Below are 69,544 nucleotides of genomic sequence, written 5' to 3'. Positions count from 1 at the left end.
AGTCCTCATTTCATTCATCCCTGTATCTCCCACAGCCCCTTAAAACTGTACACCTAAAAAAACAACACTGTATACCACACGCAGGAGGCCCTCCACACATGTTTGTTGATGGGAGTGAGCGTTGGGGATTGATTTTTGTGGTTTAGTTATGGCTGTAAATGGTGTTTTATAGATTGCTTCTAAAGATGCACCCTGCTGCAATATTAGCAGAAACAAGCAGCCGTGGCTGTCAGCAGAGACTGAGGCCTTGGGGCAGATGAGGCCCCCTGGATGGAAATCCTGCCAGACCACATACCATTTCTCTGGCTTAAGAGCCTGTCATTGCCACCCCGTGCTCCTCCCTGCAACCCCATCTCTGTTAAACCTCAGATATATAGCCCTTGTCAGGGTGCATTACACAGAGGATGTGTCTCCAGCGTTCCACCACCGGCGTGGGAGCTCCTGGGGCAGAAAGGGAGCTATTCAGGTTGACAAGAGCCTGACCCACGACAGATTTGCAAAACATGCTTGTCGAATGAATAAATGAATGGATGGCGGAGCCAGCAAAGACTGTCATTCTTGTGTTAGTGCAACCACAAAATCTTTACTGAGCACTTACTATGTGCCAGGCACTGGGGATTCAGCAGCGAACAAGGCAGCTGTGGGTTGTGCCCTCCTGGAGCTCATCCTCTGGTGGGGGAAACAGACAATACACAAGAAAACACACAAATAAAATAATTAGCACACTGACTGGGGAAGGTACCAAAGAGGCTGAGCTGGAAAGTGAGGGTGGAGGTCTTCAAATAAAGAAAGTCTACACCTGTAGCCTCCTGGAATACAACCAGCTCGGGGTCATCATTTACACGTTGGCCACAATAGGCTAACCTGAGGCCTGGGTGCTGTGAGGACATTACTATATCAGATCACACCAATGATGTCATAATGGGTTCTGCAAGTTAAAGCAGAGAGGCTGAGACAGAGGGAGAGGCTGGCAAAAAAAAAAAAAGCAGTAGGTCCAGGCATTGTCCATTCAGCCTCTGAAAGAGCCAGCCCAGCTCAGGAAGAAGCAAGCAGGTGACCATCATGCTCGGCCTCTCCACCACATCTGTTCCCAGCAACTGGCTCCCAGGCTACCCTGAGGGGACCCGGCCTGTGTCTAGGTCTGTCTTCGGTGGGAATGTCCCGCCAGTGCAGAGCACCAACCTGTGAGCCATGCACTCTCTTAGGGATTGGATTGCAGGAGATAAAAGATGAATGAGACATGGTCCCTGCCCTCAAGTTACTGACAGGTTAGAGCCTGAGCAAGGGGTTTACCAGCGCAATACTCATCATCGGCTGAGGGCAGTACGCTAAGTGCCGATGGAACCACTCCAACCAGCCCTCTCTGGGTCCTGGAGCTTCTCTCCACATTGCCCTACAATGCAGCAGACCACCCCTGGCATAAGTGTTTTCAAGATAACAGATGAGCAATCTAAGGAGAGCAGAATTATTTGCAGCCTGGGTTAAAACGGCATATCCCTGGGCCTCCGCCCAAACCTTCCAAATCAGAATTTTCAAGAGTGAGGCTCACGAATCTTCATTTTAAAAATCGCTCTCGGTCATTCTTACCCCAAGCACTGCCCTAGAGTTGAAACACCTGCCACAGTACCCACATCCTATGTCTGGCTGACCAAGGTGGGTCGGTTTCTCTGTCCGGGATGGGTGTGAGCTTTTCATGTTTTTATTACTGATGATTCACAGGCTGCTGGTGGCCAGCTGACAGCTTGGGAGGAATCAGAAGCCACTGAGTACAGAAATCTTTATCTTTTCGACCCGTCTATAAAATGCTTACCTGAGCAGACACTGTTTAAAGGCCATTAAAATACCAGACACAGAATAACCTAGTCCCTGGAACTTTATAGATATATTTACTCAAACCCAAGTGCTTACAAAGAGTAAATAAAAGGGAAGCAAGATGAGCAAGCGCCCCTAGAAATAAGAAATGAAAGTAAACAGTCTGTTCACTAAAATAAACAGGACAAATCCAGCGAGGGCTAAATGACCTCTAGTCAGGCAGGCTCCAGGCTCGGAGCCAGATATGCCCCATCTTGGCTCCTTGAGGAAGGAGATGTGAGGGCCTGTCCCCAACAATAGGGGAGGCTGCAAGAGTGCCACCTAGGGAGGCCAGGGCCAGGCCTGCAAGGCATTGGGGATTACCTTGGGGGGAGTGCGAGTGCTGCCCAGACCTTCCTGGCAGCCTGACACAGGGCCTGAAAACCTCATGATGAAAGATCAAAGTGTGCCCTAAAAGGTCTCTGAGAAAATGCAAATTTCCTGGAGGTTGAGAACCTCAAGGCACTATTGTCATTTATTCATTAATTTAGAGAGCATTCGTTTAGCCCTTGCTGTTTTAGGCCCTGCGCCAGTCACTAAAGATATCAAGATGAGTAAGGCATGAACTTGGCCTCAAGTAGCTCACAGTTTAATATGAGAGATACTGATGTCAGAGATAATAATAGCTAACATTTATTGCTCACTTACTATTTGACAGACTTCATGATAGCACCCTCCAGGCATGGTCTCATTTAATCCTCAAAACATTATGAGGTGCCCTGGCTGGTTTGGCTCAGTGGATAGAGCGTCAGCCTGAGGACTGAAGGGTCTTGGGTTTGATTCCACTCAAGGGCACCTGCCTGGGTTGCAGGCCCAATCCCCAGTTGGAGTGATTCTCTCTCATCGTTGATGTTTCTCTCTCTCTCTCTCTCTCTCTCTCTCTCTCTCTCTCTCTCTCTCTCCCTTCCTCTCTGAAATCAATAAAAATGTATTTTAATTTAAAAAAAACACAAAAAAACATTATGGGTTATTACTGTTATCTTCCCCCATTTTATGGATGAAGAAACTGAAGCTCAAAGTCTGTAGTGTGGTGGTAAATGCTGAACAACTAGCTCTCTTGAATAAAATAAATAAATAAATAAATAACCCTGATTTGTCATGTTTGCCATTCTTGGTAGTATAACTTCTGCCTGATGTCACCGAGTGTGGAGTATGAGCTGACTCCAGCTCTCCCCTGCAAATATGGCCCGCAGCTAATCAATGGAGGAGTCCAGATTTGAACCCACGCTGTCTGATCCTGAGCCCACCATATAGCCACTTGGTTTTACTGTCAATAACTATACAAGATCATTGATATTCAAAAGGGATACATCTCAGACCTTTGCAAAATCCCAGTTTTACCATGCTCCATAAAACTCCCAAGGTTTAATAATCAGCACTTCCCCGTATCTCTGTTTTTATCACCAACAGGAGCAGTGGGTTTTCTTTTGAGGGTCATTTCAAAAACCTTTTTATTTTGAAAGAATTATACATTCACAGATGGTCGCAAAAATAGTACAGAGAGGTTCTGTGTACCCTTCACCCAGTTTCCCTCAAAGGTTTCATTTTACCTAACGACAGTACAATCTCACAACCAGGCAAGTGACATTGGTGTGTGTATAGGTCCATGTCATTTCTTTTTAGGATTGCCAGATTTAGCAAATAAAAATATAGGATACTGCCTGGCAGGCATAGCTCAGTGGTTGAGCATCCACATATGAACCAGGAGGTCACAATTTAATTTCCAGTCAGGGCACATATATGTCTGGGTTGTGGGCTCCATCCCCAGTGTGGGGCGTGCAGGAGGCAGCCTGATCAGTGATTTGCTCTCATTATTGATGTTTCAATATCTCTCTCCCTCTCTCTGAAATCAATAAAAATATATATATTTTTTAAATAAATAAAATTTTACTTATTTAGTCTTTTAAAGTAGGTGATATATGTATGTAGAAAAAAATTCAAAAAGTGCAAAAGGATTTATAGGAAAAAAGAAGTGTGTCTTTCACCTTAGACCCTGAGCCCTTCCATTTCTCCTTCCCAGAGCCAGTTACTATTTTCTTGTGGCATATTATAAACATTTAAGAATATATATGTGTGCCTGTGTGTTCACACACACATACCAATGGCAGCATATCATAACTGCTATTCTGCACTTGTTTTTTTCACTTAATAGTCTATCTTGGAATTTGTTCCTTATTAATATCTATAGAGGTGCTTCATTCTTTGTAGCTATATAAAGTGCTTTTTAAACCTCCCTCCTAGAACATAACTGGTTGGAAATTATAATCTTGCCTGAGCTACTCACCTCAAGGCATCCTGGGAGTTGTAGTTCTTGATCAATTTAGTCTTGCTTGGAAAACAGAACTTGAGCAGAAGATACATGTTGGAAACTAAAGTGCCCTTCCAACAACACTGTCAGAGGACAAATTGTACAGTTTATGCAAGTTCCTGTCCTTTTACCCAAAAGCAAATTATTTATTCATTAAACCACCAAGATATCTACCAGCAATGAGATACCCAGGGCTGTCTTGGCATCAGGAAATCAAGATCATCTGATTCAGCCCCACTCTGCACCCATTTTAGTAGACAGGGACAGGCAGGACACACACACACACACACACCACCCCACACCACTCTTCCTTACAGCACGGCTTTGGTCTCCTATATCCCAAATCACCCTTAATAATTATGTGACAAACTACTACTTAGAAAGTTCTCTCATAAACTGATGGGTCAGAAGAGACAGGCATATCAAATCAACTCACACTGAAGTGTGTATAACCGATTGCAATGTTAACTCATTGGTTAAACCAAAAAGATAAATAAATGGAAGATTTTTTCAAGATGCTGGAGGCAAGAATGATTCTCAGAAACTCTTTTCAGATAGCTAAGGTTCCCCCTTAGTCCTCCCACCTCATATCCAATATCATCCCCCAGTCCAGACATGACCACTCTCCCAAACCTTTTCCATGCATTTATATGTATATTTTTATAAAATCTAGAAATTAGCTCATTGTGTGAGTTTTACCTAAATGTCCTGTAGACATTATTTTGCAAATTGTTTTTTTTTCACTCAACAATATTTTTGGAGTTTTTTTCTACAATACATAAAGATTGGCCTCACATTATTTTTTACTACCACATGATATTCAAACACTGTGTCTTACACTTTAACATGCATTTGAATCCACTAGAGATCTTGTCCTGCATTTCTAAAAAGTGTCCAGGTCAAAAAAATCACACTTTGAGGATCAAAGATGTAGTAGAGTATGGGTGAAGTCGTGTGCTAGAGCCAACTTGGACCAGCTCATAGAAACTGTCAAATTTCCAGGAATTTGTGATCCCATTGTTGAAGACAGCAATCACTTAAAATTTAAATTACATAAACTTACAATTACATAGATTATATTACAAACAGAAATACTATATACTCAGAAATCATCATTTTCCTAATTACCTTACTGTAAATCTATGCTTTTGGGGTTAATGTCTATTATATCTCTATGGTAGGAGGAATCTATATAATTCTGTGCTTTTGCAAATCTCTTCCCAATTCCACTTTCAGTTCACATTGGCAACTCGGAATCACCACAGGGAGTGGTTGTAAGACAGAAATTGGGTATAAAGGCATCTATTTCCAAGCCTTCTCCAACACTTGATATTACCAATCTTCTTCATTTTTGCTAATCTGACAAATCAAAATATGTTATCTCATTTTTAACTTGCATTTCCTTAGTTACAGTGAGATTGGGTCTCTCATATGTTCATTCCTAAGAATTTAATAGTATTTTTTTGTAAATAGGATGTACTCTTTTTGTGATCAGAAGAACATTAAAGATTTTTCTTTGTCTCCTTCCCTTACACATTGTACCCGTTTCAGCTCTTTTCAACTGTCTTCGAATGTGTTCCTTCTCCAAGAATATTTTCTTCATGTCACGTCAACACTGAACCTTTATACATAATGGCATTTCCATAAATGGTTAGGGAATGCCATGAATTTAACCTGTCACCTAGTGTGTATATTCTTTAAAAAAAAAAAAAGAGGGCACTTTTATTTCACAGAAGGTAGAGGGAGAGAGATAGAAACATCAATGATGAGAAAGAGTCACTGATTGGCTGCCTCCTGTACGCCCCACACTGGAGATAGAGCCTTGAGCCCCCATCCCAAGCATGTGCTCTGACCAGGAATTGAACTGTGACCTCCTGATTTATAGGTTGTCACTCAACCACTGAGCCACACCAGCTGGGCAAGTATATTCCTGAACATTCCCCTGCAATATCTACTCCTTCGAAGTGAGGATTGCAGGACCTTTCCAATCTTGGACATTCCCACCCCAGTACATACATGAAGACTGCTCCATCCTCCAGGCAAACCTGGGATGCTAACAACACCCCTGGTAGCAGGACTGAGAGGCCTCCAAGAGTCCTGATCAGAGTCTATGGTTAGGCAGGTGAATGGTTTTATTAAATTGTTACTCACCACTCTTGACACAGGAATATTAGAAATACCTCCAAGAACATATGGGTCTAGTTTTTTTTTCTGTCTTAAGATGTGGAAAGAGTACATATATTAGAGTCAAATCCCAGATGTCTCCAACAGCTGTGTGATCTTGGGCAAGTCATTAACTTCCCTGTCCCTCAGGGGCCTCCCAAGTATAATAACACTGACCAAGAAAAAGGAAGGCCCAGAAAAGACCTGAGAGTGGGTAGTTCCAGGGCCCTGTCATTAATTAATTGAGTCCAAACTCCACCTCTGCCATTTACTACCTTGGACAGGTTACTGGTCTCTGCATGTAGGCTTGTTCATGTATAAAATGATGACAAAGTACAAAGTCGACAGGGCAGTTGTGAAGATTAAATGAGATGACACCTCAAGCTTTATCATAAAGCCAAAGCTCATGGTGAGGCTCCATGACCATTAGTCGTGTTGCTTTTACCATCGCAGGGCGCCTATGCAAGAGAGGGCACTTTGTACAGTATCTTCGGACCAGATGAGCTGGCGGGGGCGAGTTTTTCTGACTTTCTGACCTCCAGGACGGGTGGGGACGGTGTTTGGCGGCTGTCCTACCACCTCCGGTGCGGCAGAGGGCACCCGCCATCGCTGCGGAGGGCTGGGGCGGGAACGGGGCGGACGGCGAGGCCGGGTCTGGCGCGGCGGGAGAGGGGGCTGGCCCAGTGCAAGGGCCTGGCGAGTCAAGTCTAGCCCACGAGCGGGGCCAATGCGGGTAGGTGGCCACCGCCCGCCCCGCGCGAAATTCGGTCGCAGACCCGGCCCGGCCGGCTCGGGCCCCAGCTGCCCGGCACGCGGGGTTGGGGCGGCGCCCATCCCAGAGCAAAACCGAAAGCCCAGCCCCGCGTGACCTGACCGTCCGGAGGTTGTAAGAGGGTGGCCTGCGAGAGACGGGGGGCGGGGGCACCGGGTGGAGGGGAGTCGGGGTGTTCCCTGGAGAACGGGGCTTTCATTTCGGAAAGGGGTCGCGCACGTGGTGCCGGCGGGCTCGGAGTTAGGGACCCCGACCGGGATGTCTCGGCTGGGCGGGCACGTGGGGCGGGACTTAGGGGCCGGGCTCAGGCTTCGGGGCGCGGCGTCGTGGACGAGCGGGGCGGGGATCGCTGCTGGGTTGGGATACTTTGGCTCGAGCGCCGGAGCTTTCTGCAGATTGAGGTCCGGTCAGGCTGGGTCTCTCCGTGGAGCTAGGGGAGGCAGCAGCCTGAGCCTGGGAGCGGTCCCTTTCGTGGTTGGGGTGGAAGTCCCGGGAGCCTCTGAGCGCCCCCTCCCCTAGGTGGCCATGAACGGCTGGGCCAGCAAAGAGGCGGTGCAGGCTGCGGCCCGGGAACTCCTCAAGTTCGTGAACCGGAGTCCCTCTCCTTTCCACGGTCAGTGCCCAGGGCAGCGGAGGAGGAGGGAGCTGGTGTGCCCCTACCGACTTCCATCGCTGTGAGCAAGGTCTTTCCCTACAGTTGTGGCCGAGTGTCGCAGCCGTCTCCTCCAGGCTGGCTTCCATGAACTCAAGGAGACAGAGAGCTGGGACCTGAAGCCCGAGAGCAAGGTACCAGGGATGGGGTAGGGGCAACAGGCAGGTCCTTAGGCCGGGGCGCAAAGTCCTGTATGCCAGCAGGCCGGCTCATCCGATTCAGAACCTCCCCTCCCCCGCCCCCAGTACTTCCTGACCAGGAACTCCTCCACCATCATCGCCTTTGCTGTGGGAGGCCAGTATGTTCCTGGCAATGGTTTCAGCCTCATTGGTGCCCACACGGACAGCCCCTGCCTTCGGGTAAGCAACTAGGGCTGTGCTGAGCTGGGAGGGGCAGGGAACAGGGCAGAAGAGAGCCAGGAGGTACATTTCCGGGGCACTGCTCCCTGGAGCGGGGCCTCTTCCACACTTTGGGCCCTGCCCTGTCCTGAATATTCGTTCTGTGACTTAGCCTGTGAACAGTCGTTCTCATCTCCAGATCATGCCACGCAGCCTTCTCTGACTTCGCATCCCCCGTCTTCACACTCAGGTGAAGCGGCGATCTCGCCGCAGCCAGGTGGGCTTCCATCAGGTTGGCGTGGAGACCTATGGTGGTGGCATCTGGAGCACCTGGTTTGACCGTGACCTGACCTTGGCTGGACGCGTCATTGTCAAGGTAGTAACAGGGAGGGAACCTGGGAGGTTCTCACCTTCAACTGCCTGAAGATTGACTGCCACCTTCCTTCAGGGAACCTGTGGACAGCCCCCCTGGGGGAGGGGGTTGGGGTGGTCCAGGTCAGAGGACCACCTTGGTTAGTTGGTGTGAAGTAGGGGCTTTAATGGACTGTGGTTGGGAGGCAACCTGGGCTGACCAGGCCTGGTTGGCCACAGTGCCCTACCTCAGACCGGCTGGAGCAGCGGCTGGTGCATGTGGACCGGCCCATTCTTCGCATCCCACACCTGGCCATCCATCTGCAGCGAAATGTCAATGAGAACTTCGGGCCCAACACGGAGACGCACTTGTGAGACTGGGCAAGGGCTGTGGTGACTGGGAGGGATGGGGTGTGGCACCAGGTGATGGAAGGAGCCCCAGTGGGACCTGGGAGAGTACTACCTAATGGTAGCCACCCTCAGGTTCTATTCTTGGGACCCAGGGGATGTCCAAGGGCCCTCACTACTCTGCCATTGAGGAAGGGGGGGGGACTAGAAGTTGAAGGGCAAGGGCACCCCATCAGGAGATGCCTGAGCTGAGGTGTGCCCCGCCCTGCTGTGCCCTCTAGCCCTCCCCACAGCCCCTCCTCATGTGTCTCCCCACAGAGTCCCCATCCTTGCCACAGCAGTCCAGGAGGAGCTGGAGAAGGAGAATGCTGAGCCAGGGCCTTTCAATGCTGCAGTAAGACAGTCCCCTGCTCACCGGGGAGGGACCGATCCCCTGAGAATGGGAGAGGAGGGAAGAGCAGACCCTCCTAGCATCCTTCTTCGCTGCAGGATGACCGGCACCACTCGGTCCTCATGTCCCTTCTCTGTGGCCATCTGGGGCTGAGCCCTGAGGACATCTTGGAGATGGAGCTCTGCCTTGCAGACACCCAGCCTGCGGTGAGGAACGGCTGCAGATCTCATGGCGGGGGAACCTCAGGGATCCCAGCCTGTCCCAGAGTGCCCCCGAAGCACTCATCAACTCGGCCAGTCCCCCAGTTACTCTCATTTCTGATCTTCCCAGAAGACACCACCTACCTCTTTGTCAAAAAAATGGTAGTTTCCCACACTAGACCTGCCTCCAGACTTTCTGGTGTGGGGTTTGGGAATCCGTTTTTCCAAGATTCCCTAGGAGTTTCTACCACAGGTGACCCTGTCCTCTGTGACCCACACTGGCTCTGAACCTCTGAGGGCAAGAGGCCTCGATGTACCCACTCTTTTTCTGGAGTCTGCCCTCGCGTCCCTCCCAGTTGCTGACCATAGGATATTGCTAAGGCTTTGTATGTTCGATCCTCTGAAAGTGCACTAAGTTTCTGTATGTTGGCTGGTCTCTTTATTTATTTCCTTAGCTTTTCTTGTGACCATTCAGATTCTCTCTTTTCCTGTCCCATAGGAACTTGTCAGGAACTACAGGCCTGCAACCTCCCCTCCCTCTGCCCCAGCCCAGCCCCATTCTCCACTCAGCCCTGCACAGCAGTATCATAGTCCTAAGCCAGAGGTCAGGGAGAGGTTGCGCAAGGAACCAAAGAGGTAGCTCCAGCTCAGGCCCTTGAGAGCAGGGAAACGCAGGTGAGTTGGGATGAGGGTTTAAAGGTCAGGCTGACTCCTGTCTTCCTAGGTGCTGGGTGGTGCTTATGAGGAGTTCATCTTTGCCCCTCGACTGGACAATCTGCACAGCTGCTTCTGTGCCCTGCAGGTGAGCTGGGGCACCCCCAGGGGGCATACAGCCCCAGGAGAGGTGGAATAATGGGGTGGGGGGATCGTCTGAAGCCCCAAAAGTTGTGAAATAGCTGTAGCCCCCACCCCTTCCAGTGTGCTGGTGCCGGGGGGCCATGGGGAGGGGCCTAAATGCTGCAGCCTCTTGGCTCCATCCTTGCACTGATCTGGAGGCTGGGGCTGCAGTGGGGAAGGCTGAGAGGTTTGGGGCACCACGGTGTCTTATCCTAACCCTGCTTCTGCTGCCTCTTTTCTAAGTTAACTCTGCTTCCAGGGAAAGGCCTTAGCCCATCAGGCAGTGTCACCCACCTCTCCCTGCTCCTCTCCCATCCCCCTACCTCAGACTTAAGCCCACCCAGCCTTCTCTCTGTGCCTGGGGATCTCTTCCTCCTCGCCACCTTGGTATTCCCACCATTTCTCCTCTTACTCCTGCTCCTCCCTCTGCCCTTTTTACACCTCTTCTTCCCTCCCATCCTGTTCTTAGAGACAGACTTTGGGCTGTCACTGAGACCAGAGCTAGGCCTGGGGCACATACTCACTTCTGCCACCAGCCAGCCAGTCATGTCACCCTAATGGAACCACAGTCACTCCCTTGGACCTCGGTCTCTTCACTGAGGCCAATTAGTTTGCATGATCTGTGTGGTTCTTTGGACTTTATGAGATTCTCAGCCCTTCCCCTCTATCCTACACATCTGCTTGTCTTTTGCATGGGAAGGTGTGGGAGAAGAACCCCAAAGGGTGGCTTCTCCCATCCCAGGGTCCCACACCACCCTCTCCCAGGCAGTGCCCTCAGGCGGGTGGGGATAGGCACCTCCGAGGTGTTGGTGGGCCGAGTTACAGAAGCGGGAGGGGTGAGGATGATGCTGTTGATCTCCCCCCCGCCCCCCCAAAACCAGGCCTTGATCGAATCCTGTGCGGCCCCCGCCTCCCTGGCTGCTGATCCCCATGTGCGCATGATTGCCCTCTACGACAATGAAGAGGTAGGCGGAGCGCTCTGAGCGGGGGAGGGGGCCCTCTGGGGAGTCTTCCATGGCCATCCCATGCCAGGTGCCCACTGAGCCAGCAGGGGAGACGCTGCCTGTATTCCCTTAGCACTTGGTCCCCTCTGGGTCAGCCTTATCTGCCTCTAGTGTGACCACACCTCCCAGTTTCTCTGTGCCCTTTCATCCTCAAAGCCCCAGGGCAGCACATGGTGGGTCCTCATGCCTGCTGGTGCTGGGCTGCTGTCTCAGCCGCTATAACAGAACTGGAACAGCTGGGTGGTTCTCTCTCATGTAACCGCACAGGTCAGACTTAGTTCGGGACAGGTCTCTGCCATCCTGAACACAGGGCTTCCAGCTCAGGACCCAGGGTGGTTGTTCCAGCTCATGCCATCGCGTCTGTACTGAGTTAGTAGGAAGGGAGAAAAGGGCACAGGGGGAGTGCCTGCCCAGCCTTTAAAGGGCATGACCCAAAGACGGCATTTATCACTGCCTACATTCCACAGACTGAGCACGGCCATGTGTAGCTTCAGGGGAAACTAGGAATGTCACCTCACCTTGGCACATCATGTGCTTAGCGATATCCTGTTATAGGAGATGCCATGGACAGAGTCTCTGTCACATGCGTAAAAGAAGATTCATCCTTGTGGTGGGGCACCTGTGCCGAGCCCTGGTTACCAGGGTCGGGAGAAGGAAGGGGGCCGTGCAGGGAGCCCACTAGAAAGTGCTGTTTCTGCCCCAGAGATGACTGAGGATTAGTTTAGCCCACCATCAGGTTTTTGGTGGCACAGGGTTGGGGAAGTTGCTGATGACATCCCACATTCCTCACCCAGTGACTCAGTGGGGTCCTGGGCCAGTGTGGGCCTTGGGCCCCTCTCCCTGGCCTCCAGCCCAGACCCCCAGAGCCAGGTCTCTGCTGTTGGCAGGTGGGGTCTGAAAGTGCCCAAGGGGCACAGTCACTGCTGACGGAGCTGGTGCTGCGGCGGATCTCGGCCTCGCCCCAGCACCTGACGGCCTTCGAGGAAGCCATACCCAAGTCCTACATGATCAGCGCAGACATGGCCCATGCCGTGCACCCCAACTACCTGTGAGTGTGCCGTGCCGGGCATGCAGTCTTCACGCAGCGGGAGAGCCCTGGCTTCTTCCCCCTTCCCTTTACTCATTCACCTGGGAGGTTCCGTGGGAACTTCCTCTTGTCTGCTCCAAGGCTGAGCTCGGCCAAAGTCACATAATGCCTGAGCTCTGTCTGCGAACTTATCCCCATCTATCGCTGGAGGCTGCCTAGAACACTGTTTGGCATGACTCAGGTGCTGCCGGGCTGGTGGGGAAGCATGCTGTGATCCATTAGTGATGTCTGCTGTGGAAGAGGTGGGTGTGGACAGGCCCGGCTCCTGTTTGCCATCTCTTGCCCTTAAACTGTCTCTTACAGGGACAAGCATGAGGAGAACCACCGGCCCTTATTCCACAAGGTGAGGTGCCCCTGTTTCTTTCTCAGAACTTGTCAGCTTGGCTGGTTCTGGGCCTCCTGGCTGCCTCACCGTTGATTCCTGGTTTCCCTCTCCCCAGGGCCCTGTGATCAAGGTGAACAACAAGCAGCGCTATGCCTCGAATGCCGTTTCAGAGGCCCTGATCCGCAGGGTGGCCAACAATGTCGGGGTGCCCCTGCAGGTGAGAGCTGGCACTGCCTCGGAAGGGAGCAGAGGGGCACAAGCAGGTGGGCCCCCAATGAGTGGGGACCATGGTAGACAGTATTTAGTGGACAGGGTCCCAGTAGAGTGAGGAGAACAGGGGTTTTGGATATAGGCAGAGCTGGGATCCCTGCTGATTCTGCGGTGGTACTAGCCCTGTGACCTTGGACTAGTCTTCTAATTTCTTGGAGTCTCAGTTTCTACACCTGTAAAATGGGGCTGATGACGATGCCTATTCTGCTGGATTTCTCTGAGGATTAAAGGTACAGTGTGCTTATGGCACATGGTGAGTTAGTCCTGCCCTTTTCTCATCCAGCACTCCCACCTCCCCTGTGTCTCTCTTGCACACCCTGGGGGCTTCCATAAGGGAACTTCAGGGCTGAGGGGCTTGGAACTCTTAACTGTTCATTTTCACTCTTCCCTTGGCAATGGCCCATCTAGTCATAGGTATAGGTGTAGACACAGGCATACTTCGGAGATATTGTGGGTTCGGTTCTAGACTCCCACAATAAAGTGAATATCACAATAAAGCTATTCACATGAAGTTTTTGGTTTCCCAGTGCATATGAAAGTTATGTTTATACTGTATTGCAGTCCATTGAGTGTACTATAGCATTATGACTAAAAAGTAATGTATGGCCTGGCTGATGTGGCTCAGTGGTTGAGCGCCGACCTATGAAGCAGGATATTACAGGTCAGGGCACGTGCCCAGGTTCCAGGCTTGGTCCCTAGTAGAGGGCATGCAGGAGACAGCTGACCATTTATTCTCTCTCATCATTGATGTTTCTGTGTCTCTCCATTCCTCCCTGAAATCAATAAAAATATATTTAAAGTAATAATAATAATGTATACACCTTAATTTTAAATACTGGCTGATGGCGTGGTGTGTCTTTGTCTCTTTCCCTCTATACTTTATTGCTGGCCATGACTGGGTAGTTCAGTTGGTTAGAGCATTGTCCCTATACACCAAGTTTGTGGGTTTGATCTCTGGTAAGGGCACATATAAGAATCAACGAATGAATGCATAAATAAGTGGAACAACAAAGTGATGTTTCTCTCTCTCTCTCTCCTCCATTCCTCTCTCCCCTCCTCTCTCTCTAAAAAAATCAATCAATAAATTAAAAAATACTTCATTGCTAAAAAATGTTAATTATCATCTGGACCTTCACGAGTTGAAATCTTTTTTTCTGGTGGACGGTCTTACCTCCATGTTGATGACTGCTGACTAATCAGGTGGTGGTTGGTGAAGGTTGTGGTGACTGGCAATTTCTTAAAATAAAACAACAGTGAAGTTTGCTGCATCAATTGACTTATCCTTTCACAAATGATTGCTCGGTAGCATGCAATGCTGTTTGATAGCATCTTACCCACAGTATAACTTCTTTCAAAAATGTAGTCAGTCCTCTCAAACCTGCAGCTGCTTTAGCAACCAGATTTATGTTATATTCTAAATCATTTGTGGTCATTTCAACAGTCTTCACAGCATCTTCACCAGTAGTAAATTTCATCTCAAGAAACCACTTCATTTGCTCACCCTTAGAGTTGCATTAAAATCTTAGAAGATTGCAGCAATTCAGTCACATGTTCAGGCTCCACTGCCAGTTCTAGTTCTCTTGTTATTTCCACCACATCTGTAGTTACTTCCTTCACTGAAGTTGAACTCCTTAAAGTCATCCGTGAGGGTTGGAATCAACTTCTCCCAAACTGTTAATGTCGATATTATGACCATTTCCCCATGAATTGTGAATGTTCTATAATGGTGAACCCTTTCTATTAGTTTTCAATTGCTTTGCCAGATCCATGAGAGGAATCATTTTGTAAGGCAACTATAGGCTTATAAAATGCATTTCTTTAATAATACTTGAAAGTCAGAATTACTCCTCGATCCGTGGGCTCCAGAATGGATGTTGTGCTAGCAGGCGTGAAAACGTGAATCTCTTTGTATGTCCCCATTAGAGCTGTTGGGTGACCAAGTGCATTGTCAATAAGCAATAATAATTTGAAGGTTAAGGCGGGGGAACCATTGTTCACTGCCGCCACTCCAGCCTGTTCCACGGGGTCCATGTGGGCCCCACCTCGGCCATGATGATCCCCAGCTTCCAGAACAGCCACTAGGAGGATTTCTCCAGGCCCTGGAAGCTGATGGCAACCAAGGCCCACATCATGAAGTCGGTGGCCGTGGAGAAGTTAGCTGACGAATTACATATGCCATCTCTCCCCAAAATGATGTTTGGAGACAATGTTTTAAGTATCCAGCATGGCTTTAGGATTGAGTTCAGTGCCACAGATGCCTAAAGTAGCCTGTGTGGAAGAGTGGCAGGAAAGCAGGATGGAGGGTGAACACTCCACAGAGGTTATTAAACCATAGAAGTGGACCTATACAACTCGAGAGAGACACAGATTATAAGGAGCATTTCTTGGAGAGCCACTCAAGTTAAAGGTTGTGCCTACAACAGATCTTATAGATACAGAGAAATGGAAAGCCAGAACACAGATAGGTTTGAAGAAGTTCTGTTTGAGGATGAGCTTCATGATCATGGAATTTCAAGCCTAAGTATGAAAATTAGAGGAACGCCTTCCAGCTTTTTTTGCTATTGTAATTTTTCTTGATAATTGATGGAGTGCTTATCAGAATGAATGACATGAGACTACCATGAGGCTAACAAAACATGTTACAAGTACCTATGTCGCAAGAGAGCAAAATTGCTAATTTAATGCATGTTTCACCTTTCCTCTTCATGGAACATAGTGAAATGTCACAGTATTTACCGATCAGGGAGGAGTTTGTGAGAAGCTACTATTTCCAGAAAGAATTGATCATAACTCTAGACTCAAAAGAAAATGCACCTGTGGAATAGAATATGATGTACCGTATGCTCACCGTGGGACTTGATGGAGACGGGTGTTTTATTGAGAATTAATTGCCTTGTCTATGTGCCGATTTTCTGTAACCTCAAAGGGAAAAAAAAAGATAGTTGCAGGCCAGTTCCACCCAACTGCTGTTTGTACTGTCTTCGAATTCATAATCAGATTTATGGTTCCTGGAGTTACCAATGGCATATTTCACAGAATTGGAACCATGGAAGACCCTAAAGAGCCACAGCAGTCTTGAGAAAGAACAACGTTGGAGGAATCACACTACCTGATATCCTTCCACTTTTAATGCCTGTGTATTTTGACATGGCTAAAGTTTTCTTGCTTTTTGGCACTACAAGAAACTACAGGCTCATCTTGTTCATTTCTCTCCCCAGACTTGGTAGCTTTTAATAGATAATGATATCGGAGACCGTGGTCTGGCACCAGGAGTGTTCATTGTTATTGGGAGGGCATAGCTAGAAGTGTCAAAATTCATAATATATGTATTTTGAAAATCTTGAGGTAATACTGTAATTCTTAAAAAATAAGAATAGTTTTTACTTCATTTGATTTTATAATTCTGTTTTTCCCTTATACTGAAGTCTTGATATCTAACATGATTTTATTACATAGTTTTTTTTACAAGAATATAAAGAAAATAGTTTTAAAATGTCAATAGCAAAACTACGGAGTGGTTTTTCTTTGTGTGTTATATGGGGGTGAGTATGTGTTAAGCAAGAGAGTGGCATAAAGGATACTTTTTTCCTTTAATTCCCGTGCCTGCCATCTAATGTTGGTTTTGTGATTTTAGCTGGTCACATCCACTCTCCGAGGGGGTAGAAGTAAACCATCTGCCAGGTTTCTAACTCTCTATCCCTCTCCCTTCCTCTCTGTAAAAAAAGTCAATAAAATATATTTAAAAAAAAAAAAATCTCTTCACCTCTCCCCAGGATCTCATGGTCCGGAATGACTCTCCCTGTGGGACCACCATTGGACCTATCTTGGCTTCTCGGCTGGGGCTGCGTGTACTGGATTTAGGCAGCCCTCAACTGGCCATGCACTCCATCCGGGAGACAGCCTGCACCACAGGAGTGCTCCAGACCATCACCCTCTTCAAGGTGACTCCCATCTCACCCATCGCCATTGGGCTGGGCTCCTTCCCCGTCTAGTGCCTGGATTGGTTGCTGGGGCAACATCACCATCAAGTGGCTGGCCTAGGTGATGGGGCTGGTTGTCTTGGTTCTACCAAGTAGAAAAAGAAGGGTCCCTATTATTCTCAAGACTTGTGCCTTGATCAGCCCCCAGGGGATAATGAGGGGACAGAGAAGGGATCAGGGATAAGACTGCAGCACTTGTAAGTGGGTGAAACAACTATGCTTCTCTTGCTGGAGCCCAAGTTGGTGGGAGGTGAGTGGTGGGGCACCCCTATCTGGTCTCTACTGATTGCAAATTCCATGTTGCCTCCCATTTAGGGCTTTTTTGAGCTGTACCCTTCTCTGAGCCGTAACCTCTTAGTGGATTGAGGCCTCTTGGAAAGACTTCTCTTGCACTTGGAGAAGGGAAGTTCTCAGCTGAGTTGAAGCTAGAATATTAAAGTGGATTTTTCACTTAAACTCATTCTGTTGTGTTTATTTGGTGATTGGAGGGGTGGAGTTTGGCCGGGCTTAAACCTCTGGAACCAGAACGGGAGGTTGGGATGCAAGTAGAGGAGACCACAACTCCTGGGAGCTGATTTCCAATCTCTTTTCTTCCTGAAGCTCATGCCTGAAGTGTGTGAAAGGTGGGTGGGCCCACAATGGGAAGGTCATTTCTCCCATCCTCAGTCCTCCCTCAATGCTCTTCCCTACTTCCATTCCCACAGTAGTCCTGAAGACCAGCTTAGCCCTCAGGTCTCAGCATTGAGCATTAGCCAGCCCCCCACTTAAAAAGGGGGAAAACACTGAAAGCGTTCCCCCTGAGATGAGAAACGAGACAAGGCTCTCTGCTTTCACCACTTTTATTTATTTTTTTTTTAATATATTTTTTTTATTGATTTCAGAGAGGAAAGAAGAGGGAGAGAGAGAGAGAAACATCAGTGATGAGAGAAAATCATTGATCCACTGCCTCCTGCACACCCCTTATAGGGGATCAAGCCTGCAACCCAGGCATGTGCCCTGGACCGGAAATGAACCCAGGACTTTTCAGTCTGCAGGCCGACGCTCTATCTACTGAGCCAAACCAGCTAGGGCTGCTCTCACCACTTATAGTTAACATTATACTGGAGTTTCTATCCAGGGTAATTAGACAAGAAAAAGGCACTACTAACATGAGAAAATATAACAAATTACTTTTGCAAACCATGCAAAAAATATTTGATCATGTGAACACATTGCTAGGGCTTCTACCAGAGCCTTGGAAGAAGTCTGTGAAGATGAGGACCCTTGAACCTAAAGATTTGTTAGCTTCGAAGTACATCCTCCTCTGAACTGTAATGGAATGTTATTACACAATAGAAAACTATACAGCAATGAAGATGAATAGGCTATAACTACATTCAGCAATATGGGTGAATCTTTAAAATGTAATATTGAACAAAAGTCAAACACAAAATAATACACATTCTACTGAGTGAATGGAATAGTGTCTCCCAAAAATTCATGTCTACCTAGAATTTTAGAATGTCCTAATTTGGAAATAGAGTCTTTCAGACGTAATGAGTCAAGTATCTTGAGATTAAATCATGCTGGATTTAAGGTGGGCCTAAATCCAATGATTATCCTATCTAATAATAGACAAACATGGTAATTGACCGTACCTTTGCTACACCTCCCATTGGCTAATCAGTGTGATATGCAAATTAACCACCAACAAAGATAGCGGTTAATTTGTATACTTAGGTGCAATGCGGTGGAACGAAGACTGAAGGCAGCTCCGGCCGGAGCAGCGAAGGCTTGAAGGCAACTCTGGCCGGAGCGAAGGCCTGGGTCCCGGGTGCCGGAGGAAAACCAGTGCCGGCAGCCAGGGGAAGGGAAGGCCTATTGCATGAATCTTTTCGTGCAACAGGCCTCTAGTTGCCTTTATAAGAGAAAGGAAAGGGAGATTTAGAGGCACAGGGAAGAAGGCCATGTGAAGATGGAGGCAGTAATTGGAGTGATGCTGCCACAGGCCAAGGAATGCCAGGATCCCCAGGAGCTGGAAGAGGCAAAGAAGGACCCTCCAGACAACCTTTGGCAGGAGCACGGCTCTGCCAACACCTTGATTTCAGACTTCTGGCCCCCAGAACTGAGAAAATACGTTTCTGTTGTTTTAAACCAAGTTTGTGGTAGTTTGTTGTGGCGGCCCGAGGAAGCTAGCACGCTATGTAATTACATTTCTGAACACTAGTCTTTACAAATGTGTACTTATGTCGTACAACAGCAAAGAAGGACGTTATGCCCACAAAGTGAGGAGAGTGATTAACTTTGGGAGGAAGAAGAGAGAGGGCTGTGATCTGGAAGGGACGAGGGGGTGTTTGGGGTGCTGGCAGTGTTCTGTTGCCTGCAGAGTATCACATGGTTGTTCACACTAATAATCTGTTGAGCTGCACCTTTATATTTTATCCACTTGTTTATCTGCATTACTTTTCACAATCGTAAGGTAAACACTTTTTTTAAGGGAAAAAGAAAAAAGCATAAAGGCTTCCAAACACAAAAGTGAAGCATTCTAAATGGAAAGAGGAGTTTCTTCTAAAATGATTGGATTGTTAGAAGTAAAGAAATGCCCCCTTCTTGCCTAATAAACCCAGAAGCTCCCGGATTGGCCCTGGATGGAGACTAGATGAGAGTCAATTGGGCTCTCCAGGAAAATCCCCTTCCCCTGGCTCATCTCTCTCTGTTTCCCCCAGAGGGCGCTGCTCTCCACTAAACTCAGCTTCCAGGACTAGAGTAAGCCCTTTGCTTAGTGCATAGCTCAAGGAAGACTGAAATGTTCAAACAAAAATTAACCAATATTGAAGCTTTGACAAAGGAGAGCCAAATGCAACAACAACAAAAAAGCCAAATGCAGAGAGAACCATGAATCTACCCATTCTGGATTCCTCCACAGCACATAGCAGGTGACATTTCTAAGCTTGCATGTATGTGCCAACACACATTTATGCACACACACATACACATGTACATGCTCATGCACACATATTCATATATACAGGTATTCATATATACCACAAATGTATATATACACACAAACACACATATACTAGTTCACATGCACAAAAACACTACCCCACACATACACCTGCATGTACATACTGCACGTGGTACCCGTCTCCTTTCACCTGACAGGTACAAGGGATCGCTGCCTCAGAAGCCCAGCTCCCCCTGCCAAAGCCGCTTCTCCCACAGTAGGGTGCTGAGGGGGGAGGGGCTTTCTCTCTCTCTCATTTTTAAATTTTCTTCTTTATTTTTTATAATTACTGTTATCTATAATAGTTATAGAGATAATGATTTTTCCATTTACAGTGGAAAATCTTCCTTTAAAAATAATATTTCTTGAATTTAAAGAAAACATGAATCAACTTCAAAAAATAAGCCAATAATAGTACTAGTACAATGATACAAAGATAAGCCAAAAATCATATTGGTGGTTCCGAAATAACTGGTTTTGGGAAATCTGTGTTAAGCTATAATGCTTCCATTTTGTTAAATTAAATTTATTTGTGATTTTTCAATAACTGTATTGAGATATAATTGCCTTTAATGGTTTTTAGCATATTTATGGAGTTGTGCAACCATCACCACAATCGATTTTATTACATTTTATCATTATCCCAAAGAAACCCATACTCTTCAGCATCACACCCATTCCCCCTTCCCCCTTACCTCCCACAGCCCTAAGAAAATAGCAATTTACTTTCTGTCTTGTTGAATTTGCCTATCCTGGACATTTCACATTTCATATCTTTTGTGACTGGCTTCTTGCTTAGCTTAATGTTTTCAAGGTTCATCCATGTTGGAGTATGTATCAGCACTTCACTTCTTTTTATTAATGAATAGTATTCTATTGTATAGATATATCACATTCATTGATCAGTTGATGAACATTTGGTTTGTTTCTACTTTTTTGGCTGTAATGAATGATGATGCTGTAAACATTTGTATAGAAGTTTGGTGTGGACATGTTTTCATTTCTTTTGTGTGGATACCTATAATAGTTATAGAGGTAATGCTGGGTCATATGGTAACTCTATGTTTAACCTTTTTTTTTTTTTAATCCTCACCCAAGGTTATTTTTCCACTGATTTTTAGAGAGTGGAAGAGAGAAGGAAAGAAACCAATCGATTGGTTGCCTCCTGCGTGTGCTCCGACCAGGGTCCAGGCTGGGGAGGGGCCTGCAACTGAGGTATGTGCCCTTGACTGGATTCAAACCTGGAACCCTTCAGTCCACAGTCTGATGCTCTATCCACTGAGCCAAACCAGCTAGGGCTGTTTAACCTTTTGATGAACTACCAAACTGTTCTCCATAGCTGCCACCAACCGTTTATAAGGGTTCCAGTTTCTCTACATTCTCACCGGCACTTGTTACCATGCCTTTTTTATTCTAGCCATCCTAGTGGGTGAGAAGTGGTATCTCACCCTGATTTTGATTTGTTTTTCCCTGATGGCTATAGAATTTAGCATCTTTTCATGTGTTTATTGGCCACCTGAGTATCTCCTCTGGAGAAATGTCTATTCAGATCCTTTCCCTTTTAAAACTGGGTTATTTGTCTTTTTATTGGGGTTGCCACCATTTTGCACCTTTGTTAGGGTCTGCTTGTGAACTAGAGAGGGAGAAAGATTCAGGATAGGAAAAAACAAACACAAACAAACCTGGATTCTCTCCCACCCTACCCCATCTACCTGGATTGAGGAGGGTCTGTATAGTAGCAAGGTCATTTCCTGAATTGTGTAGGCTTTCAGGAAAAGAACCTGGACTCTCCAGCCCTCACTGTCTGACGCCCAGTTCCATGCTTCATCCTTCCAAGGATTCTAGAACTCCTTCCAGCTCTCCTCCCAGGAAGCAGCTAAACTTCTTCCTCAGCCCTAGCCTGTCCACCTATCTGTCCATTTAATTTTTGTAGCCATCTGAGGCTCTGCTCTCCTGTCTGTCCATAGGCTGCCTCTTTGCCAGAAGTCTCTACTCTTACCTGAAAGTCTATGCCAGGGGAGAGTGAGATCCAGAGGATGCAATTGGGGCCTTTTGAAGGCTTTTGTCAAACGTCCCTGCTAATGCCATTCTCATGCCCTTAGAGGGACAGAGCCAAGTGGGAGGGCAGCTGGTCAGACCCCTCCAAGAGGTCATCGACCCAGTCTTCCAGTCCTGGCAAGGTTGCTCCAGCAGCTTGTGCCTCAAGATCAGACCTGAATTGCTGGAGGAGAGAGGCTGGGCCTGTCAGATATAGGGGTAGAGAGGGAATCCCCACCTTGACAATAAAAACTCCTTCCCCAAACTTTTCTGCCTGAGCTTACCCACCTCTGGACCCTTACCTCCCTGGACCCTGGGCGAGACAGGGGTGGTGGCCTCCCAGTGTCACAGGGAAGCAGGGAAGCTGTTCACACTGGGTCTCTAGAGAAGCACAGTGTCTGGAAGAGACAGCATCCATCTCCTTGGGACTGGTGCTATCTGAGTGCTCCAGAGCCAGGAATAATGGGGTCCCCAGTCAGAACCCCTCCTCACCCCCACATATGCCAGACTCTGAATTGGGCAGTGGGCAACTCAGTGTATGGCAATAGAAGACATGAAAGGTGGGGTGGAGCGTGGGAGGTGGGTTCCTCAGAAAAATGTGTCTGACTCTTTCTAAAATCAGTTTCATGGTCGCAAGGTTCAGAAGTTTTGAGTTCAAATTGCTACTACTATTACTAATAGTGTCTAATGTGCGAGTAATACCTTAGTGTTTTAGCACTCTTTCCATCCTCAACCTCACTTAAGAAACAACAGCATTATTATTAAATTCCCACTGGATCACTTACTATATGCCACGCACTGTGCTAAGAAAGTTATATGCATTATCTCCTTTAATCCTCTCACCAATCCTCTGAGGTCAGTCATTTCATGGATGAGAAAACTGAAGCTTGGCAAATTTAATTACGTTTCCCAGGGTCCTAGTAAGAGCAGGGATTCACATGCTAAGGTGGGCAGAACGCAAACTTCTGTGCCCTAGCCAGTCTCTGATCCCTCCAATGACCTGTGGTCCTTGTGCACTTTGGGGAAAGCAACTTCTGGTTTTTGGGGTGGGCCAATCAGACTCTCCCAAGTGTCAACTCTCAGTCCTTTCACCCTGCAGGACTGTTCTAGAAGGATGATATCACTCAACATGTGAAGACCAGAAGACACCCAGGTTCTATACCCTAGAGACCTGCATGAGAAATGGGCAAGCAGCCTTCACCACCAAAACCACTGGGCTGAGGTGTGTGAGGCCTGTGGTCTGGAAGACAGAGCAACTGGGAAGAGCATGAATGTTAGGGGTACAGGTAGGAGCTATGGGAAGTCCAGTGAATTGAATGAAGAGAGCACCTGGAGCACCTGTCTGATTTTAGCCAGAAACAATCTCATGCTCCATGAGTGATATCTGCAAAGGAAGGGATTAGGAAGTATGTCTGCTATTTGCTGTCCCCCATCTTTGTCTTCTAGGGGCAAGCATGAAGAGAAACTTTAACTATTGTTCCCTAAGATGAGATTCTTTCAGGAATTTTAAAATCCTTTATTTGGTCTCTCTCTCTCTCTCTCTCTCTCTCTCTCTCTCTCTCTCTCCCTCTCTCTAAATATTTTTATTGATTTCAGAGAGAAAGGGAGAGGGAGAGAGAGGTAGGCCTGTTTGGGGCTATTGAGTTGTCCAGCAGGGGTCTGGTGATACCTTGGACTAAGATCCTGGCAGCATCACTGGGAAGCTCCTAGCTGGGCTCCATCCAAAGGCAGCCTGCATCTGAAAGGTGCTTTAGCCCCTCACTCCTTTCAAAGAAATTAGTCTCCACCCCTGTCACCATGGTAGCTGGGCCTCCTTAGCTTGGATTGGTTGCCGGACCACGTGTTGGTCCTGTGACTGACCTCAGGATGGGAACTGGTTGCCATGGTTCTATCAAATACGCAAATAAGGAACTGCCACTCTTCTTCAGGCTCAGGGGACCGACCAGGCCTGTCTAATGGAAAATCCCAGGAAGGAGACAGGATTAGAGGTGGGGATCAGGGAAGCGCCTACAGAAATCTACTTCAGACTTTTACAAGTTCCTGAATCACTCGTCTCAAGGCTTATTTAGATCAAGACTGCTATTGAAACTTTTTTAAAAAATTTTGTGGGGGAGGGATGGGGAAGAGAGTGGCAACCCTGCCTCAGTGCATTCATTGAAAATCCCTTGTTCCTCCCCATTTTAGGATGTCCTTGAGCTATTTCCTACTTTGACTCACAACCTTGTAGCTGATTAAGGACTTGGGGGGGGGGGGCAAATTTAATTACACTTTCCCTCATCTTCTCAAGAAGGGCAATTTCAGGCTGACCCAAATCTGGATTATTAAAGCCAATTCTCAATTAAACTTTTTCTAGACTTTTCTGGAGGCAAGATGGACAGGGTTTGGACATGACCAGAATCAGGTGAGACAGGAAGGTTGGGGTGTGGTGTTCCGAGAGCACAGCCCCTGGTTTCAGATCCCTTCCTCCCACAGATCATTTCGAAGGCAGTGAAAAGCAAGGTGAGGTTGGGACAAATAAAGGGGACCAGTATGGACTGATGAACAGGGGTAGATACAGAAGCAGAGCAACATTGAACAGAATGTTAAACTACAGTGGGAAGCCTGGGGAGGGTTGGGGGGGGGATTAAGAGACCAACTGAAGGACTTATATGCATGCATATAAGATTAACCAATGGACACAAGACACGGGGCGGGGGGAGGCGGGGGGTAGGGGTCGGGGGAATGTCAAGGGGGGGAAAAAAGGAGACATATGTAATACTATTTGTAATACTTTAAGAAATAAAAATTATTATTAAAAATAAAAAAAATAAAAATAAAAAAAAAAAAGAAAAGCAAGGTGAACTCACAGCTGGAATGACAGCCATCCCCACCCACAGCTTTCAAATGTGTCTTGGTTTTCTTCCATTTGTAGAAGGAAATCCCTCCAGCCCCCAGGTCAGGCAGACCTGGGACCTTACTCTGCTTTTTGATGGTCACTGTGTCCGCTGAGCATTAGGGTCCCCAACAGAGCAGTCATGTCAGCCCTGACCCAAGAAACCACACAAAGAATTCTGCAGCCAAAGGTTATGCACATTTAACATTTTGATGCCAGTGGTCAGTTTGCCCTTGGGAAAGGGAGACCAGCCATCGAGCCATCATTGCTCAGCTCATACAACTCCAGATATCCCAATCCAAGTTCAAAGGCCTGAGAACCAGGAACATGATGTCTGGCTCAAGCAGAGAGAGCCAATTGACCCTTCCTCCACCTTTTGGTTCTATTCAGGCCATCAGCTGGGTAGCTTATAAAGAGAAATTTATTTTTCACAATGATAGAGGCTGGGAAGCCCAAAATCGTGTGAGGTTACAGCAAAAAGGCACCTTCTATGAACCAGGAAGTAGGCCTTCACCAGACACCAGTGCCTTGATTTTGGACTTGATTATAGTTCACATTTTCCCGCTTCTTTACCAACTAATTTTTTCTTATGCACTGGATCTATTTGGTTGAGATATGGTAGCGACTTTGAATGATCTTCCTTTGAAGGGTGTTGACTTTGTTCTAACAGACAGTTCAATTTTGGGCAAAAAACTTGAAGCCTGGTTAGGACAAGAATATTTCAGTCCTGTCTTTGTCCAGGGACGTAATCCTTAGTCCTGGGACTTGGGATTTGCAGTTCACCTTGGGTGTGGTACTTGTAGGATTTCAATAAAGATCCCAAGGTGTTACCAAGTCCCTCTAATTTTACAGGCCCTGGACCCCAAACGGTCTCTCTAACACTGTGGAAGCTTCCAACATTTCTGTTCAGACATTTCACTTTTTCACTAGGTTCCTTGAAATCTCTCTGCAAATGTGTCATTGAGAAGGCAGCTAAGACTTTGAGGGAACTTTGCACATGGATTTTGGTTTCCCCTCTCTGTAGCTCACTCGTTTCCCAGATGTCTCCTTCAATTTCCAGCTGCTCTGGTGTTTTTCCAGTCTCTGCTTCCTCGGTCAGTCACGCTGCCACTCTCTGCAAGAGCCATATCTCCCCCTGTGCTGCAGGGAATGGTAGGTGAAGTGTCCTCAGGGGAAAAGCTTGTTAAATGTGGGATGCATAAAATCCTTTTTTCAAGGATTATATTTCACCTCATTTTTCTTGCTTTTGGCTGGTCTCCATGCTTCCATACAGTTATTTTTATATTTTGTCTTGTTAGTGGGAGGGTCTGACACAAGTAATTTTGTCACACCAGGCACTGGAGGTTTATCTTGTATCATTGATGTGTGTTATACATAATATTTTTAAATTATTGCATAAATAATATGAGGCTAGGAGCAAATGAGTGTGAACATTCTTTGAGAAGTATACTACTCCAGGACACAGGGACAGATGCTCTTTGGCCAGCACTGTTGGAGAATGTATTGGTAGAGGGCAAGAGTGGAACAGATCGACCTGTTAGGAAGCATTGTTTTGGTTCAGGGACATTGGGTGGATTGGATTGGGCTTTCTCAGTAGAGCTGAGCATCTCCAGCTGGCCATGCACTCTACCCAGAGGCAGCCTGAACTTCAGGGGGAATTCAGACTCTCATGCTCTCCAAGGAAACAGCTTCTGACTCCTGTCACCATGGCAACTATGCTTCATCTGTCTGGATTGGTCGCTGGGGTGACATCATCATTGCTAAGTGACTGATCCACACAGAAAAGCTGGTTGCCATGGTGCTAAAGTATGGAACCCTATTCTTCTCCAGGTCAAGGACCTTGACTGAACCTAAAGGAAAGGAGATCAGACGTGGAGCCAAGGGGAGGCCAGCTGTCAGGCAGGTGCTGAGTCACTCTGCCTCAGCACTTGCCCAAATCAGGACTGCGATTAGAGCATGTCATTTATTGGGGGAGGGGAGGTTTATGTTGTAGAGGGGGAGTCTCCAGCACAGAAGCACACAGATTACAAATCCCACGTTTCCTCCCATTTTAGAGCTGCCTTGAACTGTTTCCTTCACTGAGCAAAACCTTGAGGCATCCCCAGCCCCCAGCCCCTGCATTGCCAGTCAGAGGAGATAGTCGGACAACCTACCTCTGAATTTTTTAAGTGGTTTTTGTTGAAACTCTTTTTGTGGTCTTGTTTGGTGCCAGGGCAGGTGGGTTCCAGCCAGAACCTCTGAAGTAAACTACATAGGACCAGAACAGAGGGGACGTTGGGGTGGGATGTAGAATGGATTCTTGGTGGAGGATGGAGGCCTGGTTTCTGAACCCTTTCTCCTTCCAGACATCGTTCATAATGTGAATGTAAGGCAGAATAGGACCACAAATGAATTGCAATCTTTCCTCAACCACGCCCACCCCTCCATCCGCCACACCTTATGATAGTCATTTTTCCCCTTGGGAAAGGAACTTCCTTTGAACCCCAAGTTCAAAAGGCCTGAGGATCTGCTTGGTCTTCTGAGAGTATTACTCTCAGAATTAGGGCCCCTCCAATAAATACCAAAAAGAAGCACAGTATAAAAGCACAGTATCATTTTCATAACTATTTCCCTGGTAGTTTGACATCTTAAAGTGGAGAGAGAAGCACTCCCACCTATGCTCAACCTACCCAAAGAGCATCTGTCCCTGTGTCCTGGAGTAGTATACTTCTCAAAGAATGTTCACACTCATTTGCTCCTAGGCCTCATATTATTTATGCAATAATTTAAAAATATTATGTGTAACACACATCAATGATACAAGATAAACCTCCAGTGCCTGGTGTGACAAAATCATTTGTGTCAGACCCTCCCACTAACAAGACAAAATATAAAAATAACTGTATAGAAGCATGGAGACCAGCCAAAAGCAAGAAAAATGAGATGAAATATAATCCTTGAAAAAAGGATTTTATGCATCCCACATTTAACAAGCTTTTCCCCTGAGGACACTTCACCTACCATTCCCTGCAGCACAGGGGGAGATATGGCTCATGCAGAGAGTGGCAGTGTGACTGACCGAGGAAGCAGAGACTGGAAAAACACCAGAGCAACTGGAAATTGAAGGAGACATCTGGGAAACGAGTGAGCTACAGAGAGGGGAAACCAACATCCATGTGCAAAGTTCCCTCAAAGTCTTAGCTGCCTTCTCAATGACACATTTGCAGAGAGATTTCAAGGAACCTAGTGAAAAAGTGAAATGTCTGAACAGAAATGTTGGAAGCTTCCACAGTGTTAGAGAGACCGTTTGGGGTCCAGGGCCTATAAAATTAGAGGGACTTGGTAACACCTTGGGATCTTTATTGAAATCCTACAAGTACCACTCCCAAGGTGAACTGCAAATCCCAAGTCCCAGGACTAAGGATTACGTCCCTGGACTAAGACAGGGCTGAACTATTCTTGTCCTAACCAGGCTTCAAGTTTTTTTGCCCAAAATTGAACTGTCTGCTAGAACAAAGTCAACACTCTTCAAAGGAAGATCATTCAAAGTCGCTACCATATCTCAACCAAATAGATCCAGTGCATAAGAAAAAATTAGCTGGTAAAGAAGCAGGAAAATGTAAAATATAATCAAGAGAAAATCTTTTTTTAAAAAATATATTTTTATTGATTTCAGAGAGGAAGGGAGAGAGAGAGAGAAAAAAACATCAATGATGAGAGAGAATCATCGTTCACATGCCTCCTGCACGCCCCCTACTGGGGATCGAGCCCGCAACCCGAGCATGTGCCCTGACCAGGAATCAAACCGTGACCTCCTGGTTCATAGGTCAACGCTCAACCACTGAGTCATGCAAGCCAGGCAAGAGAGAGATACTTTAAATATAATGACAAGGATTACTTGAAAGTAAAATAATGAAAATATATGTACCATGAAAATACTAACCAACAGAAAGCTGTTGTGGCCATCTCGCTATCAGAAAAAGTAGGCTTAAGATAAGCAGTATTACTAGAGATACAGAGTGATATTTCATAATGATAAAGGATCAGTTTTTCAAGAGGGCATAACAGTCCTAATGTGGATGCATCAAATGACAGTTTCAAAAAAACAAAGCAAAACTGATTGAACCTAAAGGAAATATAGACAATTCCACAAATATATTAGGTTATAATAGATAGTTCAAGCACACAGAAATCAATACAGATATGAAAACATTGAGCATTAATCAACATGACTTACTTGATATTTATAGAACACTAAAACCAACAGTTGCAGAACAGATATTCTGACTTGAGCCTGGGCTCCAGCACCTCCTGCCTCATCTGATTTGGAGCCGGCTCAGGGGTCGTCTCCATACCCTCAGGCCCGTGTCTGTTGCCCATTTGGATGCAAGGTACCCTCCTGTTTCTGAGCGGAGCACCTGGCAGGATGTCCCCGCAGCATGTGGAGGAAAGAGCAGAGGGCTCCCATCCTAGAGGCTGCGTACAAGTTCTGGCCACCCCTTCCAGTTTGTGCCCTGAAGGGACCTCTGGTAATACAGGGACATATCCAGTTACAAATGCACAGAGGGCCCTGGAGCCTCCTGAGTTCGTGAAAATGGGGACTACACACATCAGCTGCAGAGACCGTCCTGATTCCCAATCCAGCTCTGCTCCATCCTGGCTGAGAAGCACCGAGGCCTGGTTCTTACCTGTGAAATGGGAATGATGTGCTGGGCTGGCTCCTGGTGAGCACTGGCTGGGCGGCAGGGATGACTCTCCCTTCTGCAGTAATAGGAACGGCCAGCAGAGGGAGACAGCATCTGCCACCTCCTGAGAGACCCAAAGCAGGCAGCTGGACTGGGTGGAAACCACACCTGGTTACCCTTCAGCAGGGTAGGTGGGAGGCTGAACTATGGCTTTGGGGCCAGGTGGTCACCCAGCTGCCCTGGGAGGCCTGTTCCGCCCCCCACTCTGCAGACGGGTCCCCTCTGGTAGTCACACTGCACAGGCCGAGCCCTCCAGGAGGTGGACGTCAGCAGAGGTCATGGCTTTTCCGGGGTGCAGTGTGCCCACCTGTGCCTGCACCCCTCTGTCTAAGGGGTTGAGACGGGAATTTTGGACTGGAACACGTGGTGTTCCCTGGGCAGGATGGCTTTTCCCGGGCTCTTTGTCTGTCAGAGTTGAAGAAAGAAATCACGGACTGAAATCACAGATGGAAGATGGTATAGTAAAGGTGGAAATTTATTGAAGAACAAGCACAGACTCCCACGTGGGAAAGGGGAAAGAGTCCCACCGAGTCCCTCTTCCCTGCGGTTTATAAAGGCTGCAGATCTGTGTGCCTTGATATTTCCTCTGATTGGTCACCACCCCCTTCTGATTTGGTCACTATAGCAACTTCTGAGCTCAAAGGTCGAACCTCGCGCAGGACACGTGAGCCTCTCCTCCCTCATTGTTCTCCTATTCCCTCTGGGCGTTCTTCCTCCTTCCCTTTATTCTGTAAATGTGTACCTTTTGCTACTCCCAGCTCCCTTGTCTTATGGAAATGTAACTTCTGCTCCCTTGTCTTATGGAAATGTACCCTTTTGAAACTCTGTAACCCTGTGTTTTTTCCATGGACCCCTTAATTTTTAAAATTTTCTAAACCTGCCTATTTCACCCCCCAAAATTCCTATTTTTCCCAAAAAACTCCTTTCAGGGTCAACTCACCTGCCCCTCCCAGACTGGTTTGAGGACCCTGGGGCTGCAGTCCGGACCTGGGGGACTAGCGACAGGCTGGGCTGAATGGGGACTCCAGGGGATGAGAGATGCTGCCACAGAGGTGGGGTGGCATCAGGGACTTGGACCAGGCAGCAGCGGGACAGAGCCCTGTCTCACAGAGCGAATGCAGGAAGTCAGCGGTTTGCAGACCCCAAATCAATTTCTTTTTGAGGTAAAACAAAATCTGCCAGGGGAGGCAGGCGGCGGAAGCCAGACACAGGAAAAATAATGGTACTTTGCAATCTAAGCCAGACAGCGAGGGGAGGCGGGGCGTTCTCCACACAAGGCCCTCCCCCCAATGCAGCAGGACTTTGCCAAGGTTACCCGCTGGGAGGGACCACAGGACAAAGACAGCAGCTGCCCAGAGGCACTTGTGCAATGACAGGACCCCTGTCTGCTGGGGGTGGAAGAGGAGGGGGGGGGGGGGGGTGAAGCCCATCAGAGCAAATGGCCACAGGGTGAGGGGCTGCTTACCCAGAGGTCACAGGTGAAGGAGACACAGGCTGTGGGCAGCCCAGGGTTCCATTTTTAGCTCTGACCTTTTGCTGCTGTGTGCCCTCGAGGAAGTTGCTCACCCTCTCTGTGCTGCTGTAGCCTCGCTTGTACAATGGGCCACAGCTGCTCATCACAGAAGTGTGGGGTGATTGTGTGTGTACCCCACTTGTCCTGAGGGCTTTCCGCTCCCTAATCAGCCTCACCATCCTTCCCTTCCGAGCCTTCCAGGAACTGCATAGGCTCCTCTGGACCTCTTGCATGGACTCTGGATGGGCCACTGCTCTCCTGTCTCCTTTCAATCCCAGCTGTCACAGTCCCAGCAGGAAAGAGCACGCACAAACAATTTTCTGGAAGGACTTTGGCAAAGGGACTGTTGACAGGTGTGAGAGCAGGGGCAAACAGCCAACCAGGGAGGTAGCAGCCTGGAAACAGAGACCATCCAAGGTCTCAAGGGAGCGGGGCCACGTGATCAGGCAGAAGTGCTCACGTGAACAAGGGGGCGGGTCCACGTGAACACACTTGAGAAGTCCTTCTTGAGTGAGGATGGAGGAGGGGCCATGTGAAAATGGAAGGAGTGTGGCCAGGAGCTCCCAGGAGCTGAAGAGGCAGGAAGGACCCTCCCCTGGAGCCCTTCCAGGGAGCACAGCCTCAGACACCCTGATTTCAGATTCTGGCCCCAGAATGGGGAGAGCACATGTTCCTGTTTGTTTAGGCCATCTGTAGGCACCGGAGCAGCAGCCTCAGGAAATAGACCGCTCCTTGCCCCTTTGGGGGCTTTGATCGGGTTCTGGGAACAGCTGAGCCCTGTGCCCCAGGGGAGACCCCCTAGACCTCTCACTGCAAGGGCTCACAGGGAGACTCACCCCTATGTCTGTGCCTCGGCCCTGTCTCCCACTCCCCCGGGGGCTCCTCAGCAGTGGCAGTGCAGTGGGCACACCAGGGCAGGCTGCTTGGTGGGAAGTGCAGGCTACGTGGCTCAGAAACTCCTCACCACCTTGCCGAGCCCCCAGCTGCAGGATGCTGCAGAGTACTCCCCAGCCCCGCCCTTACCTCCCAGGCCTTCCCCCTGATGACTCCAGCCTGGGTCTCTGCTTCCTGGAGCACCTGGGCTGACAGGAGCCAACAACTGGGTTGTTGTGCCCATATTCTAGATGCCAAAACTGAGGCTCAGAGACGGGGAACAGAGGTCCCTACCCCCAGGCCACCTCCCCCTCAACTCGGCCCAGCTCACAGGTGGCTCCCCCAGCTGCTGCCTGGTTGCCATGGTGTTGGAGGAGGAGGAGATTTCTGAGAAGCAATCCAAAAATACACACCAGGTGGCTCCTCCATACTCACTTCCTCTCTCCAGCTTCAAAGCCTCCTTTTGTGTAAGTAGGCGGGGCCTCTTCCTGGCCAGGCAGCCGAGAGCAAAGGAAGTCAAGGAGGCAGAGGGTCCAGGTAGTGGGTTCTGGGACCCCAACCTCACCTAGCAGATTTCCTGGGCCTGGGCGCCATCACCCTCCCACAGTTCCCAGACCACGCGGGCTGTTTCCTGACTCCCTGCCTTCGCACGTGCAGTTCCCTCCACCTCGAATGCCCTTCCTCATCCTTCAAATCCCAGCTCAGCTTTAACTCCACTGGAGAACCTTCCCTGAGTCCCTTGGGGCTCCCCCTGCATCCTGCACCCACCCCAGTCACAGCTGTTTTCTGGATGATGCTCTCACTGGGCGGTGAGGTCTTGGAGATGCTAGCTTTGCCTTTGTACCCCAGCCCCTGGCACAGACAGGTGCTCAGTAAATCCATAAGGAAGGGAATAAGGGAGGGAGGGGAGGATGGGAGCAAAGAAAAACCTCTCATAGGATTGGAGAGGATCTGGACTGTGAGCACCTGGCACAGGGCTGGGCACAGAGCAAAGCCTACTCCCTTCCTGCCACCTCCACTTGAGCCTGGGCTCCAGCACCTTCTGCCTCTTCTGATTGGAGCCGGCTCAGGGGTCTTCGCCATACCCGCAGGCCTGTGTCTGTTGCCCATTTGGATGCAAGGTAATTACACCAGGATGCAGATGTGCAGTTGACTTCATAAGGAGCTAGTGTGTTTGGGAGAAAGCCTCCAGTCTCAGAAATCCCGGACTAGGCAAACTTGCATGGGCCTGAGGGCTGACCTTGAACAGGGGTTTTCTAATGGTTTTCACACTGAATACTTTCTGCAAACAAAGCCATACCTGATGGCCATTATATAAAACAGATGGAAACTAAGCTGATTGGGGCCGAAGTGGTGTGTGTTGAAGGTGCCCACCTGGGAGACAGGACCAGAGTCCCCTTTCCCCTGTAGCTCTGGGTCCGGGGAGATGAGGGTTCGGGTTGGTCCTGGTGGTGGGATGGGGCAGCCAGGAGAGAGGGAGAGCCCTGGGAGAGTCCAGTGGCTGATATTTACTAACTGGTACAGAGGGGCTTCAATATTGTCAGAACTGCGTGTTGTTCATGCCCGTGTGGCTGGGCCAACGAACTCATCTTTCACAACAAGAGGTCAGTCTATACAAACAAAAATGAAAATATGTCCTTGGAAAAAATCATAATGACTTCAACCTTAAATGTTTTCACAGTTTCTTTTCTTTTTTTTTTTTTTTTCATCTTGAAGGGATATTTTAGGGGAAGTATCTCTTGTCTAGAGGAAGTATTTATATGAACTCAGCAATTCCATCAACTTCTCTTTCTTTTTCTCTTGTGAAAATCAAGTAAAATTAAATTTAAAATTGTATCTGAAAAAAAGAATATTCTTTTCACATGTACACGAACATTCACCAAGATAGAGTATATGCTGAGCTATGAAACAAAGTCAAGACAATTGAAGTCAAACAAAGCGTGTTCTCAGACCACATTGAAATTAAAATATAAATACCAAAAAACCTTAAAAATTCCCAGTAGTAGCATTAATTCTAAGAGATGCATATTGAATTATTTAGGAGTGAAATGCCATGATGTCTGTAAGTTACTTTTAAGTACTTTACCAAGAGAAAGAAGCAATTGTGACCAAATCTTAATAATTGTTAGTCTGAAAAAAAATAATTATTAGTCTGGGTGGTAGGTATGTGGGCATTCATTAGATTCTTCTCTTTTTTAACATTGAAATTTTTCATAATAAAAATTAAGCTTAATAAACAAAATATCGAAAGGCCAGTCTAGGGTTGAGAAAGCTCACACACGAACCTATAACCAAACAAGAGTGGAAGCGAGAGTATGGTTAGTTCGTTAGCTAGTTAGTTGTTGCAATAGCTCTATCAAAAAGAGGACAGTGATTGAACCAGGGTGGTGGAAGTGATGTGGAGAGAAGTGGATAGATGTGCAATACGCTAGTATTTTGCATTTCAAATCCATGTGTGCTGAAGATCTTTAGGAGGATGAGGGTAAAGTGAGCATCAGGGATAATAAAAATAAACTAAATACAGAGCGTCTACTGTCCAGTCCTTGTTCATATTTAATCCTCACAACAAATGTATGAGGTTAGTACAATTCACAGCCGCATCTTACATGCAATCCATTTCTTCAACTGTGGGACGGTTGTATAAGAATAGAGACGGTAGTCCGGGACCTGATTTATATTTTAAAAAAGGAGCAGGAGCCTGCGGGTGGGAACCTTAAACGGAAGGAGTTGGGTAGGCGTTCCCAGGGGCAAGGCCGGCCTGCGATTGGCCGAGCTGCCAAGAGAGGGCTGTGCAGATCAGCCACGCTGGCGGGTGGAAAGCAGCAGCCCAGCTTAGCCGCTCCGGCTGTGGTCTCCTCCTTCTCTGAGTCTTAGGTGGGGAGCGAGCGCACCGAGCCTGGGAGGATGCGGCGCCCGCTATGGCCGGGGGCCCCGGGGGCTCCGTCTGCTCCTCTGCTTCCTGCTGCTGCACAGCCGCCCAGGGGGCTGCAGAGACATTAGTGGCCACGGTCAGGAGGAAACCTGGGGAGTGCGGGCAGGGCCAGAGAGCGATCCTGAAAGAAGTGGGGCAGGGGGCCTCGAGCTTAGGACTTAGGAGGCAACGAATATGTTTAGGGACGTGAAAAGAGATAAACTGGAAATTCGTGAGGAGGGCGGGAAAATGGGCCAAGGAATCTGTGCGACCGCAGGAGAAGCAAGATGCGCCGCATGGCCGGGGAAGAGCTGCCGGGGCTGAGGGGAAGGCAGGGGACCAGGATCTCGGTACCGGAGCAGGCATTGCGGGTACTGGGGTCCTGGCTCCGGGGAGAATCTGGGCCGAGAGATGAGCCAGGGCTTGTTCATAAGCCCTCGGAGCCTGCTGTCCGCTATCCGGCTCTGTTAAGAAGGGGAGGGCTACGCTAGGGTAAAGCGATGCCAGCGAAAGGGTCCAGCCTTTCCCTCCGCTCGGCTCCGCGCCAGCCGGGACCAGCGCAGACTCCGCTCTGAGCGGCCGGAGACCAACTGCGCAGCCTGGAGGATTCTCGCCTGGGGCGCGGGAAGGCGGCGCGAATTCCTAGTCTGACGCCAACTCCCCCCTCCGGATGCTTGGGTTTAGAGGCCAATGCAGAGGACTGACGAAGAATTGTGGGAGGAGGCCTAGTGGCGGAGGACAGGAGGGGAGGAGCGGAGTTGCGGGGGGATGTGGAAGAGGGGGGCGGGGAAGCGGGGCGGTGGAGGACCGTCAAGCCTGGTGGGAATACCTCGTACTCTTCATCGCCCCGAGCCGCCTCCAGGTTCCGGCACCTCTCAGCACCACGGACAGCACCTGGCGTCCTGTGGGTCTGACCCAGGGTGCCCAAGCCACCCCTTTTCCTATTAAACCAGCGGTTCTCAACCTATGGGTCGCGACCCCTTTGGCGGTCGAACGACCCTTTCACAGGGGTCGCCGAAGACCATCCTGCATATCAGATATTTACATGACAATTCATAACAGTAGCAACATTACAGTTATGAAGTAGCAACGAAAATAATTTTATGGTTGGGTCCCAACATGAGGAACTGTATTTAAAGGGCCAGAAGGTTTTAATCCCAAAAGCGCTGCCTCAGAGAATGGTCTTCTCTTCCAGAAATTCTTTTCTTTCTCAATAGGATCCTGGAGTTTCTGCTCCTTCCTAAAGCCAGGAAATTGATATTAGGATCCATTTGACTGGGGAGAATGCCCTGTTCTTAAGGCTTGTACATAATGAGTCATGATAATTCCACTACAGGGAAAAAAGGACGCCACCACCCCTACCACATCTAACTGTGCACAGCATTAGGCACTATCCTCCCCACCTTCTGTCCTTTGCCTAGGCTCAGTTGGGCTGTGGCCTTCAGGACAAGGGTCCAGACACTCAAACCCTATACTTCCTCCTATAAAGTTTCCAGGCCTCCTCTCTAATACCCTTCAGGCTTCAGATCCTTTCCCGAGATGCAGTTCACCTGCTTCCCAGGCCCCACCTGTTCACCTGGTTTTGCATCCCATGTGTGTAGCTGTCTGAGTCTCTGCTTACCTCAATCTCCACAAGCTACTCTTTGCCTGTAAGCTTGGTTCTTACCTGGAAGTTGGTACCAAAGGTGAACGAGGTGCAGGGGCTGAAAAACAGGGCAGGTGGTGATGCGGGAAGGGAAAATGAAAAGAAGGAGCGCTTGAAAGGAGGAGGGGATCTGGCGAAGGGGACAGAGACCAGGAAACACGGGGTCATAGTGGAAGGAAGCTGCTTTTCTTCAAGTGGGATTTGGAAAGGTTCTGGCCCAGCTCCTTGCTGATGCCACCACTTAGCCTTTAGATGGTCAGGACCAAGAGGGAGTGCGGCAGCTCTGGCCCTTCCTAGGACTTACCACCCTATCTTCCAGAACTTGCATGTTGTACTCCAGCAGATTGTGCCCCAAGGTGAGTAAAGAGCTGGAGAAGAGTGTCTGGGGCCTGGCCAGATATGAGGGGAGTGGGGATAGTGAGGGACTGTTTGAGAATGGGCTTCCTTCTTCAAATGTCTCTACTTGAAACTTTCCTGTCATGCTCACCTGATGGAGAAGGGGTGATATGCAAGTGGGGGTGGAGTTGGATGGGTGGGCTGTTTGCCCTTGAACACTCTTGGGAAGGGCCCAGCAGAGACTTCTAGAAGTAGCGCCTGAAAGAAGTTATCATCTAATTCCTTTGGACTAGTCCCAACCCCTGGCCCTAGCTGAGTTTTTCCAGGGCCAGGAATCCTTACGTTCTCAGCCAGGAAAACACACACACACACACACACACACACACACACACACCACCTTCCTCTACTCTTTGGCCTGGGCTAGTCGCTTGGTAAAGTTCAGAGTCAATTCCTTGAGATGCTTGAATTCTTCAGAACCCAGATTGGACACACCCGTCTAGCACTCCCATCTACCTTTCTAGATGGGACATTGGGGCCCAGGCTGATCAAGGGACTCACTCAAAGATGCACAGCAGGTTCATGGCAGAGACAAGTCTGGACCCAGCCCTTTCCCCACCAGCCCCTGCCTTTCCTCTCTGGGACCACAGTGGGGGTTGGGCTGTTCCAAACATCAGACTCCCCCACATTGACAAAAGTCTTTTTTAAGGGACTGTGACCTAAATTATAATAAAGTGACAACCAGAGGAAAATATAAAGGAAGTCTTCCCAGGCAGAGAGCACTGCAATGGCAAGTGTTCTGAGACAGGGATACCATGGCATGTTAGAGGAACAGATGGAAAAGTCAGGGGAGAAGATTATGTGAGAGAAGTAGGCCCAGGACTGACCATACTGGGCCTCATAGATCATGGTAAAACACTTGAATTTTATTCTAAGTGTAGTGGCAAGTTAATAGGGAACTTTTAAGGAAGGGGATTTCATAATGTGATATATGATTTTAAAAGGCCAGTCTAGTGCTGCTGGGGAATGGATTGTGAAGAGCAAGAGTAAAACAGGCCTGTAAGGAGCCCATCACCCTGGTCCAGGAGAGACTGAGGAGGCCTGGACTCAGGTAGTGGCAGTGGAACTAGCACCCCCAGCTGGCCACTCCATCCAGATGCAGCCTGCATCTCAGGGGGCTGCCAGCCCCTCCTGCTCTCCTAGGAAACTGGTTCCCTTGGTTCCCACTCCTGTGAGGTGGCAATTGGGCTTCCTAAGCCTGCATTGGTTGCTGGGTCAATGCACTCAGAGCCAAGTGACAGACCCACTTGTGAGGGACTGGTTACCATGGTGCTTCTGCGAATGCAAACAAGGTGCTATCATTCTTCTCCAACCCTGAGCCCAAGGGAAAATCACAGGAGCCAGGGTGAATTATGTGTGGGAGCCAAGGAGACAGGCAGTTGGTGGGCTGAGTCACTGGGCTTACTCAAATCAGGTGTTATTGAAGCTTTTGGGGAAGGAGAGTGGATGAGGGAGGGGTGACCTCACCACATACTGATTCCAATCCTTTGTTTTTTCTCGTTTTAGGGCTTCTTTGAGCTCCCCGCCCCCCATCGTAGGCTGCAACCTTGTCGCTGATTAAGACCTTGTGTGAAACTGCTCTACGCCATTGCCCTCCCCATTGTCCTCCAAAGGGGGGCCAAGAGGGTGGTTCTAGGATGAGCCAAATCTGGATCATTAAAGTGGACTTTCATGCAAACTCTTTCTGTGATTTGTCCTGAGGCAGGATGGGTGGGGTTTGGACCTGGCCAGGGCCTCTGAAATGGAAAAGGTGGGACCAGGAAAGGAGGTGGGGGTGAGGAGAGCACAGCTCCTTAGTGCTGATGGAGGCTGGTCTGTCTTGTTTTCCTCTCGTTGACCATTCCTAAAGTGGGGAAAGTGAGGGTGAGACTACAGCTGGGGTGAGACTACCCTTCCCAGCCCGCACCCAGCTACATTGTGTGGTCTAGTTGCCCACCCTTCCATGTCAGACTGGCCTGCACCCTGCTGTTTTATGAGGGTCTTCGCCTCCAGCATCACAGCCCCTGCCAGGGCTCTCTCACTCATCCTGCTCCCAAGAATCAACAGAGAAGTGCTGCAATGTGGACACATATTAACTATTTTGACTGGCTCTTGCCAGTTTGCTCCTAGGAACTGAAAAGTATTAAAAGGGAGTGGGTGAATCTGACCACTCATGCTCAGCCCAGCTGAACACTGGAATATCCTATATGCAGAGCTTTATACTTCAAAGTACTCTTACTCATTGGATATTCACAGGTATAAGCAAATGGGTAGGTATCAAGATTTGGTGTCTCTAAGGGGTAATGGAGTTGTATACATATACAAATAATCACTGTACAGCTAGAAACATAAGTTTGTATACTTTACCAGATATGTTATCATTAAATAATAACCTATGAACTTCTCAACAATGTAAAAAGTAAATATGATAAAAAATGATTTTCAAAAGGAGATGGGATCATTTGCTCTGATATCAAGACTTAATATAAAGCTGTAGTAATTTTAAAAGTTTGGTATTGATGAAAGGATAGACAGGTAGATCGATGAGACAAAGGGCCCAGAGATAGATGTGCAATGTGGACATTTTATTTATAATAAAGATGGCAGAGAAGAGAAGGAGTCTTTTCAATAAGTAGTTCAGGAACCATTGGGTACCCTTGTAGAAGAAAAATTTACTTTTATTCATAACTTAAAACACACACACACATAGAATCCAGGGAGATTATAGGCCAATGTAAATTAAACAATGAAGTTTATTCCAAAGCTTTAAGCCATTTGATGGTTTTATTTCACTTTTCTGAACTTCTACTTTGCAAAACTTTGTGATGAAGCATTTAGAAGATAGTATAAGATAATAACTTCATGTCCTAATGGTTGGAAAAGATTTCTTTAAAAGGAAGCAAAAGTGCTAAAAATAAAGTAAAATGTGGTACATTTAATACAATAAATTAAGACTATTGCCCTGGCTGGTTTTTCTCAGTGGTTAGAGCATCAGCTTAGGGACCAGAGGGTCACAGATTGGATTCCTGGTCAAGGGCACGTACCTGAGTTGCAGGTTCCCCAGCCCTGGTAGGGATGCATGGGAGAGGCAACCAATCAATGTGTCTCTCTCATGTTGATGTTTCTCTCTCTCTTTCCCTCCTCCCTCCCTTCCATTTCTTTCTCCTTCTCCTCCCTCCCTTTCACCCCCTCTAGAAATCAATGGAAAAAATACCCTTGGGTGAGGATTTTTTAAAAAAGATTATCTATAAACTCTTCCTTACAGCTGAAGACAGTGTGAATACACTGTCTCTGCTGCTATGTGAATACAAACTTCTTCCAGCTGTTTGTTCTGATGAGAATGGAAAAGAAAGAATTTTTAAAGTCAGTGGTTGTCCTGTAGAAATATATCATTACATATGTAAGTTTAAAATTTCTAGTAGTCACATTTTTTAAAGTAAAAATTAAATAAGGCTATGTCAACTCTCCTCTGCAAATTATTCAATTGAAAGCATACAGCATCACCTATAAAGCATTTTGCTTTAAAAATTTTTAGACTTGATCCGATCAAGACTTTAGCCATAACTTCCAGTTTATAGGAAATAAAAGGGAAATATATATACAGGGGAAATACTAGTATATCATGAGGAAATAACCAGACAAAGTCAGAAGAAAAGCTGACCTCATCTCTTCAACAAGAAAATATTAAAAATTGGAGATGGGGAAGGGGAGGAACTCTGTCTATGCTAATTTAAACAGAATTAAGAAAATAAACCAAACATAATGGTGGTCTATGACTCCTATTTTGAACAAAACAGCTGAAAGGGGCATTTTAAAACACAATTTGAGAACTTTGAATATGAACTGAGCATCAAATAATAGTGGACATTATTGAAATTTTTATTGGATGTCATAATAGCGTTTTGATTATGAGAAAATATATTTCTTGAGTTGCATATTGAAACATTTATAAGGAAAATGTGTATTATTTACTTTTAAGTACTAAAAAGAAGCAAATACGACAAAATACCAATAATTGTTAAGCCTAGATGGTGAGTGCATGAGTGTTTACTATGCACTACTATCATTTTTTTGTATTTTAGAAAATTTTTACTGAAAAGCAAGAGAGTAAAGTGATCAAATTTGAACTTTAGAAAGCTCACTCCCTAGCTCATTGGGTGACAAAAGTGGGAGCCAAACACTCGTTAGATGATTACTGCAGTAGTCGCGAGGAAAGAGCACAGTGGTTTAGATAGGCTAGTGAATATGGAGAGATGTGGAACAATGGGAGATACAGTATTTTGCAGATAGACCATTTTTTTAATAGACTCCAGGTGGAAGAGGGCGAAAGAAAGGAGAGTCAAGGCTAAAAAGGAAAGCAAGTATGCACCAGGTGTTTAGTATGTGACCGTGCAATCATTGTTCCAGCGATCCACATGAGCGAGGTGCTATTAGCACTTCCATTTTACAGATCAGGAAAGGGCGCATAGAGGTTAAGCGACTTGCCCAAAGTTATACCCTCAGTAGGTGGCATTGTAAGCACTGGAATCCAGGCGCACACACAGAACCATTCCCGCTCTTAATTTAGATACCTTTGTGGTCACTTTTATGCTCCTCATCTTAGGGTTTATTCTCCCCCACTCGCGTATCTTTCCTGGTCCCCATCCAGCTATAACCCTTTTCGCCAGCCCTGTGGCTGGGAAATAGAGGCGGTGGTCTTTAGGGAAAAGCATATGTCGTCAGGGATATGGCCAAGTGGGAATTCTAGTGAGGCACATATTTGGTGGAGGAGGAATGGGGTGGGTAGGTCCCCTGCTAAAATAGTGCTCTTACGACACGTATGACGCAAATAAGCGAAGCGTAAGAGCCGGGGGCGGAGATGTCGTCACTGCCCGCCCGGGGTTGGCCAAGTTGCAGCGAGAGGGGCGTGTAGACCCCGCCCTCGTAGGTGGGTGGGGAGTGGCAGGCCCCGCCTTGGACCCTCCGGCCGGCTCCCGCCGGCGTCGTTGCGGCTCAGGCTGGGCAGCAAGCGCGCGGAGCCGGGAAGGATGCGGCGCCCGCGGCGGCCTGGGGTCCTGGAGGATCCGGAGGTCTCCGGGTGCTCCTCTGCCTCCTGCTGCTGAGCTGCCGCCCGGGAGGCTGCAGCGCCATTAGTGCTCACGGTCAGGAGGAAAGGGGGGAGCCGGGGTGGAGGAGTATGGTGCCGGGAGCAAAACTCAGTGCGGGGTGCGGGGAAGTGTCGCCAAGGTGGGGATCTCGGGTAGAATCTGTGTGGAGTCGGGTAGGGGGAGGCCTGGCGAGATGAGGAAGACAAGAGGGCGTCAGACAGGAAAGGGGCGTAGGCCTGGAGGCAGGGCTGGGAATACGGGGCGGGACCTTAGAGAAGTGGTCTCAGGGGAAGATCGCGGGTTTGGGGGGAGGAACGGGGGTGCGTGTGGACAGAGGACTTATAGACAGGCTCCAAGTCCACGGGAGGAGCAAGTCGTGCCGAGGCGCCCAAGTGGCGACCGGTGCTGAGGGGTGGCGAGGGGGGTAGGAGGAGGGCGGGGGCATCCTGATCTCCGGGAGGCCGGCGTCGGGGCCGCGAGCTTAGGAGCCCCCGCTCCCTGTAGAAAATCAGGCCAGGGGGAGAGTCAGGGTTTCTCTTTGTGCCTAGAGAGCCCGATTGCTGTGTTCTGATCTCCGATTGCTGTGTTCTGATCTCCGACAAGAGGGCGACAGCTGGGGGAGGGGGGCAGAAGAGGTTGAAGAGGGAAGGGTCTTCTCCCATCCCCTTCCCCACAGCCTGGCCCAGTGCTGACTCACATCTCATCGGACAGAGACAGTCAGCGCTGACTCATGGGCCGGGGGAGGGTGGGGGTTAGGGGCTCGTGGGAGAAGGGGTGCAACCTAGCCTTCTGGCGTCCTCCTTCACCACGGGCTTGGAGGCAAATGAAGGATACTTCCTGTGGCGCCGTGTTGGTAGGATGGTAGATGAAGGCTGGAGCGAGCGGTGGAGGGGTCAGGTCCCGTGGAGACTCCTCGCCCTGTCACCCCTCCCTTCCCATAACTGCTTCCAGGCAAGCCCTCCACGGCTCCAGGCTCCAGGCTTCAGCACCGCGGACAGCGCCAAAGAACCCGGGCCACCAAGAGTGGGGACAGTGTGGGGAGCACTGCCTTAAAGTCGCCCCACCCTTTCCCCTTCCCCCTTTCCCACACAGAGGGGAGATGTGCGAGGGTTTTTACCGCTTCTGAGTCCCAGGCTATCATAGTTAGGATGCTTTTGGAGATTTGGGGAGGAAAATCCCCCTTTCCTCAGAATTTGGCCCCAAACTCCCCCATGGTAATTCTATGAGAACAGAAGTGTATGATCCTACCCCCATGCACATGGAAAGCTCCTTTTCCCCATCATTCAGTTAAGCAAACTGAACCTTTAGGGAAAGGATCCAAGACTCACAGATGCTTAAAACCCAAAGCCAGACACTGTGTTTCCTTCTCTTAAGAATTCTAGGCCTCTTCCCTCCTCTTCTTTAGGATGGAAAAGTGGACCCATCTGCTTCTCCCTTTCCCAGCCTGTCCATTCATCTGACTATTCTATGTGTGGTTGTCTGAACCTCTGCTCACCTGTCTCTCTACAGGCTGTCTGTTTGACCGTAGACTCTGCTCTCACCTCGAAGTCTGTATTCAGGGTGAGGCCTGGGTATAGGATTTACAAGATGGGGGGGCACAATAAAGACTTGGGGGGAGGCCTAGAAAGGAGAAGGGGTACTGGGCTTGGGCACAAGGGCAACTAGCCTGGAGGAGCAGACCTCTCGGAAGCCAAGAGAGGAGATGTGGAGGGTCCTGCCCATTTGCAACCTGGACTTTGAAAGGCTTTTTGTTCACATCCTGTATTAACACAACTTTTGTGCTCTTAGATGGCTTATTTGGACAGTGCCAGGTGGGAGTGGGGCAGGCTCGGCCCCTTTTTCAAGTCACGTCCCCAGTTCTTCAACGCTTGCAAGGTGTGCTCCGACAGCTCATGTCCCAAGGTGAGGTCTGTGTGCACTGGAGGAGAGAGACTGGAACTTGATTTGATAAGGGTGGGGAAGTGAGGGGCCACCTGACTCAAGGATTTCTCTCATGAAACGTTCCTATCACACCCATTCTTAGAGCCACACCTTTCCAGGCCTTGCTGGACAAGGAAGCAAGACAGGAGTGGGGTGGAACCCTAGAGATGGGCTCTTCACACTTAGACTCTCTGGAGGAGTCCAGAGGAGGCTTCTAGAAGAAGCCACTGGAAAAAAGAAAACTGAGGTTCAGGATTAACAAAAAGAAGAATAGAAATAATAATTATGATCATGATAATAGCATTTATTGAAAGTTCACTATGTGACAGGTACTATTCTAACCATTTTATATTGTGTTATTTTAATTATCACAACAATCTTAGGAGGTATAAACCCCCATATTACAGATGAGAAAACCGAGGCTCATAAATGTCAGCAAATTGCCCAAGGTCACATAATTAGTGAGTGGCAGAGGATTGAAACCTAGTCTTAGTGGAGGCAGTCTGGCTCCAAAATCTGTTCCTGAGGGTGGGAGGAGGACAGCTCAGATCACTTACCAGGTCTCTGGACCTCTCCACTGCTCCTCTGCTCTGCCAAACTCAATACACTGCAGGGAGGGGTACAGTGGAGATCTCTACTGGCCCCTGTTACTGGACCCTCAGACAGTGCTGAGCCAACCTTACCCAATCCTGTCCCCTGGCAGGATTGTCCTGGCATGATGACCTCACCCAGTATGTGATCTCCCAGGAGATGGAACGCATCCCCAGGCTTCGCCCCCCTGAGCCCCACCCAAGGGACAGGTAGGCATTATTTCTCAACCACTAGCACCATAAGGCTGGTGGGTCTGTGGTCTTGCTGATGGACAGAGGGAGGGGGAGGGACATGGGTGCCAAGGTCAGCAGGCTGAGGTATGGGTACAAGAAGTTCAGGAATGGTCATATACCCGGTAGGAGCTGAGTTCATCCCCAGGGATCCAGCAAAACAGGGGTATTTTTTAAATGTTGTAAAAACTTGGATAGTTGGTATTTTAAAAGAAGCATCAAAATAGTCATCCTGGAAAAATTAGAATTTTATTGGACTGAAGTTGTTTAATGTTCAGTCTCATTACTGTGTGGAATTGTATATGGTGGTTGATACTGTCATTTTTGTGTGGTAAGGGCCTCTGAAGGCTTTGTTCAGACCCCGTCAAGCAGAGGAAAGTAAATGAGGGCATGGGGCACAGATGATGATACCAGTCTGAAGGAGGCAGAGTGGGGCAGGGGTGCAGAGTATTGAATATTTGAACCTACATGGAGAGTCAGGAGTGGGGACATGCACACAGGGGCAATGGGGCAGTGCAGCCACGGTTCATCTAGACAGGCTCCAGGCTGCCTTCCCTGCTGCTCTTCTCCCCTTCTCCATCCCTAGCCTCACCTGTCCCTAGCTTCTGCCCCTGTGTTTCAGGGACCCAGGCTTACCAGGGAGGCTACTAGTATAACTTCCTCCCCAGGCTTGGCCTTCTGGCCTTCCCCATGCTACTCTCTCCTCCCCTGAGCCTGCCTCATTTTTTAAGAGGTCAGCCTCACTCTAAACTCCTGAGCCTGTCTGGCCCCATCGGCTCTGCCTTGTAGGCTCCGTATGCCCTTGCCCCACACCAACCTCCCCCCCTCCCCCACACACTTTGCTTTCCTCCCCAGGTCTGGCTTGGTGCCCAGGAGACCTGGTCCCGCTGAGGAACTGCTTTTACAGGGCATCCCTACTGGCCCCGCCCCTGCAGCCCCACACCGACTGCTTCGACCTCCAGCGGGTGGGGATGGGGCTGGGGCTGGCTCCTCCCTGTCCCCTCTGCAGGCTGAGCTGCTGCCCCCCCTCTTGGAGAATCTGCTGCTGTCCCCACAGCCCCCTCACCCTGCCCTGAGTTATGAAGCTACCCTGCTGCAGCCCTACCTGTTCCATCAGGTGAGCCCTACACACTGCCCCATCCCCACCCCAATCCCCCAGCCCTGATGTCTGCTCTCACCTGCATCTCCGGTTTTCCACAGTTTGGCTCCCGCGATGGTTCCCGGGACTCAGAGAGCTCCCCAGGGATGGTCAGTGTTGGCCCCCTGTCCAAGGCTGAACCCCCTGCCCTCTTCAGCAGAACTGCCCCCAAAGGCATGTTTGGGGCTCACCCTGGCCATTCCTATGGGGACCCTCCAGGGCCTTCACCTGCTCAGCTTTTCCAGGAGTCAGGTCTGCTCTACCTGGCCCAGGAGCTGCCAGTGCCCAGCAGGGCCCGGGCACCAAACTTGCCAGCGCAAGGGGACAGCAGCCAGGCAGAGGACTCCTCAGAGGGCTATGAGGAGGAAGGACTGGAGGGTCTCGGGGAGAAGCCTCCTTCCCCAGCAGAGCAGCCAGGTAACAGGGTCCTCAGCATCTGCCTATGGGAGCTGCTTGTGGGGGGGGGCTATCCTGACTCTCCCTGTACTTGTTAATTTGTCCTTAAAGCCATTCATACATTGAACTAATGTTTACTGATAACCCGGATCTATGCCAGGCACTAGGTAGACAGTGTGGATACAGTGTGGGGGGGAGCTGACATGACTCTTTCAGATGGAGAATCTAGGTGTCCATGGTGGGCCTAAGTTTGGTCTTGGCCCCAGGAAAGTCTTTCCTCTCAAAGTGTGGACAGGGCTGGAGGGGAGGACATTAGTGCCTTGTGTTTGAGGAAAACCTCTAAAGGTGCTAGTCCCCTCCTACCCCCAACTCATGCATCTGAGACCTACAAGTCCATATTGCCACCAGCCCTTAGCTCTGTGTTTGGCTCCCAGCAGATGTGACTCTGCAGAGACTGGCAGCTGTGCTGGCGGGCTACAGGGTGGAGCTGCGTCAGCTGACCCCTGAGCAGCTCTCCACTCTCTCGACCCTGCTGCAGCTGCTGCCCAAGGGTGCAGGACGAAATCCAGGTGAGTGTTCAGGCAGAGAGACTAGCAATGGTCTCGTGCCCCACCTCTCAAGACCAAATGTAGCAGCCTAGAGGGGAAGGGTCAGGGTCAGGGTCAGAGTTCTTTTGAGACATGGGGTCATTGCCAGCAAAGGGCAGGGAGCAAGGGGGTGCAGTGATGAGCTGAGGGGTTAGACCAGGAAAGGACTAGCGGGTGGAAGTAATGGAAAAAGAAGTCAACAGGAGGTGTGAGCAGGAATCAGGAGACACTGGGAAAGGTAGGTGGATGATAATGAAGACCTAAAGAGGGGCGTGGCCAATTCAAAGAGGGGCGTGGCCAATTCAAAGAAGGCAATATTTATGCGTAGAGGGTGGACTACACAAATAGTTTTGAGAGGTGTGGCCAGTGACAGAGGGAAAAGTTAATAAAACAATTAAGAAAGAAGCACAGAGCCCTAGCCAGTTTGGCTCAGTGGATAGAGCATCGGCTTGTGGACTGAAGGGTTCCAGGTTCGATTCCGACTAAAGGGCACATGCCCAGGGTTGTGGGCTTGATCCCCAGTAGGGGTTGAGCAGGAGGCAGCTGATCAATGCTTCTCTCTCATCATTGATGTTTCTATCTCTCTCTCCCTCTCCCTTCCTCTCTGACATCACTTTTAAAAACGATGCACAGAGACATGAGGCCAGGCTAAGGATGAGACCAATGATAGAGTCTTGGTCACTGACTGAGAGGAAAGAGGCCACCGCAGGTGTAACAGGCTCAGGCCTCTGGCCCTTCCTCCCATCTGTGTTGTGTGGACCTTGGCCTTGGCCCTTTGCCCAGAGTCTTGTTTTCCCTGTCTCCACAGGAGGGATGGTAAACATTGGAGCTGACATCAAGAAAGTGAGTTCCCATTACCTCTCTGATTCATAAGTGCCCCACGGCAGCAAACCCCCTTGCTAAAATCCAAACCTCAGGATCAGGACCCAGAATCTGTATTCTCCAACCCCTCGTTTTGGGGAAACTGAGGCCCATAGTCATTGCCTAAGTTTCACCTCAAGTTGATGGCAGAGCTCAGACTAGAAGCTAGCATTTCTGATTCACTGCTTTTTTCAATACAATCATTTGAGATCATGCTCTGAGGAGCCCTAGGGGAAGAGGGGCTCTGTGAGCAGGCAGGTTCCTAGTGCTCCTAGAACTTGAGGAGCTCTATCTGTTTCATGTCTAAGATTTTGTGGCTAAATCAGAGTCTAAAAACTATTGCCTGCCTATTCACCTTCTACCTACCCTAACCACGCTCCCTGGATCCCCCCACTCCAGCCCCATCCTGTGGATTATCACAGATCAGGTTCCACTCATTCAATCCTTCATTTATTCATCTACTTGGCTTACTTTTTTGGGTGTCCTCTCTGTGCCTAAACCTGCACTGAGCCCTGGGGATACAGAAAGAAACAAGTCCTAAGCACCACTGCAGGAAGCTCAAGGTCAGGGGTGTAGACCCCCAGTCCTTCCACTATACAGAGACCATACTTTTATCATCTCTTCTAAACAGACAATGGAGGAGCAGGTGCAGGGAGATGCAGCGGAGCCTGCACCCTCCCTGCCTACACCCTCCCTGCCTGGATACCCCACTGCCCACCCCACCTCCGATAAAGCCCAGCAGGTGCTGAGCTCTGAGCCCCCCAAAGCTGCTGGCCCCCCTGCCATGCCTGTCCTGATGGAGAAGAAAAGTCCACTGGGCCCGAGCCAGCCCACGGTGGCGGGGCAGCCTTCAGCTCGGCCATCAGCAGAGGAGTATGGTTACATTGTCACTGACCAGAAGTAAGGGCTCCAGCCTGGGGAAGCCTTCCAGTCCCCTGGGGGTTGGGCTGGCTTGCCTGGCAGGAAGCAGAGAGTAGAAATCCACATGTGAAGTAGACAGGGGGGTGGGCTGCTCTGTACCCTTGGAGGTGGCCTTTTTCAAGAAAGTGGCCAAGGGGGTCTCCACCTCTTCCTCTGCCTGCTGCCCACCTCCAGGCCCCTGAGTCTGGCTGTAGGAGTGAAGCTGCTGGAGATCCTGGCTGAGCATGTGCACATGTCCTCGGGCAGCTTCATCAACATCAGGTGGGACTGGTATCTGGCTGGGGAGGCAGGTGGCTTGAGTGGGGAGGTGGCTGGAGGAGCTCAAGGGAGGAGGGGAAGAGTCCAAGGTAGGGTAAGAGATGCTCCCAGAGGCATTGAAGGTACAGCCACAACTAGCCCTGCTACGGGCCTCATCCAGTGTCTCCCTGGCTTCAAATACCCTTGTAGGGCATCTCTGATTGGCTCCAACCCCATCTTCTAATTGGAAGAGGGTCAGAGCTGGCCTCTCTTTCAGAGTCTTGGGTCTATGGTGGGTGAGGCAGTAACATAGCTCCTATTCGGCAGTGTGGTGGGACCAGCTCTCACCTTCCGCATCCGGCACAATGAACAGAACCTGTCTCTGGCTGATGTGACCCAGCAAGCTGGTAAATCCTGCCTGGCCCCAGCCCCAGCCCTAGTAGGATATACCCAGGCCCATGACGGATGCTCCCTTTGAAATAGTCCAAGTCCACATGAGCTCCACCTGCCAACTGGCATAGCATGACATGAGGTGGGGACCACATGGGGCTGGAGAGAGCCTGACCTATGTCCTCCCTTAGGGCTGGTGAAGTCTGAACTGGAAGCACAGACAGGGCTGCAGATCTTGCAGACAGGAGTGGGACAGGTACGAGCTAACTGCACAATCAGTCAAAACCCCAGAGGGCTGACGTTTCCCACAAGAGATGGAGGCAAACTTGACAGGAGAACCGGAAGCTGAACCCTCCAATAAACTTGGCTGGCTCACCCACTTCTCCAAAGCAGCCCTTCCCCATGCAGTTTTTTTTCTGGCCAGCAGATGGCCCCAGTGGCTCCTCCCTGTAGGACCAGCCTTCCATACATAGGAAGGCAGCATGCTTGGCAAGAACTAATGGAAAGCACATAGCCTTCGGAGCAATCTCTAAATTCCAAGGGACAACCTTGCACAGAAAAACATTAAACTCAAACTACATTTCGATTCTTCATCCAACACTGATGCCTCACAGTCCATTCGATTCTTTGGGTTGTCTCTCCACTTCTCCGGTTCCATTTTTAAATGCAAGGACTCCTGGTGGGGTCACCCACTAAGCCTCGAGTAGGGTAGTGTGGCTGAGGTGGTCTCATGGGGACGGAGAAGGAGGATTTGGGGTCCATCTGAGCACTTCTGCCTGTACCACCATGCCTCTGCTCTCCCAGCTTTGCCTCAGGAGTTATCTTAGCAGGGAGTGTGGCATGGGACAGGGGTGAGAAGCAGCTCCTAAATCTCTCCCCATCATTGCCCCCCTTGATTCTACCTTGTTCCCACAGAGAGAGGAGGCAGCTGCAGTCCTTCCCCGACAGGCCCGCAGCACCTCTCCCATGCGCTCAGTGCTGCTGACTCTGGTGGCCCTGGTGGGTGTGGCCGGGCTGCTGGTGGCGCTGGCCGTGGCTCTGTGTGTGCGGCAGCATGCTCGGAAGCGGGACAAGGAGCGCCTGGCAGCCCTGGGACCTGAGGGGGCCCATGGCGACACCACATTTGAGTACCAGGTGCGCACCCCAGAAGCTTGTAGAGGAGAGGGAATGGAAGGGGCCTGGGAGCCTGGGTCTCACCTGGGATGAGGGTGGGGAGTTGGGTGGGGAGTGAGTGCCCATCCCTCGGAATGTTTGGGAGGTTTGGAGGAGCCCCATTGGGAGTGTTTTGAATGGGTTGGACTAGGAAGCAGGTGGTCCCTAAGTTCTTCCCAGTTCTACAATTCTGGGGTTCTGGGATCCCACTCTGTAATATCTGAGGTTGTCATAGGCACCACCATGCAGAACAGCCCCAAAAAGGACAAGGGCCAGGGCAGGGAGCTCCACCCCAGAGGAGATGGGTGTCATTCAAAATCAATCAAGGATGAGCCTAGGGCAGTGGTCAGCAAACTGCGGCTCGGCAAACTGCGGCTCGCGAGCCACATGCAGCTCTTTGGCCCCTTGAGTGTGGCTCTTCCACAAAATACCGACTTCTGCACATGGCCATGAAGTTTCAATTGCACTGTATGTGCATGCCCGCACGTGGTATTTTGTGGAAGAGCCACACTCAAGGGGCCAAAGAGCCGCATGTGGCTCGCGAGCTGCAGTTTGCCGACCACGGGCCTAGGGACCCAGAATTGAATCCAGGACCCTGTTGAAAAGCTTCAGGCAACCCTTGCACCCCTCTGGATCCTTCCTCTGCAGGACCTGTGCCGCCAGCACATGGCCACAAAGTCCCTGTTCAACCGGGCAGAGGGTCTGCCAGAGCCTTCGCGGGTGAGCAGCGTGTCCTCCCAGTTCAGTGATGCGGCCCAGGCCAGCCCCAGCTCCCACAGCAGCACCCCGTCCTGGTGCGAGGAGCCCGCCCAGGCCAACATGGACATCTCCACGGGACACATGATTCTGGTCAGGACCAGCCTGGGCCCAGAAGGGTGAGGGGCTGGATGGTGGGAGAAGCAGGGCTGACAGAGTGGCCCAGAGCCAGGCTGTGGTGTCCCCGCAGGCATACATGGAGGACCACCTTCGGAACCGGGATCGCTTGGCCCAGGAGTGGCAGGCTCTGTGTGCCTACCAGGCAGAGCCCAACACCTGTGCCACCGCCCAAGGGGAGGGCAACATCAAAAAGAATCGTCACCCAGATTTCCTGCCCTGTGAGTGAGCCCTGCTGGCTGACCTCTCTCTGCTGGGCGTTCTGGAGGGCTTGGGGGAAGAGGCTGGGCTCCTGGTTCAAGCTGAGTGGTGGTGATGCCAGGACCCCAATAACTGGAGGGGCACCTGGGGTGGGATGCGGGGTCTGTGCAGATGATCACGCCCGCATCAAGCTGAAGGTGGAGAGCAGCCCTTCTCGGAGTGATTACATCAACGCCAGCCCCATTGTGAGTGGTCCTGGCTCCTGCCCCCACCTCTGCCCCATTTTTATTCTTTTCCCATAAACTCCATTCCGGTGTGATCACCACCCACCCCACCTGAGGCCCTGGAATTGTGGGGCCTGATATCCTAACATGGAAATGGGGGGTTCTCAGGCTTTCCCAGACCCTGGCCTGCTCCCTTTGGCCAACCCTTTCCACAGAGGCGTTTCCCATTCTGGCTCATGGTGTATCTTCCCGGCCCCCAGATTGAGCACGACCCTCGGATGCCAGCCTACATAGCCACACAGGGCCCGCTGTCCCATACAATCGCAGACTTCTGGCAGGTGGGCTCATGGAGGGAGGGCTTCTCCAGGTCCCAGTGAGTTTAGAATGGAGCTTACTGAGTCTCTGTCCCTAGATGGTGTGGGAGAGTGGCTGCACTGTCATCGTCATGCTGACCCCACTGGTAGAGGATGGTGTCAAGCAGTGTGATCGCTACTGGCCAGACGAGGGCTCCTCCCTCTACCACATATATGAGGTCAGCAGGACCCCACGGACAGGGGACAATGGGAGTGGGGAACGTGGATAATAAGCATTCATACATGTATGAATATAGAGGTATATACACATGCATATGCATACACACATATATTCACATACAGTTCAGGGCCCAGAAGCATTGTTAAGGACTTATGATGACAGTTACAGAAATCTATATATATAAAAGCCTAAGCAACCATTACAACCGGTTGCTGTGACATGCACTGACCACCAGGGGGCAGACACTCAATGCAGCCAACCTCCCATGGCCAGCCAACCTCCCATGGTCCCTCCCCCTGGCCAGCCAGCCTTGATCAGCTCAATTGCTGGCTAGGTGGAGGGACCCCACCCATGCACAAATTCGTGCACCAGGCCTCTAGTAAAACTATAAAACTGCTGAAACTGAGGCAAGAAGTTAAGAGCCAAGAGACAGGGAAGAGAAGTATGCCCAAAGACCATGATTAAGACCTACTTCAGTTAAGCCCAACTTAGCTCTGAGTTCCCTGGAAGCCAAAGTGAAGAAATAAATACCATTAGCCACATGTGGCTTATGAAAAATAGGAACGAACTTTTCCTTTAGGAGAGAGGACCGGTAGGGAACTGAGGCAAAGCAGGGGAAGGAAGAACCAATTCCCAGCCAATGGGAGGGTCCCCCTGTGTGACAGGAGACACCAAGAGCACCACAGAAGCTCCTCATCACCAGATGAGCACTGGGCGGTAGCTTTTTCATCACCAGAGGAACACTCAATAGTCTTTTTTTTAAAGTTTTTGTATTGGTCTTGCTCATAAAGAAAAAAAATCAAATGAAAATATTGCAGAATGTCAGTCTGTGTGTAGCACAGACACTTTCCTACACTATGTGAGGAAGAGGAGGGAGAAACTGGCCTCAAGAAGCTCATACTAGTTATGTCTGGGTGGAAAAGCCACCGGTTGTCCTAAGCAGTAGGTAAGTGACACAGGCAGCTAGAATTCTTGGGCACAGCTGGGAAACTGGGGCAGGTGGTTGGGTAAGCTTCTTGAGGATTTAGAATTTGAAAGGGCCTATGAGGCTGGGAGGATTTGGAGAAGCCAAGGAGCGATCACGCAGACATGGAAAGGGCCCGAGGTGCTCAGACCCGGACCCCATTCCTGGGCAGGTGAACCTGGTGTCTGAGCACATCTGGTGCGAGGACTTCCTGGTGCGGAGCTTCTATCTGAAGAACGTGCAGACCCAAGAGACGCGCACCCTCACGCAGTTCCACTTCCTCAGCTGGCCGGCAGAGGGCACTCCGGCCTCCACTCGGCCCCTGCTGGACTTCCGCAGGTGAGCTCACTGGATGTTGCTGGCCGGGCGATCAATGGGGCGTCCTGAGGGAGGCTCCCAAGAGTCGGGGATCAGGGGGCTGGGAGCTGGGTTCCCCACGTTCCCCTAGCCCACCAGATCCTCCTGGCCTTGGGAGACAGACCCTCCCTGACTCATAGCCTGGCCTCATCTCCAGCTCCCCCTTCCAAAGGGCCCCAAACCAGGACTGATGCTCTCTTTCCGTGCCCATCCCTCCACCCCTGTGGTCCGGCTCCATTTCTTCTCTATCAGGCCCTTTTTCTCCCCTACCTCTCTGTCTAGCTCCTTCTCATTTACCTACTTCTCCCAAGAGAGGCTCACTTTATTTCTGGCTCCTCCCCTCTCCTTCTACTTGGCCCCTGCCTCCTGACTCTCCGGTTTCCTCCTGTCCTGCTCTTCCTGGCCTCTGGCACTATATCTGTGTCTGCTGTCCCCTCTCTCTCTCTTACTCCCTCCTGCCCATCTCCCCTCTTCATCCCTCTCTGCCTCTTTGCCTCTATTTTTTATTTCTCATTCCCTCTGACTTTCCTTCTCTTTCCCTCCCTTCCCTTTCCTCTCCACCCCGCCTCTCCTCTTTATTTTTTAAATCTCTGTATCACTGTCTCACTCTTACCCTCTAGCCCATTTCTCTCTATCTATACCCTTTCTTGTTCCCAACCATCTTTTTCTTCACCTTCCTCCCATCTCTATTTCTGCCTCTTTTGTCTGTCCTCCCTCCCCCCTTTGTCTCTATATGTTTCCGTCTTCCCCTCCCTCCCCCCGCCTCTCTCTCTCTCTCTCTCTCTCACACACACACACACACACACACACACACACACAGCTGCCAGTGTCATTTTTGTGATCTGCAGCTAGTATTCTCACTCCAGTTGCATAGTCACAAAAGTGATCATTGGCAGGTGTGGCCGCTGCATGGACAAACAGACAGAACACAGGGCCAGGGACCACCCCAAAGGCTGCTGGGAGAGCTGGGGTTAGGGAGTCACAGAGAAGGGACAAATCAAAGGGAGTGCCCGAGGATCTCTGGATTCTTGGGGGCTCAGTGGAATGGGGTGGGGGCTGGGACAGGAAGCTGAGGGACTCACCCTGTTCTGACACCTAAACCACAACCAGGCAGGCTTCAGCTTCCTGTGCTTTCCTCTCCCCAGACAGGTGGCTGAAGCCTGTCACACTGGCAGGGCCTGCCCCACAGTCGGCCTCCTCCTGCTTCTTCGCCCCTTGCCAGGCTAGCCTGAGGTCTCTAGGTGCTGGGCAGAGAGCAGGGGAGCAGAGTTGGGTGAAGACCTGGGGAGAGTTTCTGAGCCTCAGAACAATGGTTTCTAACTGGGGCCCATTGGGCCTGAGGCACTGGCTTCTCAAAACCAAGGCGGGGGGCATCAGAGCTATTTCCTGTTTTTCCACATTTTAAAAATCTTTCTAGAACATGGACCCATTTTAAGGCTGCCCAGGTAAGCTAAAAGGTTATGTTCCTTTGCTTTAGGCTGAATTATGTAAACTCAGTTTGCATTAGGCACCCAGAACAAATTAAATGCTATTTAATATTGTATTTACTGAAGGTCCACCAGAGGGAAGTCTCAGAAAGTGACCCCGAGCAAGTTCATTGACCTCTGTTTCCTTACCTGTGAGATGAGGTGATGGCCCAGCCACACTTTAGTGGGTTGTGGCAAGAATCAATAGGATAAAGTCTGCAAAATCTAGTTTAAGTGCCTGGCACATAGCAAGGCTCAATTCTCAATACTCTTTATTATCATTATTATTAGATGGTTGGGAACCACTACTGCAACTTCTGTTCAACCCCAGCCCTCTGCCGTGTGAATCAATGTGCTAGAAAACCATGTGGACTCCTTTAAAACCACTCAAAGTCACCTTGCCCCTACAAGTCTGGGGGGAATCTTCCCCTGAAACAATTTGTTAACCCCTAAGACAGTCCTCCGTATTCCTGGCCCATTGGGGGTATCAGGATTCTGCAGGTTACTCTCAAAGCAAGAAGGTTATAATGGGCAAGGGCAGGTCAGACTGGGTCACTAAAGGAAGAAGAAATCCTCTGCTCCTTGGTGAGCTGTGGTGAGGGCAGCAGAGAAGAGTCTGAGGTCCAAGTGGACCGCAAGTCTGAATGTGACCCAACCATGGAGTGCCTGTGCTGAGGTGAGGCTGATCCAGGGGGATAGGCAGCAAGCAGCATAATGCTTCGGGTTGAGGGATTGTCCTGCCCTGGACAAAGGAGCTTTGTGCCTAGAGCTATAGGACCTCACAGCTGATGAGCACTGAAGGGAACCTGGTGGTGAAGGGGTCAGCCTGGGCAGTTGTTGAGGAGGGCAAAGGGGTGGAATAGTGATGTAGCAAGATTGACATCTTTGAACTCACCAACAAGCCCATCCTCCCTGTACTTCTGGGAGATGTGGCTGTTAATATTATGTATTATCATTAATAGTAACCACCATTTATTGAGCATCTACTGTGTGCTAGACCTTGCACTTAGTTATTTACATGGATTATCTCATGTAGACATGATAAGAACCCTAAGGAAAAGTTTACTATTATCACCCCATTTTACAGGTTAGAACACTGAGGCTCAAAGAGGTAAAATCAGTTGTTCTAGGTGTGTAGTTTGGGCACAGAGCTTTAAGTGACAAGGCAAGCCCAGTGCTACCTACACCATCTCGTTCTTTGCCTTCAGCCCTGACTCCTCTCTCCAGCCCTCTTCCCTCCTCTGTTCTGGGCTTGTGGGGAGAAAAGAAAGAGAGGTCCACAGATGTGTGTTTCGCTTTTCCTTTCCCTCTGCTGATGCTCACTGGCCCTCACACCCATTTCTTGTTGCAGGAAGGTGAACAAGTGTTACCGGGGACGCTCCTGCCCCATCATTGTGCACTGCAGGTGCGTGGAGAGGGGCTGTGGGATGGGGATGGAAGGGGACAAGATGGATCGACCTAGCCCAGAGGGCCCTGAGGTGGGGCATTCCTAAAATTCGCTCCTCTGGCCCTACACCCTACCCTGTGCACATCTCCACGCACACTACCTGCCTGTCCCCTGATGCCTGCCGGCAATCTACAGCCTGGGGGCTATCCTCAGCTCACCTTGTTTTTTAATGGCCCATGAGCTAAGAATGGTGTTCACATTTTTTAATGGTTAAAGGGAAAAAAGAAAAAGGAGCAACAGAGACTATACGTGACCCACAAAGGTAGAAATATATACCATCTGGCCATTTACACAAAAACCAGCTGGAAACCCATCCCATTTCCTCCTGCCTCCTCCACCCTAGGGTTGAGCCCGGGCTCTTCTTTCTTATTGGCCCACTGCCCAAGTGACACCCCAGAGGCCACAGGCTTCCAACTCAGGGCCCAATTCCCTGGGCCCAGGTGCTGTAACTGTTCCCTCAACCTTAGCTCACTGACACCCTCTCCGAGCCAATTCTAATGGCTCCACCAGTGTCCTCCCACCCCAAGCCTTCGTATCTCCTCCACCCCTCCCCCTATCTGCTGGATCCCGAGCTGAGCCGAGGCTGTGGCCCTCTCCTGTTTCAGTGATGGTGCAGGGCGGACTGGCACCTACGTCCTCATCGACATGGTACTGAACCGCATGGCAAAAGGTGAGGACCTTCCCCACGGTGCCTGCAGCCCAGCCCCAGGCTTTGTCCAATCCTCCAAACCTCCCACCCCAGGATGGCCCAACTTTCTGGGTCCTGTCCTCCTCTGGACACCCCCTGAGCAGCCCTGTGCCCCCTGCCCTCAGGAGTGAAGGAGATCGACATCGCCGCCACCCTGGAGCATGTCCGTGACCAGCGACCTGGCCTGGTCCGCTCTAAGGTGACTGTTCTTCCCTGCCCCAACCCTCACTGCCACCTTTCCCCAGGAAAACCAGCAGCAACTGCCTCTCCCGCCTGCCTCCCGCCTGCTGTGTACCTCCCCCAGGAGGACTGCCCCCCCACCCCCCGCTCCCAAGTGACCTCCCTGCTCCCCTTCCTAAAGGCCCCTGGAGGCCTGAGCAGAGACCAGGCCTTCCCATGACCCTCCTCCCACTGCCCTTCCCAGGACCAGTTTGAATTTGCCCTGACAGCTGTGGCGGAAGAGGTGAATGCCATTCTCAAGGCCCTGCCCCAGTGAGCCCGGGGGGCCCCCAGTGGGCAGCCAGGCTCCGTCCCTTCTATGCCTGTGTGAGCATCTATGTGTACTCATTCCTCATTCCGCACCCGCACCTTGGCCCCTCCTGGGCAAAAGCCCTTCCAAGAGGAGTGTTAGGAAGGTAGGGGAAGTGGGGAGGGGCAGGCCTGCTCAGCCTCACACACATGGAGCCCCAGGCGTCCCATGGGGGAGCTGGCAGCCAGCCAGGAGGAGAGTTGTGGGCAGTCACTGCACCCAGAGCCGCCTCCTGCCTGACTTCCCTGGCCCACCTCTCTCTCCTGGATGCTCCTAACATGTCTGTAGGGACACCCCCTCCTCCCACCCTCCAGTGTGGACAGAACAGGGTGGAAGGGCCACCACACCCAGCTTCCCCTGCTTCCCCAGCCCCTGCTGCCTGCTGTCCTGGCGCCCTGACCCACATTCTGGCCCCGCCCCCTCCTGCCCTCACCCTCAGAGCTCCTCTCCCAACACCCTGCCTTTTGTCACGTGCTGCTCAACTCTCTCCCTCTGGCGCAGAACATTTCTAGAAAAATCTACTTTTGTATCATTGTGAATAAAGTTAGTGTGTTGTGTGTGCAGCTGCAACCTGGACTCCCATGCACTCCTGTCTGCTCTGCTCCCAGACCCGGGCCGCAGCCTGTCTGGAGCCAGCCTGCCAGCCTGCGGTCCTCGGGAGAGGCGCAGGCTCTCCAGGGTTCGAATGGGAACTAATCACCAGGCCTCCTGGGTGTCGGGCAGTGTCCTAGGTGCCCACATACCTGGAAGAGGTGGAGCCAGGATTCGAACCCAGGCATGCCAACCCTCTTTCATGCCTCTCCTCTCAGTTCCCAGGCAGCTGCTTTGTGCCCTTGGGCCTCAGGAATGATGTACGTTGTGCAGGATTGAGATTAAGATTAAACAAACTGCCTGCCACACCTCAGGCAAAATTAGCTAAACTCAGGTAGACCGAGGCTGGGAGATGTCGCAACAGACAGTCACCTGGTGGCAAGGGGCACCTCTACCCGATCCCTTGGCTCCCAGAACTGCCCTTCCTGTATGGTCCCAGACGTGCCCTCCCTGTGTACCCTGAGCATCCTTGGACAAAGGTGGTGGACACAGAAATGAGACAAAATGAACCTTGGGCCTGAGCTCCTTGGGAGTTACGGCCACTTCACCTTGCCAAGGCTCAGGCCCCTCACCTGGCAAACAGGGCAAGTACCACCTGCCCCTTGCAGGGAGCGAAGGGACCAGCAATGAGCCCGCTGGGCCTCCTATGCCTCACCTGGGCTCGACTGAGGCGCATGCATTCACTTGTTTAATCTTCATACATTCCAGTATGTTTGACCTCTCAAAGGCTAGAAGTGGGCAAACCCACCACTTGGCAAAATTCCAGAAGATCTCTCTCCCTCAAGACAGAAGCTTGAAATTCTTCTTTCAGGTTAGGCTGCTTCCTTGCTTTCAGAAAAATACACTATGGACCCTTTGGCTATGGACGATGAGGCCAAGCGTTTATCCTGGAATGGGAGAGAGAGTGGGTGGTGAGCCACACCGCCCTGCGTGGCGATGGGAAGGTGCTGGCCCCAGGGCTGGCGGGGCAGCTCTACACGTATCTGTAGAACAGGAGAGGTACCTGGCTTTCTCCTCCCTGGGTCCTGATGAGTTGGGGGCCCGGACCCTGAGTGGGGCAGACCTGTGCCACTCTCCTGGGGGAGGCGGGCCCCTGAGACTCGCCACTGGCTCTGGGCTAAGGAAATCTGTGAAAGGGCTCAGTCTACGTACATTTTTACAGGTTCTCACCACGTGTTCCCTGCTTTTTGTTGTCCTTAGGCTTTCAATCAAGTCATACCTTGGTCTGGTCCTAACTGTGCTGCAGGGTGTTGGGCCCTTGCATAAGGGGAAACACAGCTGCCTGGGAAAACCATTTGTGGGGCCCCAGGACGTGAGGGCAGAAGAATGGGAGCACTTCTCAGGATTCCACACGTGCTGCTTGGGGGGCGGGGGGGGGCGGTTAAGCAGACCAGCCAAAGAGGGGATGTCTGCTGTCAGCTGGGAAGGCTTGCAACCTCTAGGTGTTTGGGCAATAAAGGAAGGTGTGTCACCCACTGGTCCCATAGGTCCCCGGGCCTCCCTGGGAAGGAAGGACACAGGAGCACAGCACCACCGAGCTCTCGAAACTCAGCTTTATTGACCAACTTCCAGTGTTTCCCTCTGGCCTGAGCTCAGCCCAGCTGTCTTTGATAGGTCTCTGAGACACAATGTCACAGGGTCTGGCATACCCCAGCTCCACCACTCCCCTCCCTGGCCATGGGGCTCCCCAGGCAGGGAGGAGGAGAGGCAGCTCAGCTGTGGTGTTGGAAAGAATGGTCAGCAGGGTCAGAGGCCATAGAAGCCATACAAGCAGCAACATGCCTGGAGTTCCCATCGCATGCCAATCCCAGACACACACACACACACACACACACACACACACACACACCCCAGAGGGCCCTTCCCTTCAAGCTCTCTGCCGGTCCACACCAATCAGCTTTTAGTGATCCCGTCCCAGCTGTTCCTCAGACCCCTATACTGTCCACAAGAAAAGAGCCTCTCCCAGATGCCACAGGGCTTTGATTTCTACACGCTAACCCCGCTGCTAGCAAGAGGTGTCAGGGGAATGGAAGCTCAGACCATTACCCCTTCATCCACATTTTCACCATCCCTGCTAGGGGCATATCAAATGATAAGTTCTCCCAATCTCACAGCCAGTGACAGGCCGACCTGGAGTGGAACTACATGTCCCAAGATGCACAGCTCCATAACCACACACCACTTCCCCCAAGCACAATCTATCAGAAATGAGGCAGGGTGTGTTGCATTCTGGGACTAGTAGTCTCCAAGAGACAGCACCAAACACCCAGTGAAGAGTTTACAGGCTAAGACTACTGACGCCTCCCACCCAGACCCCACCCACCACCCAGGCCCAGCTCTATGCTCAGCACAGGTGAGAGAGAGGAATGGAGAGTCCCCTCCCAGCCCACAGAGGAGGGCGCTGTCCTGTAGGAACTGTGCATCGACTCTGGATCCCGGACATCCAGCTCAGAACACATCTGGGAAGAGAGTGGGGGTGGGTGACAGGAGAGAGGGTCAGCAGCAAGCCGTGGAGGATGGTGCCACAGAGCATGCAGACCTGGGCTGGCCCTGTGGCCTCTCCCTGAACCCATGGTGAAGTGGGATGGGGCACGGTCCCCTTGTAGGCCTCCCTCCTGGGACACCCTGGCTTTATCCCACTGCTCCCGGGTTAGCCGGCCTCACCTCTGCCTAGTCCCAAGGCCTAGGGCAGGCTGAGGCAGCAAGAAGAAGGGAGGAGGAGCGGGCTCCGGTTCCGAATCTGGATGGCCCAGAGGCTCCCACCCCACCCAGCCAGCCTCCCCGGAAGACCTTATGGCCCTACCGGCCACAGCATCTTCCTCGACACACAGAGGCCTTCTTGGGGAAGGAAGAAGGGAGTCCTAGCCAGACAGCAGTGAAAGCAAGCGATGCGGCCCACGGGGAATTGCAGAGTAAGGAAGAGCAGCAGCACCAGAAGGGAAGCAACAGAGACAGTCAGAGCTCAGCACAGCACAGAAACCAGGGCAGGGTGCCCGCAGCTGGACAGGGAGAGCCGAGACTCCCCAGTGGAGCTGCCGACTCGGGCTCAGAGAACCCCAGGCCAAGTCCTCCTTCCTTGACATCATCAGCAACACAGGTTGCTGGGCACAAAAGGCCTGCCCCAAACCACTAATGCCCCTTAGAAAGCCCCCATCATATAAGAAGTGCATCCTGGCTCCTCAGGTCCTCCCACAGCTTGGGCTTCACCAGGGACCTATCAGCTCAGCAGAGCAAAGCCTGAGTCCACACCAGAGTGCAGGGGGCCTGGAGGGAAACTGTAGGGGGAGCATGAGGTTGGAGGGGCCACATCCCCCTCTGTTCTGACAGTGAGCAGGACCCAGGTCACCCAGAATTGGGGTGGGCTGAGCTTGGCGATCAGAGGATGAGGCACTGAGCGGCCTTAACCTCCACGGGTGAGCCAGGTTTGGCTGTGTCACTCCTTGCACTCTCCTGAGTCCCCCCCATGCCCGGAACTTGGTACTGGGCCTTGGGCTGCCCCTGCCGTCTTCGCTGTGCGTCCCGCCCACCTGCCGGTTTCTTCCCAGCTGCCTCCATCTCTGACAGGCTGTAGGCCATGGCAAGCTGCATGTCCTCATCCTCCTCCAAGAGGCTGCTGTCAAAAGGGCGTGAGGCAGGGGACCGCTGCACCTGTGCGCCCCCAGATCTGGAGGTGACAGCCGGTTGCTGTTCCCGACGGCTCAGCTCCAAACCCAGTGCCAGGTCGTCTGGGATACCTACAGGAGTCACAGGCACCATGAGGCCCCCTGGCCCAGGCCAGGGGAATCCTGCAAGGCTGCCTCATGCAGCACTCTGACCACTTCCAGCTCCTCTTTGGGAAATGGCATCCATGCATGTGAACACCTAGCATAGTGGTTATGAACATGGGCAGGGATTCAGTTCCAGCATGAGCTACCGCCTTGGGCAAGTCATTCTACCTCCCTGAGCCTCCCTTCCCTCACCTATAAAATGGGAATCATGAGAAATCCTGCATTGCCAAATTGTCCCGATGATTAAGCAAGACAGCACAGTGTTCCCAGGGTCAGCAGGTCGGCAGGCATGAAAGGGTAGCCATGGCGACCACCCTGTACAGCAAGGAGTTGTGGTAAGAGTTCAGCTCCAGGAATCCTGCGTCCTGAGTTTCATTCCTGGATTTCCTCCTCACTAAGTAGGACAGAGCCTTGGACCTGAGGGTACTTGGGTTTATAGCCATTTAACTGTGCTGAGGCACAGCTTCCTCAAGTGAAAACTAGGGCAAACACCAACTGCCCTGCTTTCCCCGGCTGATTGAAGAATATAGAGGACATGGTATGCATGCAAGTGCTTTAAAAATAGTAGAGTCCTGCAAATGCACCCCACTAATGATGACAGTCATTAGCTGTGCCCTGGGAGGCTCCTCAATTCCCTGTCCTGGTCCCCATCTCCATGATCACCATCCAGAGATCCTGCAAGTCTGGCCTGTGGTTGCCATTCCCTCCCTGCTCTGAGGGAGTTGAGACTGCAGCAGTTTGAGGAGGTAGCTTTGGGGCATGGGGCTGGGGCTTCCTGCCAGGGACTGAGTGACAGGGCTGCTCCTCACCATTGATGGAGACTGACTTCAGCTGCCCGTCCTCCTCCACTTCCACCCGCTCCTGCCCGTTCTCCATGATTCTGTGGGAGACAGCACAGGTCATTCAGCGGGCATGCCTGAGTCCCACAGGCGCTCGTCCAGGCTCTGGGATGCTGCAGTGAACAGGACAGACTGGGCTCTGCCCTCAAGGGGCCGACTTTCTAGTTGTATGCAGCTCCCCCTCCACCCCGTATGGTCCCAGAAGGAGCCCTCACCTGCGGGTCGTGATGCGGTGTCCCTGGACAAAGGCGGTGGATGTAGAGACAGAGCGAAAAGCACCAGCCCCAGGACTGAAGGAGAAAGACGAGGAGGAGATTTCTGGCATTGGGACAGAGGAGGAGGAGGAGGAGAGGTTGTTAGACCGGGGTTGTATGCAGCAGGCTGCAGTCACAATGGGCCAGGAACCTGTGTGCTCTCTCCACAGGCAGGGCTCCGGATGCACCAGAGAGCCTTGGAAAAGCCAGGAGCTGAGGCGAGGGGTTCCAGGATGCAGAGATGGTGAAAATGGGAAGGGGCAGCACTTACCAGTGTGTCCAGGGAAGGAGGAAGAGAAGGCAAAGAAGGGGCCTGCGGGCCGGGAACCCCGGTTCTGAAGCTCTGAGAAGGGGCCCAGTTCTTCTGCAACAGTAAGCAGATTAACAATCATCTGGTGAAGAGATTTCCTCAAAAAAAATAAATAAATATGTGAATCCTGCTTTAAAGTCTAGAAACATAAGCTGCTAATCATAAATCATAAGTCTGATTTTTTTTCTTGTCTGCTTGAACTTATTTATAAATTGAATTCCTTTTTAATATTATAGATGAAAAGGTTCAGTAGTACATTCTGTCCACAATAAAGAATAAAGGAAGGAGGTGGGAGGGAAAGAGTGAGGGAGGACAGAGAGTTCCTTCCATATAAGAAGAGCAGTACGGTGTGATGTCAGGCCAACACAGCGACGAGTCCCGCTCTGCCATCTGCTGTGTCTCTAAGCAAGTGATTTGAATGTGCCTCGGTTTTGTCATCTGCAAATGGGGATAAAATTATCTGCCTCACAGAGTTCATATTAATCATTTCAAAAAATGGTATCAGTTGTTGTTGGTGATGGCATTATCACTGTCACATGAGGCTCTGAGCCTTGCTTCATGGCTGTCATTGTGGAGGCCTAACAATGTATCATTGTTATCGTTTCATAAGACAAGTCTCTGAAGTGCCACTCCTGGGTCACGTGAGTTGAGGCCTGTGTGAGGTTCTGTCCCCGCTCTCACTGGATCCACCCCCACAACATCTTCCGTCTGTGGAATTCTACTTCCCTCGCAGCCTCCCCCATCAGGACCTCCCAGCTGACGGAGGGCGGGCCTGCAGGGGGACGTCAAGCTAGTCAGGGGCCTCTGGAGTCCACTCACCAAAGAGCTCCGCAAAAGGGTCTCCAGTCCCGAAGAACTCCCGGAAGACCTCCTCGGGGCTGCGGAAGGTGAAGGTGAAGCCAGGCCCACTACTGCCAGCTTCCGCCCGAGAGGGGCCAGTTCCTGGAGGAGAGGCAGATTGAGGAGGGGGCTTAGAGTGTACATCCTGGCCGACCCAGGGGACCCCACCTCAGGCATGGCCAGGAGCCCCGAGAGAGCATCCTTGCGAGCAGCTGCCCTCCCCCTCTCCTCCCTGACCCACTTCCATTTGTGGGCCCCACCACTCCACCTACCTGCTCCAGTCAGCCCTTCCCGGCCATAGCGGTCATAGATCTCTCGCTTATGCTCTGGAAGAAGAGACCAGGTCATTTCTCCCTGCCTCTGGGATGACGGCCTCCCCTTTTGGCCTAAGACCCTCAGAAGACTGCTCAGAGACTGACACTTGGGGGCAGCAAGGTGCAAAGGGGACAGAGGCTATAGGTTTTAGCTGCAGCTCATCTGTAAAATGGACATAACAGCACCTACCTCTGAGGGTTGTTGCAGGATTAAATGAGACAATTCATGGAAACGGCTTAACACGGTGCCTGATACATAGTAAGTGTTCTGTAAATGTTAGCTCATTATGACTGTGTTATTCCTGGTCAGGGCTTAGCCTACGTGTCACTTTCTCAGAGAGGCCTCTGGGACCATCGCAACATCCCTCTCACATCCCCCTGCTACTCTCCTTAGGAATACTCTTGTCTATCTATTTATTTGGGTAATGTCAATCTTCCCTGACCAGAATGTGATAAACCCATCAGGATGAGGACAGTGCCTTCTTGTCCTCCATTGTTCCCCAATACCCAGCAAGGGCCCAGCACCATAAACATTCAATGAATATTTTTTGAATGAATGAAAAAAGGACTTGGACTCATATTCCAGCTGTGTGATCTTGAGCAAGTTACTTCACCTCTCCCAGCCTCAGTTCCCTTGCCAGTAAAATGGGGGTGATAAATTCTGCCTCGCAGGATGACTGTGAGCACTCCTGGAGATTACACCCACCCATGCCTGGCACAGAGGCGGCTCGGCATACATGCCGGGCATCCTCTCCTTTGTCAGGACCCATGTTGCAACTACCAGACATTGGGGAGCAGACACTGAGCTCAGAGGATTAGGGGAAGAACAAGAAGGTAGTTTGCACAGAGTAGGTGCTCATTTGAAGGAACAAGGTCCCAGAGTACCTGTGGGAAGTGTGTGTGTGTGTGTGTGGGGGGGACTTAAATGCCAGCTTGGAAAAGGCATGGCTTTAGGAAGGAATGCAATGGGGCAGGAAGTGGGGGTGATGGGTGCTGCCCTGCTCTGTCCCTGGCCTTACGGTCTGACAGCACTTCATATGCCTCCGCCACTTCCTTGAACTTCTTCTCAGCAAACTCTTTATTATCCGGGTTCTTGTCTGGGTGCCACTGTAGAGCCTTCCGGCGATACCTGCAGGAAGTGGGTTCAGAGGGGAGGGTCGAGGGACAAGTGCAGGCACTTCCCATCAGAGAACCACTTTCCCATTAGCCAGCCCATGTCCTTTCATACGTGAGCCTGTTCCACCCCAGCTGCTGGGCGGCCTCCGCCGCGGTGCTTTAGCGGAGGCCTATCTCTCCTCTGCAGCCAGTGCTAGGACTACTTGTAGTAACAGATGATAATGTGGGGGTGAGAAGGCCCAGCCCTCACTCTCCCTGGGGCTCCATGGGGCTGGGGTTGCAAAGGTGGGGGGGGGGTACAGGTGGCCATGGAGGGTAGAGGAGCAGTGGTCCCTCCTGGTCAGTGCCTGGGCATCTTTGTCCAGCATCCTGAGAAAGCACCCATCTAGGGGCTGGGGGGTGGGGGAGGACTGCAAGGGAGGGGGAGGGAAAGTTTACTAAAGAAGGACCCAGCTCCCAGCAGAACTTCACAGCTATGGACGTCCTCCTACTCATCCGGGGTCTCCCTCCTCCCTACAGATGTCAAGGGCCTGGTTCTGCCTCTGAAGGGCCCCCAGGTGCTGGTGGTGGGAGGTGGCGGTGGGAGAGGCTTTGCGGTGCGCAGGGGAGGCACTTACGCCTTCTTGATGTCATCTGCGGAGGCACTGGGCGGCACGTCTAGGATCTCATAGTAGGATGCCATGGCAACTTGTCAGCAGTCAGGCGGGCCTCCGCGGGCTGCAGGAGAGAAGGACGAGTCAGGCAGAAAGACCCAAGGGCGCCTCCCTGGGGCCGGAGCCCCCCAGGTGGCGGGCGGCGCTTCCAGGGGAAGCGGAGCCCACCGGGCTCTGCTCCCGGCGGTGACTAGGCTCGCTCGAGCCGCTTATCGGCCCCCGCAGGCCGGTGCCACCGGCTATCTCGGTGCCCAGGCCCAGGGAGCCCTATCGCAGCAGCCCCCGAACTCCGCAGCCCGGCCCAGAGCCCCCAGTCTGAACCGGCACCCTGCCCGCACCTCCTCCTCCTCCCGGAGTCCTCGGGCCCCAGCGGCGCCCCGCCCCGGCACCCCGCAGGGAACCGTCTGGCACCCGCTGCCGGGCTCGCGGCTGCTGCGTAGGACGCTCCCGGCCCAGCTGTGCGCGCAGGCATGCGTCAGCTGCACGGAAACTACTAGAGAGTCAGAGGAGGCCGGGCCGGCCGGTCACCTGGGGTGTGGGGCGGGGTGGGGGTGGGGTGGGGGTGCTGCTGCACGGGCTGCCGGGAGATGGGGGCGGAGCCGGCTATTTTGGGCTTGCACCAGGAAGACGTCATCCCCAGCTGGGACCTGGGAGACCGTGGCGAGCTCCATCCAGGCTGACACACTTGCCAACCAACAAGCCACCTGGCCCCGGGTCCCGCTGTCGCTTTTCTCTAAACAGGCTCAATGATCGATAGTTAACTCACCCCGGAGGAAATCGCCACCTCAAGGACTCATAGATTTCCCCTTTGGGCCTAAATCCTCCCCCTTTTTCAGATTCCACCTCTAGCCCCAGGTCCTCAAAAGAGGACAGACCTGCCTCTCATGGCGTCTTGTGGCATCCTTAATCACACTTGTCAGAGTTACAAATGAGCATTTATTTGTTTATTTGATTGACATGTACTTTGCCCACTAAAATGTAAATTCCACAGGGCAGAGCTTGTGTCTTTTTTGTACTAGAGTATTAGGGCTAAAATACAGTGGTGGGGTTCAAAAACAGCCATTGGATGATTAAATAATGCACGGTTGCCAACCTCTTACTGGCAGTTTTGACACATTTGGGGAAGTAGGGTTAAAGGGTAAAAGGAAAAAAAAAAAGGAAAAGAAATTTCCTAGTTTTAAGATTTTCCTTCCCAACGTGATCCTATTAAGTAGACTTTTGCCTCAAAATGACTCCTGGGTTCAAGCTTCATGGGAAATTTAGAGAACTTTCCAGAACTGGCTCCTGCTTGATATCCACCAAGCATTAATTGCACATCTTCTCCATAGCAGATGTGGCCAGGATATAAAAAGAAGACTGTGGCCCAATCCCTGCCTCCTCAGGCCCAACTCGGTAAGATACCAGCCCGTTAATACAGCCCACTGGGACACCCCAAAGGTTTGGAAATAGATCTGGATTTGCAGCCTGGCACTACTACGTGATTTGGGGAAACCTCTAAGGATGCCATTTTCCCTCCCAGGGAAAGTCTAGGGCTGTTTGAAAGTCAGATGAGGTGGGGTACGTAGTCAGTCGTAGTACAGTCTTCCCTGGCATCATTATTGGCCCAAGCAGCAGTGGCTATGAAGCCAGAAGAGTATTTTGGCTTTATGACCCAGAAATGCTTCTCTGAAGAGAAGGGCTTGAGCCAGACATGGGCAAAGAGAGTGGTATTTAGAAGTGGTATTCAGAGGGAGTATTTAGAAGCTCATTTTGGCTGAATAGCTCAGCTACATCCTCAAATAAGAGAACTTTGTCCAGTTGTCCTGGCTGCCCACAGTCTGAGCCTCCTGCCTACATTTGGGGAATTCCCATTGCGTAGGTCTTGAAGGCAGCCAGGCCAGCCACCGCCTGCCAGAAAGCCTGGACACTTGCTCTCCTAGACTTCTCGGCTCCAAGGGTGCAGGCAAAAGACACAGCTCTGCCAGTGGCAAGCTCCCACTGGGACTCTGAATCTGGATCAAGTCACTGAAAAGCTGGGGCAGTTGAGAATTCATTTCTGCATTGTGATGGCAGTGGAGCCAGCAGTGGCCTCTAGTGTCCGGAGGAGAAAATGTCAGCCTCGGTGCCTGGGTGGGAGGGGGCCTCACTGCAGTGGGCAGAGGGACTGGCAAGCTGTCCTGTGCCCTGACCTTGACTGTGGTGCCGGCTGCCCACGTTCCCTTGGTGCTCACCTGTTTATGGAGGCTTGTTTGGTGGCCCTCATATTGATTCTGTGTGCTACCTGACACCTCTCTAAGTCTGTGTGTGTGTGTGTGTGTGCTTTTTTAATTTGCCAGAGTTAGTTTCTGCTGTTTACAACAAAAGTCTGACTGATCTTGGTATAAGAGGAAGGAATAGGTTAGGTCACTCTAAAATCTTCCAAATCTCTTTCTTCTTACTTCTCTTATCTCCACAGACATTTTTCTAGCACCTACCATGTAAGTGGTTGTATTAAGAATAGGAATACAGCCGAAACCGGTTTGGCTCAGTGGATAGAGCGTCGGCCTTCGGACTGAAGGGTCCCAGGTTCGATTCCGGTCAAGGGCATGTACCTGGGTTGCGGGCACATCCCCAGTGGGGAGTGTGCAGGAGGCAGCTGATTGATGTTTCTCTCTCATCGATGTTTCTAACTCTCTATCTCCCTTCCTCTCTGTAAAAAAAAATCAATAAAATATATTTTTAAAAAAAAATAAAAAAAAAAAGAATAGGAATACAAAGAGGCTTAAGTTCCAGTCCCTATACTCAAGAAGAGGAAAATATAGCTGGGACATAGACAAATGACAGCTGGGAGAAATTATATAAAACACATCTAGCAAGCAGGATTCATCTTCTTTGTTCACAAAGAATTCCAACAAATCAATAAGAAAAGACAAACAATGCCATTTTTTAAAAAATGGACAAAGGGCACAGACAAGACAGTTCATAGAAGAGAAAGTACAGACTTTTAAACAATTGAAAAGATGTTCAATCTCATTCATAACAAGAGAATTATGAAGGAGATCTGTGACAAAATATTTTCACTTATCAGATGATTGACCAAGATTAAAAAGTTCAGTACATCGTATGGGCAAGGCTGTGGGCACAGGCATTCTCATACACTGGTAGAGGGAGGGTAATTTGGTATAACTTCTAAACAGAGCAATATGGGGTATGTAAAAATAAAGGTGCATAGCCTTTGACCACGATTGCAATTCTAATAACTTATGGTTGAATATACGTGCAAAGAAGTATACACAAGG

General features: G+C 50.5%; 3 protein-coding genes and 1 pseudogene across 11 annotated transcripts; 3 read left to right on the top strand and 1 right to left on the bottom strand.

The window, feature by feature from the left end:
* Positions 1-6,939: 6,939 nt before the first annotated feature.
* DNPEP (aspartyl aminopeptidase) lies at positions 6,940-17,333 on the top strand. 4 transcript variants are annotated; one of them, XM_006082556.3, is made up of 15 exons: positions 6,940-7,055; positions 7,614-7,707; positions 7,792-7,880; positions 7,992-8,105; positions 8,335-8,460; positions 8,676-8,806; positions 9,102-9,177; positions 9,273-9,380; positions 10,099-10,176; positions 11,093-11,176; positions 12,103-12,263; positions 12,606-12,645; positions 12,743-12,844; positions 16,671-16,838; positions 17,193-17,333. In XM_006082556.3, the coding sequence occupies exons 1-15, from the start codon at positions 7,050-7,052 to the stop codon at positions 17,241-17,243; spliced, it is 1,428 nt and encodes a 475-aa protein (XP_006082618.1). In that variant the 5' UTR covers positions 6,940-7,049; the 3' UTR covers positions 17,244-17,333. The 4 variants fall into 4 exon arrangements, with proteins under 4 accessions (XP_006082618.1, XP_023617368.1, XP_023617372.1 ...); XM_023761600.1 differs by having other exon boundaries at positions 9,255-9,380; XM_023761604.1 differs by lacking the exon at positions 6,940-7,055 and adding an exon at positions 7,072-7,205 and having other exon boundaries at positions 9,255-9,380.
* LOC102432671 lies at positions 13,999-16,573 on the top strand (annotated as a pseudogene).
* A 24,504-nt stretch (positions 17,334-41,837) lies between the features above and the next one.
* PTPRN (protein tyrosine phosphatase, receptor type N) lies at positions 41,838-57,570 on the top strand. Its single transcript, XM_006082552.3, is given in 24 exon segments — positions 41,838-41,856; positions 41,859-41,951; positions 43,407-43,457; positions 43,686-43,799; positions 44,521-44,617; positions 45,494-45,755; positions 45,839-46,193; positions 46,610-46,741; positions 47,568-47,602; positions 48,252-48,520; positions 48,716-48,802; positions 49,106-49,185; positions 49,360-49,424; positions 50,084-50,302; positions 50,969-51,169; positions 51,267-51,414; positions 51,566-51,639; positions 51,879-51,956; positions 52,031-52,150; positions 53,289-53,455; positions 56,291-56,344; positions 56,992-57,056; positions 57,200-57,273; positions 57,499-57,570. Coding segments are annotated over 24 exon segments (2,931 nt in total).
* DNAJB2 (DnaJ heat shock protein family (Hsp40) member B2) lies at positions 52,906-66,800 on the bottom strand. 6 transcript variants are annotated; one of them, XM_023761583.1, is made up of 10 exons: positions 66,626-66,795; positions 66,252-66,351; positions 65,538-65,647; positions 64,477-64,530; positions 64,184-64,306; positions 63,326-63,418; positions 63,016-63,118; positions 62,771-62,841; positions 61,722-61,928; positions 52,906-53,499 (listed from the first exon to the last, which is right to left on the bottom strand). In XM_023761583.1, exons 2-10 carry the CDS (start codon positions 66,314-66,316, stop codon positions 53,462-53,464), a joined length of 864 nt encoding a protein of 287 aa, XP_023617351.1. In that variant the 5' UTR covers positions 66,317-66,351; positions 66,626-66,795; the 3' UTR covers positions 52,906-53,461. The 6 variants fall into 6 exon arrangements, with proteins under 6 accessions (XP_023617351.1, XP_014318459.1, XP_014318454.1 ...); XM_014462973.2 differs by lacking the exon at positions 52,906-53,499 and adding an exon at positions 58,870-59,081; XM_014462968.2 differs by lacking the exon at positions 52,906-53,499 and adding an exon at positions 59,733-60,653 and having other exon boundaries at positions 66,626-66,794.
* Between the last annotated feature and the right edge of the window lie 2,744 nt (positions 66,801-69,544).

The sequence above is a fragment of the Myotis lucifugus genome, unplaced genomic scaffold (assembly GCF_000147115.1).
Source record: "Myotis lucifugus unplaced genomic scaffold, Myoluc2.0 scaffold_3, whole genome shotgun sequence".
NCBI classification, from domain to species: Eukaryota; Metazoa; Chordata; class Mammalia; order Chiroptera; family Vespertilionidae; genus Myotis; species Myotis lucifugus.
Note: the sequence above shows the minus strand (reverse complement) of the source record. Positions and strands in the feature narration are given on the sequence as shown.

Bases quoted from the DNA above. Each gene is read 5' to 3' on its own strand.
- DNPEP (XM_023761600.1), top strand. The intron at 7,708-7,791 runs GTCAGTGCCCAG...CTTTCCCTACAG, and splicing joins GAGTCCCTCTCCTTTCCACG to TTGTGGCCGAGTGTCGCAGC. The intron at 8,807-9,101 runs GTGAGACTGGGC...GTCTCCCCACAG, and splicing joins CCCAACACGGAGACGCACTT to AGTCCCCATCCTTGCCACAG.
- DNAJB2 (XM_014462958.2), bottom strand. From the start codon at position 66,316: ATGGCATCCTACTATGAGATCCTAGACGTGCCGCCCAGTGCCTCCGCA. The intron at 63,119-63,325 runs GTAAGTGCTGCC...TCCCAATGCCAG, and splicing joins CTCCTTCCCTGGACACACTG to AAATCTCCTCCTCGTCTTTC. The intron at 62,842-63,015 runs GTGAGGGCTCCT...TGTCTCCCACAG, and splicing joins CACCGCATCACGACCCGCAG to AATCATGGAGAACGGGCAGG.